The following is a 70,050-nucleotide window of genomic DNA, read 5'->3' on the forward strand; positions in this document are numbered from 1 at the left end:
ATATTTAAAAAACTATAGAAGTAATAAACACCAAAAGTCATAGCACACCATTCCTGATCCAGCCGCACAAAATGATATAACATATATGAAGCTTGTGTCAAAACTGTGGGATGAGTTACGCGCGAAAATTTCAGGCTGAAAAAGGAAAATAATAATAACTAGAAAAATTTGCATTTCCTGCGAAAATGCAGTGTGGATGCTTTAAAGCTGAAGCTGTATGCAAAAAGTAGCTGAAAAAGCTGAAAAGTTGCAGAAATTGTAAAAACTTTGCAGAAGCAAAGGAACTTTGCTAAAATGGAATAACTTAGCAGAACTGCAATATCTTAGAGGATACACAATACTTGGCGGAAATACAATAGCACAGCAGAATTTAGCAGAAATATTGTAACTTACTAGAAGCATGATAACTTCTCAAAAATACAAGAATTTAGGAGAAATAGTATAAGATAACAGAAAGAATATATTTAGCCAAAAATACTTAAACATTACAGAAACACTATGATTTAGAAAAATAGTACAACATAGCAGAAATACTGTGTTTTACCAGAGACACTGTGATGAACTATAAATATATTAATTTTAAATTAATACTATGTTTTAGCACAAATACTATAGTTTGGCAGAAATACTATCATTTGGCAGAAATACTATGATTCAGCACAAATACTCTGGTTTAGCACAAATATTATAACATAGCAGAAATACAATTATATAGCAGAAATACTATATTTAGAAAGAAAAATATAATATAGCAGAAATAGTATGATTTGGGACAAAATAGTAATAACTTAAACAGAAAAATTGGAAAAGCAAAATGGACAGCTGAAAAAATGCTGAACATGCTGAGGGTCGCTCAAATATACTTGTTAAATGAAAAAAATCGGCAAAAAAATATATAACAGCCACACACTCACAAATATAGACACATATGGAAACACACATGCACAGAGAGACACACACACAAGATCCAATTCAGTCAACCAGTCTAAATATATTGAATTTGAATCTTACAATGAGATCATCCCATAAAAAGGCTTTCTCTCTCTCTCTCTCTCTCTCTCTCTCTCTCTCTCTGTCACACACACACACACACACACACACACACACACACACAGGGAGAGAGAAGTAAGTTTCTAGGCCATTCAAGCAGCCTGGGAGCTGCTGAATTTGAATCCACCAATCAGAGAGCCTGTGCACTTTTTTCCGCCAAAACAGGTGCACGCAGCACAGAGACACATTATTTTTGCAGTCTATTTCTCATAATGACGACTCCCCTCAAACAAATGACCATAATTTCCTAACCGTAGGGGCTAGAACGGTCATTCTTACACCGTTTTGTTCAGAAGAGATGGGGGAATCTTAAAGTGTTGACAATTTATCATTAAAATATGAATTATTAAAGATATTTGACTTCTAATGCACCATAACTGAGTAGAGCGAAGCAAAAACTGCCTTGACTTGCCCTCAAACAACACTTTCTAACTCTAAATGTATTTGGAGTATCAATATCATTCTTTCACCGTAAGAGACAGCAGGCTTTGGTGAAGAATCATGGAAATTTTCAGGTCTCTGTGGAAATCCATTAAAAAGATATGACGAGAGAAAAAAGTGGTTCATTTTCAGAGTTTGAAATCTGAAGAAATCTGAGCGAAGGACGAATTTCCTACCCTCAAACAAGTCTAACTCATTTCAGAACGGTAATAGGTGAGAAAATAATTCTTGAATTGTGAGCGTCAGGAGTGTCTGAAGATATACTGGGACAAGCCTTATGTCTTAACTTTGCTTCGTTAAGGAGATATGATGATTCGAATATGCCTCTCATTACAGAAATCAAGCGGTGATTTTGAACAAGCTCTCCATTGACTTTCTATGGAGAGTTTTGCGACTTTGTGTTGGTCTGAGGAGATTTGCCAAAATTCTATAAATTCCACAACAATGATAGTGACATTTTCGGAAAGCCAGCAAAAATACCTACGTTTTGATGTATAATTTGTGGAAGTTGAGTGAAAATTGAGAAAGTAGCAAGAAGTTGTTTGGACATGAAGAGAAGACTGCAAAAGCTTCAGTGACACACTGGAAGCCAAGAGCATAGCAACCATAACAACGCATGTATTTTGTGAAAAATCACAATTTTGCAACTGAAAACTTTAAGAGGCATAAAAGTAAAACGGTAAAATATTTGAAAAAGCTGATTTATACCTGAATAGCCCAATAATTTGAGAACATTTTAAAGTTTGAATGGTTGTTTTACGTGAAAATATGAGGAAGTAGTTAAGTTTCAAAAACAAGCTAATTTTAGCAGAATTGCAGAAGTTTCCCATTCATTTCAATGGGACAAATTAAGCTTAATATTTTAAAAAGTATAATAGTGAAAAATACCAAAAGACATAGCACACATTAGCAGAAATAGCAGAATAGTTTAAAATTTGAACGGTGAAAATCGGCTGAAAATTGTGGAAGTAGTTAAGTGCCAAAAAGTGTACAGAAGTCCCAAGAGGAACTCAATAGTGTGGATGCTTAAAGCATCCACACAATAATAATAAGAACTAGAAAGCGAAAATTTCTGAAGAAATTTTAAGTGTGCCTATGCCGCCGCTAATCAGTATAGTTTGCCATTCAAACGGCTACAGAGAGCAAAACTCAGCAGAGCAGCCATTCTCCACCATGAACTATGATAAAACCAAACACCGCTCGCACCTCACAGATGACAGCTTACGGTTTTGTGTAAAGATGAGGTGACTTCGTACAGCCCCGATTTGTAGACGCTGTGCGCAGAGGTTCATAAGCAGACCCGACAATGTTTGCATGAACACGCTTTGAAGCATTACGTTATGGACCACTTTTCACACATAGTTGCTGTACCCACACAGCTGACTGTAGCTTTTCATCTCACAGCCCGACACATACAAAAAAGCAAAAAGCAAAGAGAGAGCACAGACTTTACACCTGAGAGGCGTGATTGCAGATGCCGCTGAGGTGGGTCCACCTCCCCTGCAGCGGCACTGCAGACCACGCCCTGCCACACACATCAAACACGTAAAATAAATATTTATGCACTTTTGCATTCACTTTTTGTTTTTTGTTATTTTTACACAGTGTTCTGAATGATTAACAATGGTCTACAGCCAATCTTGTGTATTATTTTACAAACTTTGGTTGTAAGATTCAGATAACTATTTAATAAAAGCTAAATATTTTATATGAGAGTAAGAAAAAGAAGTATATCTTTGTGTCCCCCTCTCCCTGTTAATGCCCTACCTGGCCCCAGGTAGTTCAATTCAACCAGGCGTTCAATTTGTGGCTCGGACTGTTGTAGCTGTTCTGACAATCGTTTGTCTTTCAGACCCACGACAAATCTGTCTCGCACCATTTCATCATGCAAAGTCCCGTATCCACAATGTTCTGCCAGACAATGGAGTGTAGTATGGAAGTTGTCAACTGACTAACCCGTCTCTTGTTGGCGCTGGTTAAACTTCGCTCGCTCAAATATGATGTTTCTTCGGGCTACGAAGTGAGCATCCAATCTCCTTTTAACGGTCTCATAATCGCTCGCCTCTTCGGGAGTCAGATGCAGGGATACCAATATTTCCTCTGCCTGCTCGCCCATAGTGTAGATAAGGGCGTTCACTTGATTTTCGTCCGCTTGCGGGGTGACTTGAAACTGACTCATGACGTCTCTTTTCGCGCAGCTCCTCTCTGGCCGACCTTTAACCTGGCACCGACACCGAAACTTTCCACTTATGCCCAACTAACGTTTCCAGTTGTCTTCTGACACCATGTTCCGTTATTTGAGGTTATGGATGTTATTTGACTGGAGGCATAACTGACAGACACACGAGACGCGCCATTACTCCAATGAGTGTCCTGTATTATTTTTCATCCCCCCCACAACAACAACCAGCAGAAACGTTCCTACCAACAAGCCAGCAGAAACGTTCCTACCATCTAACATTTACCTGATACTACAAGTAACAACGGGCACAGCTGTATAGAAACTCCGTCGTGCTAGCTAGCACGCAGTACGAGTTATCGTTAGCCACCACCGGTCGATCGGCGGCGAGCGATCGTGGGTGGAAGGAGAGACGGCTTACTGAAACGGTTTTTTTTTAGCGAAGGGTCGCTAGCCGGCGGCTAGCTAGCCGGCTAGCCGGCTACATCGTGAGAAATCTCTCGCTAATATGGGATGTTTTGACAAAACGAGCAGATATTTGACGTTTACACACCTACATTCTCACCTGAAAATATCTTAAAAGTTTACTTTGTGACCTAGAAACACAAATAAGAGGAATATATTAAACCAAGTGGCAGCCGCCATTGTTTGACTGGTAGAGGCGTGCTTTGAATTGTGGGATATGCAGTTTTCCACCAAGCATACACCCTTGCCGTTACCGTAACTATTCAATGCTTCGTGCAACCTTAAGAATTCCAATGGTTCCTGAAAGCACCGACGCTGTGCGCGCCGTTGATATTGTCGTCATTGCGGTAATCCAAATACTCCCGACATACCACTAGAGTGAGCCAGCACACCACAAATCAAGTTTCCCTTAAGTTTCATTTTCAACTCCCATTCATTCCAATGGGCAAAAACTTGCATTAAAATATTCATATTTAAAAAACTATAGAAGTAATAAACACCAAAAGTCATAGCACACCATTCCTGATCCAGCCGCACAAAATGATATAACATATATGAAGCTTGTGTCAAAACTGTGGGATGAGTTACGCGCGAAAATTTCAGGCTGAAAAAGGAAAATAATAATAATAATAATAACTAGAAAGCGAAAATTTCTGAAGAAATTTTAAGTGTGCCTATGCCGCTGCCAATGAGTGTAGTTTGCCATTCATACGGCTCCAAAAAAAAAATCCAAATAAGGGTAGACAGGCCGTACTACTGCTGGCATACCACTAGAGTGAGCCAACACCACAAATGAAGTGAGTGAGCCAACACTCCACAAATTAAGTTTCACTTTCGTTTCAAGTTAAGTTTCACTTTCCGTCCCATTCATTTCAATGGGAAAAAACTTGCATTAAAATATTCATATTTAAAAAACTATAGAAGTAATAAACACCAAAAGTCATAGCACACCATTCCTGATCCAGCCGCACAAAATGGTATAACATATATGAAGCTTGTGTCAAAACTGTGGGATGAGTTACGCGCGGAAATTTCAGGCTGAAAAAGGAAAATAATAATAATAATAATAATAATAATAAGAATAATAAATCCGAGCAATAGTAATAAGTGTGCCTTTTGGCATAGGCACACTTAATAATAATAAGAATAATAAATCCGAGCAATAGTAATAAGTGTGCCTTTTGGCATAGGCACACTTAATAATAAATCCGAGCAATAGTAATAAGTGTGCCTTTTGGCATAGGCACACTTAATGAAAGGAGGTGGATTGGCCAGATGCTGGCCGGTGTGTAAAAATAACTCGGTTGTTTGGTGGTGGCATCGTGGAGCTTCCACAGATTCAGTAACATTAGCAAGTGGTGGAGGCCAGATGAGGGAGAGGGGAGGCAGGAGGAGGAGAGACCCGAGGCGGTGAACTGAACTTCAGGTAAGAAGTTATGACTGCAGTCTATCTGGGTCAGATATAAACCAAGTTTAGGTGGAGTTTATTTTCGTTATGCTGACTTTTTACAGTCAGTTACAATAACTCATACTGCGTACTAGCTAGCATGACAGAGTTTCTATACAACTGGGTGGGTGCTATGATGTTACTGATAGTGAACTTTATTTTATTCATAAGGTTAGTTAGTAGAGTTGCCAACCATCCCGTAAAAAGATGGAATCGTCCCGCATTCAGAGAAAATATTACGCGTTTCGTATTGAGCTGAAAAGGAACACAGTTTGTCCCGGACTTCAGCTAGGATGGAAAAAGACACAAAGGTGGAGTTATTCTATATTTACGCTGTCAGCTGCCTCTTCTTCGCTCATTCTCTCCCCCTCCCTCTCCTGTTGCTACTTCAATCATGAAACTGATCAATGATCAGCTGATCGGCTTTTCTCTCTTGTTTGTTTATCGCCCACTTTGCGCCAGAAAGAAGAAACCAGCGGATGTCACGCTAAACAGGTTAGAATTTATTTAATATTAATTTCTAGTATCAGCTGATGTTTGCTGGAGCCACAGCTGTAAACCTGCTGGTCATGATATCGGTTTGGTTATCTGGTGAGAGGGAAACATGAAGATGAAACCAGGAGATGTCCTTACTGAATCATCAGAGCTGAACAGGTGATGGAGAAACAGGTTTACCTTTTAGGTGACATGAATGAGTTGAAGGGAAGTTATAAACTGTTTCTGAGAGACAAATAACACCAGGATCCTTTTTCTATGTAGCTGACAGCTGGTTACTGTGCAGGGGCGGGTAGGGCATTAACAGGGAAAGGGGGGCACAAAGAAATGCTTTCTTATTCTCATTTAAAATGTCTGGCTGTTATTAAATAATTATCTGAAGCTTACAACCAAAGTTTTTATCTGACGTAAAATGTATAGAAATCATACATATACCAACAAGACTGTACATCACTGTCACAACAGCGTCTGTTTCATTCAAAGGCTTTTCCTATAATACCTGGGGGGCCGGTCTCTAGTCAAAATGCCCAGGCCGATTTTTTGTCTCAGTCCAGCCCTGCTGCTGGGGAAAAGAGGATAGTCATTTGATTTATTTCACAGAAAAACTAGCCTGCAGGGGCTTAACGTGTTTAGCAAAACTTATTCACAAACAATGTACACGTAACATACATGTAATGTTAACAACATGCACGTAATGTAGACGTATCACAGGTGTAACGTTCACAATGTACATATACATGTAAGGTAGGCGCCATGTCAACAAAGTACACTTATAATGCACATAATGTCAACAACATTCGCATACGTAACGTACATAAATCCATTTTCAGATCTGTTTCTACATTAAATTTATAAATATAGAGCCTAAAAGCTATAAAGATGTTAATAATCATTGTACCCTAGGGAGTTTATATACTGAGTTTCATCAAGACTGATTAATGTGTCTAGGAAGAGTTAGGAAACACACATACAGAGAATTTCAGCTTACTTAGAAATATTTTGAAATTTTGAGTAAAAATATTTAAAATAACTTGAAATTTGGATTAATTTTTCCAGTGGTGGAACTACGCTTCCATATTTATCTGCATTTATAATGGCGGATAAATCAAAACAACAAATAACAGTGCTATATGTATAAATAGTAGACCTTAGTCATGGACCAATTTTAGCTATGTGCAAGTCCGTTGGTATTGTATAAATAAACATAAGGCTTTCAGATATAAGTCTGAAAGGTATTGGCCTTACATTTTTTAAATGTCGAGCAGACTCAGTGTGCCCGTGGATTCAGACCAAACAGAAAGAGGCTGATTGAGCTGTTGCATCCATGGATGTTGCAATTCCACTTGAATGAAACACTTTCCTGGGGGATGGGGCATGACTCAAACTCTTTTTGGCCCACAGACTTTACTCTAAAATAATCAAATTCAGAGTTCTTGGCTTGGAAAAAATATAAAAAATAAAATTATATAATCGAAAGTAAAAACTGACTGTGCTCAGAGTTGGAGGTCACCTAGAGGGAAAAAAATAAATAGAGAAAGAACTTACATCCCTGTTGTTCATGTTTGAATAGATGTTACCCTGAAAACATTTGTACTTTTTCATTCCAGGGTAATATTAACTGTCCATCAGTGTCGTAAGGTGAAATTTTGAGGCCATGCCTATTGAGAAGCTGTCACAGTCTGGCAGAGGCAGACTATAGGGAGTGAAGAAGTTGGATCCAAGTGCGTACACACAAAATAACAAGACTTACTATTAACTGAAAACGAGCCGTTTATTGAAGGCTGATTTGAACAATGAAAAACTAAAACAAAGACAAAACTAAATCATAACCTAAACTGGGTGAGCTAAACATAAAAAACTGACCAAAAACTGACCAAGGCCAGAGCAAAAACATTTCAGGGGGCTGACCCGGAGGCTGACAGCACAGGAGTTCATGATCGAAGAGTTCAGGCGGCCGGCCACGGGTCCAGCGATGGCGACGGAGCAGATCAGGGGGCCAGCCATGTGGAAAGTGGCGGTGGTGAAGTGGGCATGGCTGACCACACTTGGATGACTTGGCTGATGGTCGACGGCGGTGTGGATGTGGATATGACCCCTTGGGTGGATTGGTGCGTTTCCATGGACAGGCTGTTTTGACAGGCCTTGGAAACAGCCATGCTGGAGCACAGGATGTGGGGAGCGTTGGACGTGGCTTGGCGGCGGACGTGGGGAGCGCTGGACGTGGCGCGTTGGCAGGACCGGGCGTTGGCAGGACCGGGCGTCGGCAGGACTGGGCATCGGCAGGACCGGGCGTCGGCGCTGCAGGCAACTGCGTGGAGGCCACAGGTGGTGGCCCAGGTGGCTGGACGGCCGCTTCGGACCCCCCAGCTGATGAGACATGATGCTGGACGGGCCCCTCGGACCCTCCAGCTGACGCGCCAGGATGTTGGATGGGCTCTCCAGAACCCTCAGCTGACATAGGCACTGGTACAGGCAACTGCCCGACACTAGCCGCTCCCAACCGAAGATTAAGTACAGGTGTGGAGGTTGGCTGTGTCATGGCGGGCTCCACCTCTGAGACCGGCGTTAATGCAGGGACAGACCGGACACCAGCTACTTCCACCCGAGGTTTAGGTACGGGTGCAGAAGATGGCTGACTCACAGCTGCTCTGATTCTAGGAGCCAGAACTGGCACAGGTGTTGGCTGGACAACTTCCTTCTCCACCCAGAGATCAGACGCGGGTGAAAGGTCAAGCGGCGCCTCAGCTGCCCTGGGAGCAGGAGTAGTGTCCTGGACATTAGTTACTAGAGGAGCAACACTAGAAACAGTCTTAGTTCTTTCAGAGTCATTAACATAGTCCATTTTGTCCTTAGCTGCTCCTTCTGAATGGCTAAGCACAGTTCCTTCAAACTCACCACATGACTCTGGCAGAGTGTCAGACTTTGAATGACTTAGTTCAGGTATATGAAAAATGCCAATAATATCATTGTCTATGGAAGCATTGCCTAGCAGTTCATAATCAAGGCCATTAACACTGGAGCTGGCCACAGGATTAATGTTCATGGATTCAGTCTCAAAAAATACATTATTTGGTTCCACATCCCACAAGGATGTGGGATCTGAAGGCAACTGTCTATGGTGTGAAGATACGAGATGTGCAGCACCTGAAACTATGGATACTGGATGCCTGTGCTGGCATTTCTCCTGCGGTGTTGCTATCAATGTGTGAAGAGTGGAAGAAGAGGGTTGCATTGACAATCCAACACAATGGGCAGCACATTGAACACATTTTATAAGTGGTCAGAAACTTGTAAATAACTCATGAAAGAATAAAGTTATTTTGAAACCAAGCACACCATTGTTTTTCTTGTGACATTACCAATAGATTTGATGTGTCACATGGCCCTCTTCCTATTGAAAAAACAAAAGTTGTATCCAAGATGGCCGACTTCTAAATGGCCACCATGGTCACCACCCATCTTGAGGAGTTTGCCCCCTCAGATATACTAATGTGCCACAAACAGGACTTTAATATCACCAACCATTCCCATTTTATTACGGTGTATCCATATAAATGGCCCACCCTGTATTTTGGGCCTTAGCTGCACAGGCCTTGTTAGCAACCATCATGGCACCATTGGTCACATGGGAAAAATGTGTATTCCCTAAGCCGTTGTGAGTGATCGCTGGCTGACTCTTGATCAAATTGGTGGCAAAGAGGGTGCTGTACCAAAAACCTTCTTGTGATCGCTTAAGGTGCTAGCAGGTTGTTGCGGCTACCCATAGCTTACATGGAAGGCGCCGACTTGTCTTCAAACACTCTGCATTTGATCTCTATGCAATAGTCAAACTTGGGGGGGGGAAGCAAAACGTGTCATGCAAACCAGAAACGTACAACATTCGAGGTCAAAGTAAAAGTTTTGCCTTACTGCTGCAACCAACACATTTCAAAAAGTGGAGCTTTTACTTTGAAGGCAAGGAGTCTTGCTTGCGGTCTGAATCTGCAGTTCTTTAGAAATGGGCCATTAAACCTCTGGAATGGTCTTCCCAAAGCCCCAACCTAAAACCTATTAAAGAAATTGTGGATTACGCTTATAATCTTGATCTGTGCCAGAAAACCAACCAATTAAAATGAACTCTACCAATTCTGCCAAGAAAAGCGGTCAAACATCCAGCCAGAATTATTCCAGAAGCTTGTCGATGACTACCGAAAGTGGAACAAATATTGTGGGGGTGTATGTATATCCTTGAGACTGTGTGGATTAGAGAAAATCCAGAATATATTCAAATTTGTGCACTCAATTCTTCTTTTTTAAAGTCATTAAAGATGTATGTGGTACAATCATTCCACCCTGGAAAAAGAACAATTCAAAAAATCTTTAAAAGCCCCAAATTACCACCCACGATGGGTGGGTGTAAACTTTTCACCTTAACTGTAACTAACATATGATGGCTAACTGGATAGGAGACGTTCATTTTTCTTAATTAAAAAAGTACTCTACTGAGGTACTTCTCCCAGTAACGCACTATCGCAATAGATTGCCTCTAACGTAACAAGTTTCATATAAAGTTAACATTGGCCAACACTGTTAACCATTATACTTGCACAGAAATGCTTTGCATAATTAGTTTCAGTCTTTGCTGTCTGTGGTTTGTGTGATACGTTCCACACGACATGCAGTAGGTAGCGGGAGGCAGACACACATCACTGTGCAGTAGTGCACATTAGGACTCCAGAAGCCACAAGTACAAGTTGGTTTTCCTTCTCTCTTGTCTCCCCCTTTCTCCCCCAGAGCCAAACCACACTTTCTGATACCTCAGCCTCTGTCCAAATGATTCATTCAACCATCCGCCCACTAAAGAAACACTGAAACAAAGAACGAACGCAACATAAAACAGCCTATACTTTTCCAACCGCATGCTTTTGCACACACAGAGTAGCAAAAACACACACGCACGCACACAACATGCACACACTAGCGTGCCCGCAATACAGAAAAAGACACACATTCACTCAGATACAGATCAAATACACACATATCAAATTACACAGTCTTGTTCTCCATATTCCACATCATTCCATCTCCATCCACGCAGACAAATGCGGCATCTTTTCCTGCAATGGAGCCCAAAGACAACACCGATCCTGCCGCCGCAGGTCTCGACCCACTTCCAGCCCCGACCTGAGGTGACATCATTCCTCTGTTCCCCCTCTCTGCACCCATCCTGCTCTAATAAAGGGCTGCGTTCCAACACAAATCATCCAGCCTTGTCCTTAATGACAGGGTAGAACTAAGTGATGCCAGGGGGCAGGAGAACTGGAGGTACTTTGGCCTGGGATGCTGCCCGTTGAGGATTCCTCCCTGAAACATGTGGTTTGCTTCTCTCTCTGAATGGAGCTCAGACGGAGGCATGGATGGATGAAGAGAACAGGGAGCAGGGAAATGGGAGACCACAAAGTAAGCTCATAGCCCAAAGGGAGAGATCATTTGTAGCTCAGGTGGGATATGATTCTGCTTTCATGTCAGGGTGGCTTTCTTCTGTGGATGGCATTAAATAGCAGAAGTATACCCTTTGGACAGAATATGAGGATGAGGTTTACACATGCAATTCAATCGTTTTTGCAAATTTCCTACTGACATCAGGACATATGGGTGCTATTTAATCTTGTGGTTGGGTTTAGGGTTATGCACATGACATGACCATGGTTTATTTTTGACCCTCCGTTGCACGTACAGGCGAACAAATGAAGGAAATAATGAAGTTCTTCGGCAGTTGTGGAAAGTGAAGCCTTTCCAAGGCTTTAAAGTGATTTGAAAGGATCCAATAATAGGATTTCCACAGGCTTGAATTAAAATTTATGAACCTGTCCTTGGTGGCTTGACTATTGGGAAAACATAACATGCAGAGTCTCTCTGAAGGTCTCCTCTAATAGCACATCCTAAAAGAACTCTTTATTAAAAAAAAGCCTTCAAGTACTGTCTGGACTCATCTGAGATAAGTCCGAAGTGTCTAGTTTTGTGAAGTCAGTCTTCTACTTAAGACTAAAATTAAAACTAAACTAAAATCGAAGTCCAAGACAAGCCTCAAGTCATATCTATGTTATGAATCACTTGTCTGCAGTCTCAAATTCGTATGAACCGCATCAAGTCATAGGTGGTTGCGGCCAAGAACAAGTCATATTAAATTTAAAAACGATTTGGGACGAGCCGAAGCTAAAGTTACTCATGAAGAGTTTGAGACGAGCGTCAAGCCCAGCAATAATCTTTCTGCTTTTACATCGCGAATCCCCGATGACAAAATCATTCAAGCTGCAGCTCTTGCAACGGCAACACTCAAGTCGAGTCTCAAGGCTTTCAAGTCCCGACAGATACGTTCACATTAAGTCACCGCAATTAAAGACTGGTCCGAGATGAGTCTCATCTTCTTCTTTTCTAGAAAAGCCGTAGCGCTGCAGAACCTGAACGCTGTTAAATGCCTTTCCGCTGAAGACGCCGATGCCAAACCGCCAGCACACGCCGCAAATTTGCTGGAAACTGATGACATCAGTGGCTCCGGGAGGGGCTACGACGAGACAGCCGGAGAGTATTCGCAGATGCAGCCCACAGATTCTGCCCATCATGATTATAACGCACGATATCTTACCAATAACACAGAATCATACTGGGATCAATACGTAACAAATAACTCTCTAAACCTGACAAAAAACTATGCTGGTTCTTAAGGCATAGAGTTCCTGGAAAACACCTATTAATGCAAGACATAGTCTCCGGCCTTTGGGCTTTAAGGACAACAGAAGGACTTTCACAGCACTCAGCTGAAATGTCCTTAGTTTTGTGACTTCAATTTGACTTCTCAAATGAACTTTCAGGTCTAAAGCCCTACAAGCACAGATGTGAAACTTAAAGTCACACTTTATTTTTAGTTGTGAAGTGAAAGATACAAAAGGAGGTGCTACAGAAGTTTCCGTGTCACCACATGGCAGAATGTGCAACAATGACATTTAGAAACTTATTTCATGGCGTGCCAGAATGACAACTGGGCACAAATTAGGACACGCACTCGGTGGATTGACGACTTTAAAACAAGGGCCTAACTGCATTCAGCGATGTACACAGTTTTGACACTTCAGTATCTATCAATAAAGATGTTGGTTGACAAGCATAAGACTATTTTCTAGGTGTTTCCAAGTGTAGCTGCATAGGCAGAGACCACTCTCATTAACTAGTGATGCAAACACATCGACTTTGTTCTGACAGCAGGACTGAAATATGACAGAAACCACTCGTGTCAGAACAGAGATTCAAGAGTTATTCCTAGTAGGCTTTCAAGAGGTAAAGAGTTAAGCCTGAGGTCCCTCGTGGTTTGACTGTTGTCTAATCATTATTAGACTTCAGTTGTGCTTTTATTTTTATATCTTTTCAAATGTTATTTGTATTATGTTGTCTCTTTATGTGAGTCCCATATTTGTAATTGGGTTCTTGGTGACCTGGCTTTACAAATGAGTATCCCTGTAAACCACTTAAAATGCACCATATAAATAAAATGTGACTTGACTTGGAAAACTGAAGTAGTTAAAAATCTAAATCATGGTTGTTCCAAAATTTAAGAGACTGTGTGAATCCTTAGAGATGGAAGATTGTCTTTTTACGAGGCTTGCAGATTTTTGTGACTAAAGGAAGATAAATGCATTAAACAGACAGAGTAGATCCTGTACCTGGGCAGTAATACAGATCACCGGCCTTTCTAATCATCATCGGGATGATCGACTTGGTTGCGTCAGCGCGTTCCTGCTCTTTGTTTGATATCAGCCACATGTGGGCCTGCTGCTTGGTGCTGTGCTGTAAACCTGTCATTATTCTGGGTCAGCTCCATAAGAATCTCCTTAAGGGCCACCGTATATGCGCACAAGGACGCAAACGCACACTGCAGAAGGATTCCTCCTCTTTCCTCCATCTCCACAGGGGAATGGGCCAAGACCAGGAGTGCCTGTGTTCCGTCAAGACGTCCAAAATTCCATGACTTTCCCAGAATTCCCATACGAAGCCAAGTCATATATTCTGTTGTCATCCACAAGGCCCTAATAAAAACCCACGGGGAGCACAGGGGCAGGATCTTGTCTGCTCACCCACACGCCATTTACACTAAAATGAAAATACACTCCAAATATGACTCACCGCACGCCCCTGGGGTTATTTAATATCCATTAAATCGATTTAATTCACTTTAATACAGTGACTTGTATGCATAGAAGTTTGACTCCTTGAATTAATTAACATTGTGTGTAAACCACTAATAATAAGACCCAGTTCCTGTAGCTGAATATTAAGAAAAAATAAGAGGGTATTGTGAATATTTTCAGCACTATGAATCACTCGGTCCCGTTGCACGGCATCTCCAACTAAAGACTCAGTGGTTATATTAGATCATAATATTACACATTTTTAATCGAGCTTTATTGCATTACATGCTGTTAAGCGGGCTCTGGGAAACAGCATACCTTCTGTATTGTTCACAATATAATTTTTAAATGCCGTCTCGGGGTTAAGCTGTTTATTTTGATATAGTCCCTCAGATGGAGAGGGAGTAAAGTGCCGTGCCAGGAAATATGAATGAAAACCGGCCCGCCCAGTTAAAAAAAAACAACAAAAGTAGTTTCAAAAGAGCTTTCCATGGGTTTTTTAATGTAAGCGATGGCTTTGATAGGCTGCAGACTTATTTTCACAAATGAGTGTGTCAAATATTGAGGTTCCTTATAAATCACCCTCCCTCTTTTCTCTTTTCCAAACCTTTCCGAGAGGCTTGGAAGAACAGCATGATTGCTCACAGCTCTGACCCTCTTTGTCAGTAACCTTGCCTAAGTCAACAGTGGCCCCGCTGCTTTACTGCATAAGAAATACTGAAGATCATATTTGGGACTCAAAGACGGAAACCTGCTATATGCCTTGATTGACGGCCGAGCCTCACACGGGCTCAGACTGCGATGCCGTAATGGTGTGTGTTTAGGATGGGTGACAGTAACGTTTCAAGCGGTGTGTGCGTGTGTGCGGTTTTCTGTTAATCAGACAGTTTGACTGATTTAAATGTAATTGTGGTTTTCAGCGTTTTGCTTCCACATCAACAGACGGAACATGGGGCTACAAAAGAGGAAAAGATGGCCTGCGATGATGAGGTCTGTCCATAACAAAAATTTTCCTCTCCTCTGAAAAAAAAAGATGTTATAAAAGAAATTTGCGTATTTTTTCCAACCTTAAACGTATAATTAATTGCTTAAACATTTCCTCCACTGATCCATATGTTAACAGGAGCCAAAGCGGCGGGCTTTTGGCATTCTTTGAGCCGCATTTGAGAATTTCCTACTTACCTCATTTCAGAGGTGTTGCTTAATCACATTCACTGCCTGTCTGAATAGCCGTGAAGAAAGAAGACCCAAATGAGTTAAACTATGAGGATTATGAAGTTCAACTGGTGTTTCTTTAACCCCCGGAGACCCACAGTAAGTTAGCAATCTTTGCAAGCTTTCGTGCTTTGTCATTTTTACAGTTTTACACATCCAAGAACAAGCAAAACATCAGCTAATTGTATACAACTGGACTTGCATACACTTGCAACAGGGGATATTAGCCAATAAAACAAAAATGTACATTCACAGTCACTTTATTAAGGACATCTGTTCAACTGCTTGTTTATGTAACTATCTAATCAGCCAATCACATGGCAGGAACTCAGGGCAGGCAGGGAGACACGGTCAAGAAAACCTGCTGAAGTTCAAACTGAACATCAGAATGAGGAAGAAGCATAATTTAAGTGAATTTAAACGTAGCATGGTTGTTAGTGTAAGTATTTCAGAAACTGCTGATCTGCAGGGATTTTCCCACATGTACATGTTTACACAGAATGGTGTGAAAAAGAGAAATATCCAGTGCGTGGCAGTTAAAATGCTGATCAAAGGAGGATGGACAGACTAGGAATAGGAAGGCAACAGTAGCAAAATAGCCACTCATTGCAATCAAGGTATGCAGAAGAGCATCTCTGCACAGCACATTGAACCTTGAAGCAGATGAGCTACAGCAGCAGAGGACCACACTGGGTGCGAGTCCTGTCAGCTCAGAACAGGAAACTAACCAGTGGCGTGCACAGACATTTTGGGGGGCAAGTGCTCCAGGGGGAAAAAAGGGCACTTTTTGCATATGTGGAAAACCTTTTCTTTGTATAATAAAAAAAATCGCACAGGTTAAATGCAATTTGACTTTTATTTTCTCCTTTCTCAGCCTCTCTTTCCTAGGCATTATGCTTGCTGAAATTAGTAAATAAATAGACCAAAATGTATGAGAACGAATAAGACTGACTGTGGTCATTACAAGAACAGGGCAGAATGGTCGTTTTCACAGGCAATTGGGAACTGCCTATTTTTCCTTTAGCAAATTAATGTGTTAATGTTGCCAATATGTTACACCAAAAAAAATTAACATGTCTAACCAGTGCTTCTCAAAACTTTTAACATGCACCACCCCCAACACCGTACCCTTCAAACTACCAATAACAACGTCACTGTTCTGTCACAATCAGGTCACAACACAGTGCGTAAATGTCTGCGAGCATCGCTGAGTCAGTAACAACCAGTTAGGCTAAAGACTGCATCTTTAGACAGTTGGACGGTGTTCTAACTTTCTCACAGGAGACACCTACTAAAGACAGTCAAAGACATTAATTTCAATCTTACCAAAGTAGGACAGTAGTTGACGTTAGTTATGGAAAGGCTAATCCACAAAAACGGAGAAACGTCCATAATTCTATTATTCATAATCATGTCAAGGTTTTAGGTTTTTCTGCAGTTCCATCTCTAAAAAGTGTGATGTCTTCCCGTCACTGACTTCAGTTTGAAAACTTTGTATTTATTCACAGATTTCCGTGAGATCATCCTAAAATTTGTAAGGAAAAATGGGCTCAAAAGAGCCCTCTGCCTAACGGCATGTAGCCTATAGCATAACGTGATATTTTCAATAGTGTATGCAAAAAGGTCGGAATTGATGGAGAGTGGGGTTGCCTAAATGGTTTAGGTTACATTTTAAATGTGTCGTTTTTTTGTTTATCCATATGGATGGATGGAGGGGGCAAGCTGGCAAAGTTTGTCATGTGCAGTTTCTGACAGGCTACTTCACAACAAAACAATTGCAGGTTGGTCTTAGAGGGCAAACAGAATAATTTCACTCGATTCATGGGTTACCTGACTGGTTGGGAAGGGAAAGAGCTGCCGTGTTGTCTGCCGTGGCTCCCAGTCGCTATAGTTAGCCTACTATTCCTACTCCAAGTAGTCCTATGTCATGCCGCTGCTACACGCCTCACAACAAATGAACTGCAAGCGTGTTCACGTGACACGGTGACAGTGAAAAAGCGACAGGGTTCGGGTGTCTTTGAAGAAGGGGCACAAATCAAGCCATTATTTTCACACCTTTTTAAATCGCGCAGCTTTAAAAAAAAAAAAAAAAAAAAAAAAATCACGTCTTTCAAAAGGGCACTTTTTTGGACTGAGGGCAAAAGGGCAAGTGCTTCAGCACCACCTCGTCTCTATCTGTGCACGCCAGTGAAACTAAAGCTACAGTTCAAGCAGGATCATTAACACTGGACAATAGAAGATTGGAAAAACGTCGCCTGGTCAGATGAGTCTCGATTTCTGCTGCAACATTCAGATGGTAGAGTCAGACTTTGGGATAAACAACATGAAAACTTGGATCCATGCTGCCTTGTATCAACAGTTCAGGCTGCTGGTAGTGCGATGGTGTGGGGGATATTTTCTTGGCACACTTTAGACCTCTTAGTGCCAAATGAGCGTTTAAACAACGCGGCCTCCCTGAGTATCGCTGCTGACCATGTTACATTATGAGAAAATATTTTTTTTGTGATGTTATGTTCTAAGTTGAAGGCGTTGTATACGTTTTTGTTGTTTAAATTTAGATGATGAGGATGTAAAGCTGAGGGGGTAGGGCTAAATAAGTATATACTTCTGCCTACTTCTTTTCAAACAACTGCATGGAATGGTTTTATGAAACGTTGGTGAATGTATATGTTTGAAATAAAAAAGAACTGAACTGAACATTAAATTACAGCAGTAAAGCAGCCTTTATTACCACCATATTACCATCTTTGTGAGCTTGTTTAATGTAACATGTGGTATAAAAGTGGCATGAATATAATTCACAGTAATGTCAGTTTATGTTTGCAAATTCTTTGTGAACCCTAAATCTCATAAACAGTTAAGAAAATAAATGGGTGGATGGATCACAGGTTTATGCAGATTCATACTCTAGGGAGCATTGTTTAGACAAGTTAGCTACCCATATGGAAAAGATATATATAAATCTTATAAAGTTTGTATCTGTCTTGTGTGAAACTTGTATGAAAAGCATATAAGTGTGAAAACAGATATAAGATCCCTTGAAAAATTATATAATGAAACTTGTATGTTTTGGATACTTACTAAAACAATGTATGAAAGTAATGCGAAAGTGGCCACTTTCATGAGTAATCACATATAAGTTTTTACTATTTATTTTCCGTATGGGTATCCCCACATGGTGAAATGTACCCTCGAAGCTTTGCTCCAAAATGCTTTTTGAAGTCGTCACTGGTGAATTATTGGATAAGAGATCATCCCAGATATTGAATTAGTGCAGTTTTGCCATTAAAACTGTTATTCATCCAATGATACTGATGCTCAAAGCTGGTCCATCCATCCATCGAGCCAGTTTCTTCCACTTATACAATGGGCTGAGAAGCGGGGTACCTTCTGGAGAGGTCACCAGTCTGTTGCAGGACTAATACACAACACATTCACACCTTTTGGCAATTTAAAATCACAAATTAACCTAACCCTACTAAGTGTACTATGAGAGGAAGCTGGAGTACCCGGAGAAAACCCACACAAACACAGGGAAAATATGCAAACCCCACATAGAAATTACACGTGAAGATAGTGGATTCAAACCTACGATCTTCTTGCTGATTACAGAAAAACAAAAAAAAGTTCTGAAAAAAAAAACAAGATTTCTTGCTTTGGACTGTGACAGTTAAAGTGGATGTAAAATTGATTTGGTTGCAGTTTGTAGCAGAGCTGAGAAACTGTGAGCTCTGAAAATGTCATGCCTCAACACTCATGTACGTTACGAGGCCTCAAAAACTGCTGGAAACAATAAGACAAATCAAAAGCACCAGATTTCCACCAACCCTTATGTACTTTTCAGGCCTGTCACTGATACAAAGATTAAATTGCGCATGGCTTCATTAAATATATTGAAGTTAAAAATGGTGTCTTTCTAAGGAGGGGTCAGGTTGGAGGCGCACACTGTTTTTAAACATGGCTAAAACTCGTCATTATGTTTAAAAAAAAAGCTCAGGATGACTGAAGTGCATTTAAGTTGAAAGCATGAATTGTGCTAATGACTACTCTGAATAATGTGAAAATTACCATGCCACAAAATGTAACTGTTACTAATTACTACATGAATGTTTGTAATGAGTTCGGCTAATAACAGACTGCAAGTGGCAAAAACCACAGAACATGTTTTCACACGTGCACTGCTGGGTGGCCAAACGGCCATGCAGTCTGTTTATAACCAGTTCCTGTAAGATTGCAGCAGGAAACAAGAAGCACACATGATGCAAAGACAATGCATCTTTGCATCATCTCTATTTTACCATTGGCTCTCTGCGCACAACCCCACCGTCCCCTTTTAACTAAGAACTGACACACCGCAGCAATGAACTGCAATGCCTTCACGACTGGGCAAAGGGGATGCAACCTAAAACAAACCATAATTATCGATTTGTGGTCCTGCTTGGGGCAAAAAAGAACATAATACAAAAGCACACACAAGATGTTTGGAGTTCCAGTAAGTTCCACAACCACAGTTTAGTCTCAGGGGGATTCTGGGTTCCTCTTAGCTGAACTTCTTCGCTTTCTTTCTTGAAAGATGCATGCACACACATACATATACACTCCTGCATGCAATAAACGTAACACTAGCTCACAGGTCTTGGTGTCCATGGGACAGTTTGCTCTGCCGGCCTGCTGTGGGCCGGGCCTGCGTCTTTTGTCCTAGACGTTGCTTCAGACTTACTATCTGTTTCCACAGCCGTGCGCCTGCTGACCCAAGAATGCGGACAGCACTGGGGTACATTGTTTTACGAGGCTTAGCGGCATATGCGAGATGTGAAATGTAGATGCTGTTTATTTTGTGCGATAAAGCTAACTGTGGGGGTATTTTTGTACCAGTGTGTGATACATTTATTTTTAAGTGATAATCTGACAAGGAGATTCTTGTCCTTTCACATTTGGCATCATCTTTGGTGAAATTTCGTAACTGCTCAGCTGATCTGTATGCAGTGTACACTACCATTACCTACATATGGAAAGTTAGCTAAGTTGCTAACTAATCAAGTCAAGTCCCCTGTTGCAAAGAGATTTGTTGCAGACAAACTCGGACTGATCGCAATGTGTTGGCAATCTGTATTTATGAATTAAAAAGCAATTACTGCCAATCATTTACCAGTCTCTCTGAGAGTGATAACAGTCAGTCCAACTTGGACTCCAATTGTTTGGAGACAGGTTGCCTCCCACCAGTTAACCTCTTCCAAAAATGGTCATCCAGAGGTTGAGGCAGTTGCATGCTCAACCTCTGGACAGTCAGTTGGGTGCTGCAGCTATTTGCAATTTGCCGAATCTGAACAAATTCAAGCAATCACTGTGCAACCGATTTTTCCTAGTTGCAAGGAGGTTCGACTGAGTTCTAAGCGTCTTTGTTTACTCGTGTTCTGCATAAACTGCGAAACATTTAACAGGAGTCATCTTCCCAAAATGTCACACTTCCTGAAAGAGAAACAAATACCACAGTTGTGTCGTCATATGTGCCATCGCAACGCTCTGAGAGCTTTCTGATGTTCTCGCTCCGGTTTTCCACACTCGATATAGTACGAGGTGTTCGCTGCTCGTATTTTACATACTTCTCCACCCTTTCCCGAACACTGCTGCTGCCGCTGCAACCCCTTGACCTGTCTGTCGACCCTTGTTCCCATGGCAATTAGTTAGAAACCTTGGCCAATTATCGGCCGCTCTCAAACTCGGGCTTAACAAAGTGCTCAGAGCGGCCGACGGCGTGCCACCACTTTCCTAAACCCCCTCAATAGCTGAGAGAGATTTGTGTGATGGGTTAATAGCGGGATAGTAAAAAGCACTGCAGAGGCGACATTGTTGAGTTCATGTTGGTTTATAGTGCGCTGTGACCCTGCTGAACGTTTTATAGAGAAGGGTGTCTATCATGGGATAAGGGCAGCATAAAGAGGACTCCACAACTAGCAGCCATAAAAGCCTGGTACATGCTGCACAACCTGTTACACACTGCCAGGCGAGAAACAGAGATCGAGTGTCTTTCTATTCTGCGTGTAGGTGACGCGTCCCCTCAAGAATGTGGTTCTCTTCCTCTCGCCGTTTGCTTCAATTTCCCCCTCTGCCTGCTTACTTCACTCGCACAGCCGAGGAGCTGTCGCTTGAGGAATCTGGAAAACACCAGTGGGGAATGAGAGGAATTTCTGCTTTTCGTTTTTCCTTAACCACCCCCTCACTCCTTTCGCTCTCTTTACTTTGGACGCCTCTGCACAGCCGGGCTCTTGAGTTTTCTCTTGTTTCTGAATGCAGCCCAACAATAACAACCTCTCATAAACAATGGGGCTTGTTGATTTGGGGGTTGTGAAGGAGAGTGGCCGTTGCTGGCCTGCGCTGTCAGTTTTGCTGGCAGCGGGCCTCGCGAATGGCCCTAAAAGCTCGAAAGTACAGGCTACATCGAGGACTGTGAAAGATTTAAGGGCAACTTTAAATATGCCCCATCTCTGAAGGACCATAAACACATGCTTTAGTTCTTTCTTAATCTATCTTTCTTCCAGAAGGACTTTGATGGACCAAACTCTGAAAGGGGGAAGCTGGTCAATGTCAGGAAACCACAAAAGTACAGGAGGGGGAAAAAAATGGCAGTTTTGGAATTCTCTGCTTTTACAGCACCCGTGGACTCGTAAAGCCAGTCTGGATCACATCGAGTAGGATTTGAACAAGACGATGGTGGAGCCGTGCCCCGTCCTTTCAGCCTATGGGCAAAACATAGCCGGTCACATGTCATTTAAACAGCAACAGTTAAACCCCGCCTGCGTGACAGGGAAATGATAATACAGCGATGTGTCCTGGAATAACTCTGTCTCTACTGTTTCCATTTTGGAAGATGATACCGCACATTTCTGGACATTGTCCCTCATCTGCTGAACCGATTTAATGACTCTCACATCAACTAAATCAAAATAAAATGTCAAAAGGGATTCCTGTGAATGAGATGGGTAAACAAACCACTGCATTTTATTATAATTTCCTACAGGCTGCATACCAGAGCAAAGCTTTTTTGGAAATACAATGGTTTTTCCAAAATATCTCAGATGCACAAACAAGACATTACACAGTCCACTGCCTTTAGCGGGAACACACAGGAGTGGTGCGCCCTCATGTGGGCAACAGGAGACCAGCAGGTGGCTCTAGGTTGAATTTAGGGTAAAAACAAAACAGCCATTGTTTTGTATCTGTGCTTCTGTGTAGCTAGCCGTCCTCCATCTAAACACAATATAATAAAAGGATATCCACGTTTGGGTTCTTAAGTAGTCGATTATAGTTTATTTAACAGGTAACTTATCACTCAACAGTCATTCACTCACACACACACACCAAGCACATATCAAAAAAGACACTCTGTACTCAGAGTCTGCAGCAGCGTCTCAGTGAAGGGGTCACTGTGGTCATCATTTGCTTGCAGCCTTGAATGGATCAGACCATATCTTCATACCTTCAGACAAAAAAAGAGACACAGAGACAGAGAGCTCTCATTAATAATAATCAGTCTATCAGTCATGGATTGGCCTCTCCAGATGCTGGACCTCAACATCGTTGAAGCAGTGTGGGATCATCTTGACAGACAACAGAACAAAAGGCAGAAACATCCAAAGAAGAGCTTTAAATGTCCTTCAAGAAGCCTGGAGAACTATTCTTGAAGACTACTTAAAGAAACGACAAGAAAGCTAACTTGAGGCAACTGCTGTTGTGATTTAGTGCTATATAAATAAAATTGAATTGCGTAAGAGTGTTCAGGCTGTGATGAAGAATAAAGGTGGTCATACCAAATAGTGACTTTCAAACTCATTAGGATTGTACAAACTCTGTTTTTGCCTTTATATACTGTAATTCCATGTATGTTTGCACAATAACTTACTGAAGCCGTTTCCCATTTTCGTTGCAAAATATAAAGAAATGAGGAGTGTTTTAAGACCGTTGCACAGTACTGTACTAGAGAGAAAATATAACAATAGCGATCCCCTTTACTCTTAAGATATATGTTGTAATTCATGAATTTGTATGTACAGTATGCAAGCTGTACAAACAAGCTGATAACAGCTCACACTTACCCGCAGGCTGCACATCTGCCTGGTTGATCCCTGCCCGGTTCACCTTTTGGACTTCTCCTAGCAAGGACAGAATAACAGAGCAATTTGAGTAAATCTGTTAAAAAAAACAACAACCCCAAAACAACAACAACTTGCAGCTAAAGTCACTGATATAAACAATTTCCTTTGTTTTTTTTAAACACTACAGCTGGTTATCACCAGTCTTTACTGTCTTCGTGTCCCATGTATGTCAGGACGACAGCTCTCCATGTACCTGATAAGGACTATATTTGTCTTAGCTGACATAACTTCCTTTAAAACAGGGAAGAAATGTAGCAGTATTAATGTAGTAGCTGGATTTATTCAAGTCAAATAATGTTCATAATCACCTTTGACTCTTAACAGGCGCTCTAACTGAATGTATGTGTTAGATTACATGAGTTACCTCAATGGCACTCTTTATGCTAGCTAAGCTAAACAAACCTACACGGACTGCTTATCATTTGTGGAGTAAAATGACATTTAGCTCAGCCGTAACTAAGGAGAATTGTAAACGACATTAGGCCAGGCTTTCTAAACTAATTGTGTAACTAAATGAAAGCAAAGAAAGCCAACTTACTGTACTCGTCTTTGTGTGTGAGGGGGTAAAAAAATATGGGGTAAAACGCAGCAGCAACGGCCGTCACAAACCCTCCAAACACCAACATTATTTTCGTGTTTTTAGACATTTTCTCTGCTGGGTAGAAAAATATCGCTCTCACCTCCAAATGTGCGCACTGTTTACACTGACTGCTTCCGGTGAAAAGGTCACTGGTGCCTTTAAAAAAAAAGGCGACACGACAAGTCGGCGGTTTGGTCTGTCTGGGCTTCCGTCGTCACAGTCACATGCCGCAGCACAACAATAATAAGGAAGTCAGCCAAGTTATCTAAGCCGTCTTCTCTTGTATGGGATTCAAAGATGGGATTTGTAGCGGCTGCCGTGTTTGCTGTTTGCTGCTGGTTCTCGCATGGAGTGGCAGGGCAAGAAGAGCCGATTCAGACGTTTGTGATCCCTCACAGTCACATGGATGTTGGCTGGGTGTACACTATCCAGGTAGGTGTCTTTAACCCGGCTAAAAAGTTGAGATGCATATAACGCGCAGATTGGGCTTTAATCTGGGTAAATGTGTTTATAAATGTGAGTGCAGGAGAGTATGCACGCCTATGCAGCTAATGTGTACAGCAGTGTGACTGAGGAGCTGTCAAAGGTTAAAGAGCGCAGGTTCATCGCTGTGGAGCAGGAGTTTTTCCGTCTCTGGTGGGGCACCGTGGCCTCGGTCACACAAAAGAAACAGGTGAGGATATATATTCACGGCTACGTGACTATGGAGGGTACACGATAACGCCCCAGATATTAAACATCCCAGCTGTTTTCTCTTAGATTAACCCTGCTGTGGTTTTTGTGCAAACTCATCTCTCTTTCTCTCCAGGTACGACAGCTTATCAAAGAAGGTCGTCTTGAGTTCATCATCGGAGGTCAAGTGATGCACGACGAGGCTGTAACTGACCTGGACGATGACATCTTGCAGATGATGGGTAACGCCACACACTTCCTGCTCCTTCAGTCCACAGCTGCAGCAATAACTTAAAGTGGTTCTAAAAATGTGAACAATTCCTGTTAAAATATCAGGTTTCTGTTGTTAAAATAAAAATAAGACCACAATAAACCATCACAAAAACCTGAGATTTTAACAGGGGTGTGTACAGTTTAGTTTTATGTATTTATATAACACCACAGTCACAACAACAGTCACCTCAAGGTGCCTTATATTGTAAGGTAACGACCCTAGAGTAATAGTGAGAAAACCCCAATGATCAAGTGACAGCATATAAGTAAGCGCTTGGTGACAGCGGGGAGGAAAAACCCACAGTAACTGAGAACCTCCCTGCTGTTTCAGAGGGTCACGGCTTCCTGTATGAGACGTTTGGGGTGCGTCCTCAGTTCTCATGGCATGTGGATCCTTTCGGAGCCTCTGCCACCACCCCTGTACTGTTTGCCCTGGCTGGATTCAATGCACATCTCATCTCTCGCATTGACTATGACCTTAAGGATACCATGCAGAAAAACAAGGTAGCGCAGCATAAAAACAACAGTCACATGGTCGTCTCAATCTGTGCTCCAAATATTTATAGCTAATCTAGTTTTATGTTTTCCAACACAGAAACTGCAGTTTGTATGGCGAGGCTCTCCCTCTTTGAAATCACAGCAAGAGATCTTCACTCACACCATGGACCAGTTCAGCTATTGCACTCCATCCTACCTGCCATTCTCCAACCGGTGCTTCATTTTCAGCTTCTCTGGTGCCTTATGTTACATTTGTGGTCGTCATTAATACGGTACATCTTTAATAACTATTCTTGTTCTTCCTCTTATGTCTCAGGTCTGGTTTCTATTGGAATGGAGTTGCCTTGTTTCCGGACCCACCTAGAGATGGAATTTACCCCAACATGAGCCTACCTGTGACCAAGGAGACAGTCCATGCTTACGCCAAGACTATGGTGGAGAACATCAAGCAGAGAGCAGCGTGGTTTAGAACTCATCATGTGCTTTGGCCATGGGTAAGTCAAAAAGAACTGTAAATCATCCACCCGTCCATCCATCAATCTTGTATCAAATCCAAGTAACAACCTTAAGGGATGAAAAATGCAGTTCCCCAAAAGCCGCCAAAAAAGGCGAGCTCCAAAAAGTGAGTGAATTCTTACAAACCTCTTTATAGAAATGTTAAACTTTGGGTTAGAAGCATATTTAAAGCTTGCAATACAAAACTAAAGAACTTCTTTTGTTGTTTTTAAAGATGTTATCTGACAAATAATGTTGCTTGGTGTGGGTAATGGCACCAATAAACCATAAAAGAAGCAATCTTTTATTTGTTCAGAGAGACTATGACCCTAATCAAGCTAGATATTGTTAGCTGATGACTTACCACTTCGCTCTCTTTTCCAAATAATGATCTGTTACAAAGAAAAAATGGGAAACTTCAAAACGAAGTTTCAAAGTGCGACTCTACTGTGGAAGTGTCCATCTTTTATATACAGTCTATGGTAAACGTATCTAAGGTTCGGGACAAAATGTAGGAGTTAGTTTTGTGAAACGGCCTACTCACATGTGCGATCGTCACGTTTTAGGGCTGTGACAAGCAGTTCTACAACTCATCAGTACAGTTTAACAACATGGACCCTCTGATGAAGTACATCAACCAGAACAGCAAAGAGTTTGGGGTAACAGTCCAGTATGCCACTCTGAGTGAATACTTCCAGACCATCTACCAATCAAATCTAACCTGGGAGGTGCGTGGGAGTGAAGACTTCCTGCCATATTCAACTGGTAAGAAATCGATATCCTAACACGAAACGGTGAAGAGGTGCTCTTCATATAGAGTACTGTGTATTTGAAAACACGACACGCTGTCTCGTACAAACTTCATGTAAATTGGAAATGTGTCGCACTTTTTAGAGCCCTACCAGGCGTGGACGGGGTTTTACGCCTCCAGAAACGTCTTGAAAGGCGTGGCGCGACAGGCCAGCTCCAAGCTGTACGCAGCAGAGACCCTCTTCGCCCGCTACCGAATCAGCTTCCCAGATGGACCTGTGGCCAAGGACTGGGCCCTGGACAAACTCAGAGCGCTGCGCTGGGCTGTTTCCGAGGTACTCCTGAAAAATAGTGAAATAACAAATACTGCAAGACATTGAAGGTCCAATAAATATATACGGATTAGAAGGGAAAGCAATCATCATGCTAAATACTTCTCTGTAATTAAGTTCGAACATTCAGTTTGGAGTGGTTTGGTATTCCAGGTGCAGCATCACGATGGCATCACTGGCACGGAGTCTCCCAAAGTGGCTGACATGTACCTGCAGCATCTCCTGCAGGCCATGATGGGAGCAGAGGAGCTCCTAGCTGCTCTCTTTCTGTTGCCCCACAACCTCATGAGTCCCAGCACCCTTGGCGAGCGCTACCCTACAAAAGGTTTCGATAATCTGATATTTCTGCAGTGCTTCCACTTTAAAAAAAAAAAAAAAGTTTTTATAGTAATTAACTGAGCTAAACGGAGCACTTTAGCCAGTGCATGTCTTCGCATGTAGAAGTCGAAAAGGAAGTAAACTGCTCATCGATTTGCTCTGTAGCAGATGTTGATCAGGCTTTGGAGCAGCATGTCATCGTTTATAACCCTTTGGCGTGGAACATCACCACAATCGTCAATGTAACCGTGACGCAGCCGAGCGCTGCCGTGTTTGATGATGATGGACAGCCCGTCCCTGCGCAGGTACTGTTGTTTTGATGGTTTCTTTATATGTTGATAGGTGAATGGGAAATATGTGCAGAGATTTACAGAAATGTGCAAACATGCATGAAAATGCAGTATATGATGGGGGGTATCATCACTTTTATAATAGATGGAGTACCTACTGGTCCTGATGCATCTCTCGGGTGCTCTAAAAAGTCTTTACTGGGGTTTTTGAATATTTCTTAAGGATGTAATTTCCAGATACTCTTCATCTTGCTGAAAGCTTTTAAGGCCTTTGTCCTGCATTTATTAGTTTCCTCACATTCTTTAAGGATGTACTGAGATATCAGGTTGAGATGTGCCAAGTTTTCTGCTAATATCTCTTTGAGGAGTCACTCAACACTTTTGCACAGTACCGTATGTTGATAGTAAACAATGCTAAAGCAGAGTGTATCAGTGCCTATAGAAGCATCTGCATAGCTAAAGCTGGCAGCATCAGCCATCAAGTCCTCTTTAATTATATCAGACCAACAAAGAGTCAAAGAGTCAAGTGATAAATTTTTCCTAAATGAGCAGTTTTATCTGCATTTGTATGTTTTAATCTCAACTCTTCCCCTCTCTCTTTCAGATCCAGGGGTCAGCACACTCCAATGCGACCTACGACCTTTTCATCGTGGTGGAACTTGGAGGCCTTCAGTACAGGAAATACTTAATTAAATTCCCAGAGAATTCCAAAGCTTATGAAGCTAAGGCCGCTTCGTTCGAGAGACGCGGCGCGAAGGACCGGGCGAAAGCAGGGAGGCGACTACTTCCTGTTCTCAGCGAATGTTACGAACTCTTGTTCGACCAGGACACCAATCTACTGCACAGCATCACCTATCTGTAAGAGTTTAAGCCTCCATCAGTTCATAACTCTTGTTCAGCTCTCATACTTCAATGAACAGAAGTTGTTTTCACGCGTTTCTGCAACTCTTTTCATCCACGGCAGTGAGGAGAAAAGGAGAGTAATGATCACACAGGATTTCTGGGAATATGATGCCAATGGAGATGTAAAAGCAGGGCCAATTTCTGATAACTACATCTTCAGCGCTAATGGTTCAGCTGTGCGGGCCTACAAGGCTGTGGAAATGGAGATAATCCCAGGGAAGATTGTCACTGAGATCAGGCAGTACTTCTACAGGTGAGCAACAGTGACGAGTAGTTTATCATCTATTTACGTAGGTTATATTTTTTGTTATGGGAGTTATCTTGCTCTTCTCTTACTGCTAAAAGTACCACTAGTTGTTATGATCATGCTCACATTTTGAAATCTTCCGTGTTCTAGAGAGGAGAGCGATAAAGACTACGCCTACTCCATTACCACTCGTGTCCCAGAATGCTTTGGGACCAAGCTGCCGTGTCACAGGCTGGAGCAGACCTACTCTCTGGGCCCACTCAGCCTCAACACAGAGGTCGTACTCAGGACCAGCACCTCGGTGAAGAACAACAGGACTCTGTACTCGGACGACAATGGCTATCAGATGATGAAGAGGACATACAGGAAATTCACAAACAACACTTTAGCACGAGTAGGTGTTTTCAGGAATGCCTTTCTTGAGACATTTTAGCGCAACATGTCGAATAATCTATATACGACACGTTTTGCAGAACTACTTCCCTATGGTGCGCACGGCTTACATTGAGGATGACCTCAGCAGGCTGGTGCTCGTCAGCGACAGAGCTCACGGTGTGTCGAGCCAAACTGACGGACAGCTGGAGGTATAGAAAACAAAAAGACGTGCAAACAAGCTGGCCGGGCAGCCCCTTCACCCAGAAGGCAACCTAACATCTCGTCTTCTGCTCCAGGTCATGCTCCATCGCCGGCTTTGGAACAACTTGCAGTGGAACCTCGGGTACAACCTGACTCTAAATGACAGCTCTGTTGTGAGGCCCACGCTGTGGATGATGCTGGGCTCTGTGAGTGCCACCTCGAAGCTGTACCAAAGGGAGGCAGTGCAGCTGCAGCACAGACCTGTCGTCATGCCCATAGACCAGCCTCGTAAGTGCTTACCACATGCAGTGGTGGGCCACTAGTACAACCCTGCGAGTCATCATCCTCATCTGTGGTTTTCATTGTCACGTCAGTAAAATGTCCATACAAGCAGCTTAATTTCAACCTTTCACACCGCTTCTCAAACTCTTGTACACTCAGAGAAGCCCTGGCAGGTGAAGGAGCCCAAGCGTGGTTCTCCGTTGCGTTCGGTTGTTCTGCCGCCCAACCTCCACCTGCTCAGCCTCAGCGTCCCCGGGTGGAACTACTGCTCCAATCACAGCGTTCACCTCAGCCACATACAGTCAGGTCAGCTGTGAGAAACTGCGGGCTAGGTTTTTATTACCGTTTTGCAGATTTCCACTGTTTGATTTAATTTCCGTGTGGCCTGCATCCAGGTAAAGATTTGCACTCGCAGCCAGACTATGATCGGATCCTGTTGAGAATTATGCATCTCTTCGAAGAGGGAGAGGACCCCGAGCTTTCGAAGCCGGTCACCATAAACTTAAAGGTGCAGATAAAAAGAAAACGTAATACTGACAAATGAAAAAAGTTGAGATTTTCATTTTTTTTTTACTCTTGTTTATTTATTTATTTATTTTTTACAACGGTGAACAGGAAGCTCTGCAAGGCATGGGCGAAGTGAAGGGTGTGGAGGAGCGTTCTCTGACAGGGACCTGGGATGTCGCCAGTCTGCAGAGGTGGAAGTGGAAAACTGCAGATAACTTGGAAAACGGTGAGAAACACAGAATATATCTGAACTGATTCAGTTTTTATAAAAAAACAAAACAAAAATAATCCCTTCACCCATTTTTGCTTTCTCTCTCCTTCAGACAACAAACAGCAGCGGACACGGGATGACAATTTCACTGTGACCATCTCCCCCAAAGAGATCAGGACCTTCTTTGTTCACTTTGTCTCCAGGAACTTTTAGGCTGAGCTTTCCTTTGTCTTCTGTGAAGATCACCAAGCTTTAGCTAAATCACAGCAGCACAATATAAAGCCTCTTTATCCTTTGCTGCACTGTTCACTAATGCTCTTTTTGCACATGTGTTGATTTGTTGATCAGATGTGAATTTGCTGTGCCTGTTGAATCAGAATAAAATGATTGTTTTGGTTCAAATGTCTGACTTCACTCTTACATAAAGTCACCTGATGGTGCACTTGTGTCAGCTGCTAATCACCAATTCAGCTTATTCGCTTCCCAGGCCCATCATACTCTAATTCATTCATTCATTATAGGCACACACATTAAGTCCTGTAGCCCATGTGTAGTGCCTTTATGCGTTTTCCTCTGACTTCTGGCATCAACAAAATACTTCCTTCCAGAGAAAATGTCCAGTGCTTCTGCAGATCAGCAGTTCTGACCAACAACCGTGGCATGTTTAGAGTCACTTAAATCCCCTTTAGATTCTCAGTTTGAACTTCAGCAGCTCACCATGACCATAACTGCATGTCTAAACCTATTCTGTTGCTGCCATGTGATTGGCTAATTAGATACTTACATATTAACAATCAGTCGAAAGGGTGTACCTAATGAACTGACCACTGAGTTAAGTTATTTTTGTGTGTTTCAAGCATCAGTTCTATAAAGTTATAGCTTACTTGCAGTACGCAGATACGGCCGCTAGGGGCTTCGTTTCCCCCAAATCGATGCTACTGACAGACCAAGAAAGGCAACACCCGCTGAAAGCCGAGGCTCTTTGTGCAAATCTGTAAGCGTTCATCCAGAAACGAAGTGGCGTTAAGCAGCAGAATACACGGCTCAATGCTGACATGCAGCAGCTTATAGAAACACAGCGTGCGCGCCTGTGAGGGAGACGACGACGTCCGCAGTTTGGCCTAAGATGAGCAGCTCCGGTGTGAGTATCGTTTACCTCATGATGAGCTGTGAGGGGTTTGTGAATCGGTGCGATTTTAGAGCAGCCCGATCCATTTTTATATCAGCATGCCACTCTTTGTTCTCAGCATGTGTCCGTGCTTTGACTCATTTCACAAACGGAGGGTTTATTGTCACTAATATTGATGGGGGTGCAGGGTGCTCCTGCAGGATGAGGAGGAGGCGTTGCAAGTGTTGCTATGATACCAGGCAGGGAGAGGGTGCTGATGCCCGCTGGAGTGGTGCCGTCATTTTTATCGTTATGTTCAGATCGCTGTGCTGTCTGTGTGCATGTGTGAACAGAAACGAGAGAGGGAGCAGAAGAGGAAACTGCAGCACTTCCTCGGTGACCTTGCTTTGCTCGGATCCTTGCAGGTTTGGCCACACCAGCATGCGCGTGCACGCTCGGCTCATCTCTCGCAAAATCACAAAATCACATTGCTTCCTTTGCAGGGTTTTAAATACTTCCAGCCTTGGCTCAGGGGGAAAGAGGAGTTGCTGCTGACAGTTGTTAATGAGGATCTGGTGAGTTTCTGTAGAGAAACTGGGTGATTATATAGACTATACTGCCAAAAGGTATTTGCTCATCTGTCTTCACAGGCATATGAGCTTGAGTGTCATCCTGTTCTAAAGCCCTAGCATTTAAAATGATGTCAATCCACCCTTTGAAGCTATAACACCTTCAACTCTTCTGGGAAGGCTTTCCACAAGGTTCAGGAGTGTTTATGGGAATTTTTGACAGTTCTTCCTGATGCACATTTGTGAGGTCAGACACTGCCTGGCTTACAGTCTCCTCTCTGATTAACCCCAACGGTATTCAGTCGGGTTAAGGTCAGGACTCTGTGCAGGCCAGTCAAGTTCTTCCACACCAAACTCTCTCATCCATGTCTTTAAGGACCTTGCTTCATGCACTGGTGTGCAGTCATGTTGGGACAGGAAGGGGCCATCCTCAAACTGTTCCCACAAAGTTGGAAGCATGAAATTGTCCCCTCCACCAAACTTTAAATTTGGCACAGTGCAGTCAGACACCATCGAGTACCATCTCCTGGCAATCACCAGCCCCAGACTCATCCATCAGATTGCCAGACGGAGAAGCGTGAATCGCCACTCCACAGAACGCGTCTTAACTCTGCAGAAAGTTGGTGACTATGTGCGCAGGTCATTCGTTGAACCCGCTCTTCCACTTCCACTTTGTTATAATACCACTAACACTTGACTGTGGAATATTTAGTAGTGTGGAAATATCACAACTGGCCTGGTTGCACAGGTGACATCCTATCACAGTACCAAGCTGGAATTCACTGATCTGAGAGTGACCCATTCTTTCACAGATGTTTGTAGAAGCAATCTGCATGCCTAGGTGCTCGATTTTTACAAAATTCAATGGTTTGGATGGGTGAGTGAATACTTTTGGCAGTACAGTCCAAGTGAAACATTCACACACCTCCCCAGTCTCACTGTCTTATCTAGGGCACATCTATGACTTCTACAGCAGCTTTCTCTCCCCTTCCCTTTATTTTTGTTCGCAGGGTTGGCGTTCCCCAGGCTTTATGGTGTCCAGAGCCTCCTCCTACTCCTCCACCAGCAGCTGTAACAGCAGTGATGTCTCTCCCAGCAGCAGCTCTCCCAGTCTGACCAGCCGTAGCAGCTCCCCCCTGCCCGGGGAGCCTCCGGGCCCACGAGGCTCCCGGTCACATACCAAGACACAGCCACAGACTGCCAGGTGATTGACTGCAAGTTTGTGTGTGCGTGTGGATAGTAACACGTATGTGCTTGGGTCAGAGGGCAGCTTGGGTTGTTTGAGGCACTTTAAGAATTGCAGTATTTTTTATTGTGCATCGTGGAAAGTAATCTCCTCCTAACTGGGTAAAAAATGATACATGTAAGAGGATTTAGATGCGGAAGTATGAGTAGAAACTTCCTACTGGCTCTCCAAGTTTGCATGAAACTGATAAATCATTGGAGCTCTTTCTGCAGTCACAGGGAGGCCTGCATCGAGGAGCATCTTCTCCCAGCATCTCCCAGTGAAAGGGAGATAGCAGTACCCGTAAGTACCTGCAAGGAGGCGAAGTGCAGAAGCCAGTATAAGCGTTCTTCTGTTATTTAAATTGCTCACTCAGCCTCGCAGCCCACACTTTGTCCCCCTCTAACAGGAGGTCAACTGCACTCTGTTTCTATTGGCCGGCTACGTCAAATACGGACGCCCCTACGCGTGGATACGCTCCAATCACGAGCGCCTAGTCAACATCGGTGGCACAGATTCGATGGTCAAAGACACGCCCATGAAACTCAAGTCCATTGCAGACTGGCAGACGCGAGGTATGGAAACAATGTGTGGAATCCTAACAGGAGAAAGTTATTGTTTCAGTGCACTGATTCAATAATTACACCATTTTCCATGAGCTAAATCAGATGCAGATGTGTCTGTGCTGCAGCTCGAGCCTCGCGGAGATCAGTATTTACGGTGGATTAGGGCCGTGGAAAAAGGCTCCTAGTGCTTTGGTTAATGCATATATGTTTATGTGCAGTGCATGACATCTCACAATAAAAACATCAAACTTTTCTTTCTTTTGTCCTTCGTCAGCAATTCGTGTGTGGGACGTTGTCAGTGAGCTGGTGTGCCTCTGCACCGTTCCCTCTCCGTCCAACCCGTTCGCCCTGGACATGCGTTACATCAAAAGTCTTCCTCTCGCCGAACGCTTTCTTGTGACGGGAGCTCTCCTTAACTTCCTGGAGATGTACGTGGTTTACGGCAACCGGGACGAGTTGCATTATGATAAAGGTGCGAACCTTTATCACTCTTGGTACTATACCAGCAGGTGGTGCTGTTTAGCTAATTTTAAAGGCATGAAACCTGAAGCCTTTCTCCTAACATACTTAGCTTGGATACATAATCATTTAAGAGCATTGCTGAGTGTCCGTGATGATGTTTTGTTTTGTTCTTCCTTTCAGTGGTGGAAGAGGTGAAGCCTCTCAGGCGTCTTCATGTACACTCCCTGCTCGAGTTGCAGCGACTTAGAGAGAGCTCCGGCAGCGCCGCGGTGCACGGCTCTTCTGCAGAAGAGTGATTCTGATTGTTTGCATACACTGTGAGCTACATCAAGCTGGCCTTTTATTAATGTAGGAACAAAAAAAAAACAAAAACAAAAAAAAACTAGTAATCCTTGTGAGCCAAAAGCTCAGAAATCAGAGTGCTCTATGTGCTTGGTGCTTCTGTTTGCAAGGGGCAGCCAATCAAGAGAAAGATGGCTTAAAGGGGGAGGGGCTAAAGTATCTTGTTGGTGCAGAGGATGAGCTGAGGGGCTGCACGAAGCCTAGTATGAGAGAAATAAGGATTATTTTGAACTGTAAATCATGCCATGGTACAAAATAGGAAGGAAGCAGAAGCAGGCTATCAGGGAGCTCCGTATCATTAGGAAAATTAACTCCAAAATATATGGACCTCTTCACTTTTCCCCCAAAGTGAGGCATGAAATTCTCAAACGCTGCAGTAACCCATGCAGATGGAGATGAATCACCTTTGGTTGCAGGTGTCAGACTTTAACAATTTGAAAGAACTAGAGAAATGAGTCACATGGCTAAAATTCTAAATAAATCCCAGGACATCTGAACGTGCTGCCCCGTAACCCCTAAAACCTTCAATCTCTTCCTCTCCACCCACTCCCACATACTTAAATCTGTTTTCTTCAGACCAAATATAGCATTTTAAAACTGGAAGCCTGGAAACAGAATGATTAATCGAGGGTCAGAGTAGTACGAGTACAAAATGCACAGGCAAAGAAATGCTTTATAAAAAACTTTTAATATTCCATAAAATACATATTTAAATATGTACGACAACATAAAAACAGAACACTCGTTAAATACATCTTAAAAGCGGGCACATCGACGCCTTTTCTGAGATGAGGCTTGTGCCGTTTGTAATTAAAAAGTCAGGTACATCATGTTAAAATTAACCGATAACAACCTGGTTGCACATCAGTCAGGAAAAAAAAAAAAAAAAAAACCTTCCCTGTTTAAAAAGAAAAGACATTTTTAGCTTAGTTTTGGTCAGAAAACAGAAAATGAAGTTAACAGTAACCTCTGGCTACATCAACAATCCTCCTGTCTCTCATGTTTGTAAACCTAGAGATAAAAAATTACCATCATGGCACAAGTTACGCAACACGGCACACGTGTGTGACCAGAACGGTCACTCTAGATGGACTCCGGCACCTTTTATGGCTTTTATTGATGTGAAGGAGCAATTTAAAAAAAAAGCACGGCGTGCTGTTTACCGACAAGGCTGCTCAATATGCAAAGTCACGGATGGACAAGAAGAATTTGGGGTTTTTCTAGGAAAGAAAGGCGCCGCCACCCTTCATCTCAAGTTTCCCCCCCTATTTGGAATGCAGGTGCATGGCCCGGCATTCCTCAGGCAGGCTTCACACAGGAACACAGTGTTCCCAGTGTGGGACACAAACAACCAGCAAGTCACTGCTGAGGCTTCCCCGCCCCTCACATAAATGCTAATTATTTATTGCTAAAGACAATTAGGACCTTTTTTTGTTTTGCAGGTTAAGCAGAGACTTTTTTAAATTATTATTATTATTATTAACGCCTCTATTCTGATAATGTCCATTTTCCCTCTGGCATGCATTACACTGAGAACTGACCTCATATCAATAAAACTTCAATTTCCTGAGTGAGATCATCTTAAAAAGGACTCGAATGTGCTCAGACTAATTATGCATATCACAGACTTGGTGGGGAAAGGAAAAAACAAACTAAACTTTACTTTGGTATGACATGCCCGCATTGTCTTAGTCGTCTTAAATGTGTTCATCCAACTACAAAAGTAGGGAAAAAAAACAAAAAACAAACGCTCATTAATGGAACAGGCTGAAAAAGAAAATAACTACTTCATGACTTTGTCACATGTGTCACTTAAATATAAATAAATCTCAAAAAAGAAAAAAAAGACTTCCAGGTTCTCGTGGTGCTTTTCCAGTTTTGCCGGGGGACTGTTTGGCCAAGAGCAGGTACTTGGTTGGTTTAACTGTCTCTTTCCAGCAGATCAAAGTCTTTGGTGGCTTCAGCATCAAACAGAACTTCAAACAAGCCCAAAAACAAAATTAAAAACCCATTACAGACAGTTTGGGTATGTCCCAGTCTAGTCCTCACACAGCCTTGCGGCCTGTCACAGTTCAGTATCTTGTGCCCTGTTGGACTCTGCGCTTGTTTAAGTCCAAAGGCAACTCTGCCGAGTCAAAAAGAAAAAAAAATCTCCTATCTCCAAGTCCTCACTGATTACGGCAGCATCCACCCATGACCAGTCCTTATATCCAAATATGGACCTTTCTCATGTCTCATTAACATCCACTGTGGTCTTCATTGTATTTTTCAATCAGTCTCTTCCCTTCAGCGAGGTTGTCAATAAAGTGGTCCCACATCTGACAGACTTGAAACAAAAAAATTAAAAAATTAAAAAAAAGAACAGGTTTCAGTTCAAGCTGTCGGAGGACGATCCTCTCCTGGTGATTGTTCTCATGGGGCTGCGGGATACAGAGCCTCTCTTCCTCCAGCGAACTGTGAAGGAAAAGGAGAGAGTCAGGGATGTTGGCTTGGCTGCTGCAGCTGAATTATTAACAGTGAAAGCCAGCCTCTAGACAGGCCTAAGTTGTCATTATCTGAGAGAAGCACATTGTGTGATTGTTTGGGTAAGTTGGCACCAAATAAGGCTAGCTTGAGTTTAAAGTCTTCCTGGTTCAACTTTTATGTGGCAGTGCTGAATTCTCACCTTTTCCCAGACCGGCTGGCAGCGTGGAGCTCTTTGCTTTGACTTGAGAATTGGACGAGTCCTCTGCAAGTTTTCCTTTCACCTCTCCCGACGGCATCGTGGCCACGCCGGTCTGCTGCCAGTCGCTCATCGCCCGCTGGAAGGAGAGTCCCAGACAGGCGGTCATGTCCCGCGCTCGCTCCGCACGGCTGCACCAGAACACCCGACACTGCAGCTGCTGCCCCCGGTGCTTGCAGATGTACAAGAAGACGTTGGGCCGGTTGGTGTCGGCGGCGCAGTACGCAATGTCCTGCAGGTAGGTCTTTGTGAGCTGCCGACCCGTGCTCAGCTCTTTGACCTCGACGTATCTGGGCCGCACGACAAGGGCGTGGTCCTTCCTGAGCTTCTTCCCGTTCGCGATACCCTCCAGCAAGTGAGAAATGGCCTCCTCTGCTTGCTCCCGGTCCAGAGAAAAGATCTTCTCCGTCCCCAGGTAGTGCACTTTGAACAGAGGGTCGCCGTGGGACAAGGACTCCGTCCGGTCGCGGCGGAATCTGCGCCGCAGCTCGGCGGGCGAGTTCTTCAGGGTCTGCATGAGGTGGAAGGTGCTGAGGGACATGATGCGTTTCAGGCTGGGCTTGGAACTTTTAGTCGTAACCGGGTTCTCGTCAGCGCGTCTCCCAATCTTCCACTCTCCTTTAAATGGAGCGTGGCTGCATCCACTGCTTTTATCTGAAATGAGGCAGACGAAGACGGTGACGTTAGCAAATCCAGAGACGACCGATAAGCCGAGCAGGGGATAAATCAGGCAAAATGAGAGGCTATGTACTTTCTAATAAATTAAGTAACAAAAACAAGGTTGCACTTATGATGCAAAAAAAGACAAGTCATCACAACTCGCAAATGGGAAAGAGACAAAGTCACCAAACAGGTTTGGTTACAGAAGTTGCACAGTCAGTGAAGTATTCAGTCCCTACAGACAGACAGCACCCATTAAATATTTACAGACAGGTTTGCCTTGGGCTTCGCTGTCACTGTACTCTTAAGAAACAAACACAATGATGGAACGGGAAACATACCAGAACAAATGGAAGATTACTGTAAAAAAGCTAAAGTGACATAGGCAAACACTAGGGCCATGTTCAAAACGAACTCTGCATTGCAAACTCAATTTCACCACTTCTGGAGGACTTAAAGGCTTTTGTGATCTTGCAGAGAAATAAAAAATAAAAAAGTCTTATGCAACCACATCTGGCCACCCATTGTCTCTCCTATCCTACATACCGACAGAGCTGCCTGCTCTCCATTGTGTTGCTCCTTATATTTTTTCCTCTCCCTTTTCTTGGCCATTCTTTCAACATCCTAGCTCCCTCCTCAGAAGTGACTCGCACAGAGAACCGCCGACTGTTCTAAGGTGGTGGCCATTGTTGCTCAAACCCCTGCGCAGGAAACAGCTTTGCATCCCCCCCCACCTAAGCATTTTTCCCGCAACACAATGACATGCTTATGAAAAGTGTGTCATCTCATGAAAGAGCTGCAGGTTCAGCCTACAGCACAGCCAAGGTAGAGCCCAAACCTGCAGGTTTTGGTACAGTTACATATGACCAGTGCACACATGGACAGGTACAGTTAATTGTGTGGGTCCACACACACACACACGAGACACTCACAGGCAGGACAGGCAGTTTTGCATTAACCGAAGTCTCTGACGCACAATCAGAGAAATGTAATCCCAAATTTCCATCCAGGTAACACTTCACGTGCATCAGAATACACTGTCGTTTTCTCGTGCACGCAAATATAAAACTAGCTCATGCAAATATCTACAATCTCTGGAAGTGGAAAGAACATTTTGTTTACATTTACCCCGATCATGTGAGCCTGTTTATTTCACGCAGAACACGTTCATAGATGCCCGGAATAACCCTCCATCCAAAATAAGTGGCACGTAGGCTTTGTGATGCTTTCGTTTGTAGAAAATAAGAAGAAAAGACTGTCAGTAAGCAGTTGCTTCAGTTCTTCGCTCAATACATCCAAGCCGAATTAACAACCAAAATCTAAAAGATGATTGGAAATAACTCAAAGTTAGCGTGCGAAGTGAATATTATTAGAAAAAACGAGATAACTCTAAAAGCGCTGATTTTGCTGCGGGGTTCGGCTAGACCCGACGTGTCTCCAAACTTGGGCTTAAAACTTGCTGAGAAAACCCTCCTATATTTGCTCAGCAGATATTCCCAGCAGAGTTTCAACACCTATCAAACTGTTGTTGTTTTCTATACATCGTTTAGAGCGCTACACGACAACCAAATTACTTGTTAGGACGTGAAACTTACCTGGCTTCAGTTTCATGCAAACGACGTTTTGGTGCCGCTCAGGTGAACCGTAGCGTCCCGTGATCTCGGGCAGGTGAAACTCTGCAATCCTGCACAGAACTGTGCGGCTGTCTGTAACCGCAAAGCAACTCCGAAGCTCCTCTCTGTGTGAACTCTGTGCGGTTAGAGAACTGGCTGACTGACTCGCACCTCTCTTCTCTGCTCTCTGAAACGTTGGATGAGGCGAGCGCCCGTGGGACCGCCGTTTTTAAACAGCGCAGGCGCGAGCACGTCACACGCGAACGAGCGTTTGCGTCCGAGCAGAGCGGGGGTGCTGTGGTGGGGGCCACAGGGCAGTAGCTATGATTTATCAGAGAGAGGGATTTACAGGCAAGACGGGGCGGGCAACAATAGACCCGCTTTCACTTACTGGAACTGTTGTCTTAATTTATGACTTATTTACATTTTCACTGTAGTATCAGGGCGGTCAAGTACCCTGGATTTTCTTTTATATTTTTCTCACAACGGGAAGTATTGTCATTTTTACACACACTTCTCCAGAAATAATAATATTTTCACATTATATAGAATATGGGTGACAACAATAAAAAAAAAAAGCTCTACAGTTCACAGAGCAATCAAAAGCAGCGTTATTTAACCAGGCAACCTGATCCACTGACCCAGTTTGTTATCATGCAAATATAATCCTGCACATTTAGTCGCGAAATGTGGAAATTAATGATCTGATGATCTAAATTTCCCTTTTTTGGTCCAGGTTCTCACTTTTAGAGAGCTCATTTCGTCCAAGTAAAGGTCAAACATCCATAGATATTCAGTTTGAAATAGGTATTTCACACAGCTTGTTTTTAATTTTAATTTTATTTCTGTCAGTCTTGCCTTTTTCATTTGCTGGAATCTAAAGGAAGTGAATGAGGACACGCAGACGGCTGGTGTGACAGCGGTTGATATGGAGCTAGATGATCCAAGGAGAAGAAGAAGATTAAGACTTGCTATATTTCTTGTCATTCTCCAAAAGTAGGTGAAACTAAAAAAAGAAAAAGTTGTGATATTTCGTGTCACCGTGTTCCTCCAGCAGTTTCACATTTCTTTATTTAACCACATGTGCAATACCACACTGAGCAAACATCTGAAACCCACTAACTTTCGCTACCATCGCATTGCGTCACAGCCTCTCTCTAATGAGGATCGTTGGCCTCGCTGGTTCAGATCTGCTCTGGGTGTTTATTCTGGGGGCATTTCGAACAGTGGCAGGGGAAAACTTTAAACGGTTCCATGTGTCCGTACATTTGTGCGTGTGTGTGCGCGGCTGGGTGTGCCTGACGCTGTGAAACAGTAGGGCCTCTGTTTCTGCTGGGTTTGGCCCAACAACAGCTAAGTTCTGGACGTCACACTTGCCTCAGTACCTTAGCGGGACACACAGAAACTATTCTTAGGGCTCTGGTGACATAATGGATCATCTCAGACATGCACCCACCCACCTACGTATGTTACACCGGGAGGCAAGAACAGACTCAGCATCCATCCAAGACGTCCCGTAGGAAGGGGTGCAGCTGTAGTCCTTGAGCATGTAAAGGCATGTTGCACCATGTTGCATTGGAGAGACTGCTTCTTTGTTCCCCCAGTTGAGAGGATGGGGCACCACACAAAGCATGACAATCCCCAGCAGTCAAAGACAAATTATTCTTTAGATTTTACAATTAGCCACATTAATTACCAGGGGCTCTGGTGGATACAGGCACACCCAGTTCTTCAAAAACCAGTTGGCGCCTCTTATTTCAAATCCCCCGACTCCTGCTTGTGACTGAAACCAATTAGCGAGTCTTTGAAGGGGTAATTATAAGTAATTGTTGGCAAACAAAGGCATCCTCAGGAGAACGGGCAGTCCAAGATACTGCAACACTTCACTAACTAAACAGCTGCTCGAATGGTCAAAGTCAGCACTCTTCACAGCTGAGCCAAGACAGGATTCAGGAATTTGCATTTCCAATAAGACAAGACAGACAAGTTGCAGAGAAGGGGGGAGAAGCTATAGAAATGGATAATGAGTGACCCAGACCTGAAGGCCATTCCAGTTCCAGTGAACCTGAAACTCGAAATTAGGCTTTGTTCCAAAGAACAGGTTTCTGCGGTCACTGGGAACAAATTGTTATGAGAGTTGCCCTCTTATTTACAGGATTTTTTGTAACCTCTGTCCTGGTTGTCATGCAGCCTCATAAAAACGATAGATGGACCATCTCTGTAGTTGGAAACTCAGTAAGCAGAAAACTTTTAAGGAAGTAAAATTACACTGTAAACCTGAATCCATTCATGGTAGAGCTGTGTTATGGCCAGTTCTCCTTTTTCCAAGTGCTCTAAATCAAATGCCATTTATTGATACCTATCTGCAGCGCTCAACAATGAAGGCTGCATTCCAGTTTGCTATCTGTGAGTCCCATTGAAGCGATAGTGGTTCCTCCAGCCTCTATCGCAGCAAGCACTATAAAAAGAACGCTAAAAAGAATGCTGTGAACTTGTACCTTAAAACGATCCTTGTCAGATGCCGAGCATCACATTGGCCTGAAGTAACCTACCTGTTAGTCTGGCGTCAAGGCTGAAACCCTCCAGGTACAAGAAACAGAATAACGTGCTGACGTGACCCAGAGATATGAAAAAGGATGCTCAGTGACTCAGTGTTCCAAGTTTTGCTTTAAGAATTCCATAAAGCTGCTGAATAGATTTCTATGAAATTTACTGAGGACAGATTTTTATTTAATACCTTCAAGTTCATGCGGAGGATATGCACAAAATCACTGGGCCACCTGCAAATTACAAATATAAGAACTGCTCAGGCATGAAAACCCATTACAAGAAGCTCCCGGTGGACACCTTTATTGCTGATGTTTGACATGCTAATACTCCTATGAAGGCCCACAGAGCCATTATTATGGTGGTAGACTCTAAGTCTTTTTAAAAATACTTCACTAAAGCGATCAATAGTAGACTCAGAACATGAAAACAAGCGTAGAGCACAAAAGGTACCACTGACATCTTTTTACTGGGGGAGTAATTCAAAATATGGTTGCAGAGAATTTTAATTAGCCTACCAGATTATTTGTTTATTTATTTATTTGGTTGTTTCAAAAGTCTATATAAGACAAAATGTCAATGGCATTAATACATTTAACTTAGAGCTTCTGCATTTACATTATACTTACATTTAAGGAAATATATTGTATCTTGTATCTGTTACTTTGTATCACATTTGTCGTTTGCAACTTGTTGCTAAGTCCTTGACCAGGAATCGCATCATATGCTTCCAAAAAACCTCCGAAATCCATTTTGTCCAAATGCGAGCATCATGTCAGTGTGACAGCAGTGCCTTTTTCTGCCCGCTTTCTTACTCGAGCGGCACACGCATTGGTAAACTGTGTTCAGTGATAAACAAGTTCACCTGTAAGGGGAAGTTGGTTGAGGCGTGGAGTTATGAAAACAGGAATGGTAACTATAGATTTATGGGTCGTCTGTTGTGTTGCGAAACATCTGCTACAATAGACAACATGATAGGGGTAGATTTTTTGTCCATGTATGGTATGACAAGTGTCCCGTTTGACGAGTGCGATCAAGTAAGGCACAGTGATGTTTTGTAATTGCATCAGAGACGCCTTACATAACTTTGTCATTCTTGAGTTGTTTTGAGAATGGGCTGGGTCATGGCACGGAGAAAAACAACAACTTGTATTCCTTGATGTTAGAATAGCTGCTCTAAATGATGTGCCTGTGAAGTGGAGGGTTATAGCAAGCATGCTTCTACATAATGGACTCAATAAGGAATCAACACATTCAAATCTTAACGCTGCCGACTGTCTTTGGCACTTTACTGCAACCATTTGCATCACTGCCATTCCTGCTGCTGTTGGTCGTTTCCACTACTGTCCATGCACATGTCTGCTACTGCACTTGCACTACTGCCACTATTGTACATAGGTTTGATTTTTATATATTCCCTTAAACATCATTTATCTTTTCTTAAGTCTTCTTTTTATATTAAGGTGAGAGAGAAGCTGAATTTCAATTATCTTGTACTTTCTGTACATGGAGCCAATAACAATAAAACATATCTTTCTAAAAGCAAACAATAACAAAACTAAAGCTAGGTATGGAAAGGTGAGGTGTTGGTTCTAACCTTCGCTCATTTGGTGAGAACTGACTGCAACAAGCATGACTAGACATTAATACTGGCACGTTAAGACATGATCAGCAATTTGTAGACACTGATAAGACTGTGATTATTTCCGATTTCTTCATGCACACCATCACACACACCATTCTTTTACATTGTTATAGGAAGGAGTTTAAGGAAAGGAAATAGAAATGGTAATTGATATATTCTGTGTAAATGTACTGTTAGCTCGGACATATGCTTTGATAGGCTAATACATAAACAGTACGACCAGTTGTCCCCTTATGTTTTGCTACTCTCAGAAGTCCTGGTTGGTATAAAATTAAACCATAAAAGATTAATATAACGTAAAAGATACAAACCTAAAACCTATGTAGGTCACAACGTCCTAATGCAATAACAACAACAAAACCATAAATTAAATACAAATATTAAATACATTTTTTATTACAAAACTACAGTGATCACATATTTGGAAAGGTAATTAGTATCAGTAACATGGCCTAACTTTACTCATGAAAAATATAAATAACACAGAATTTCTGTGGCGCAATAAAAGTGAAGCAATTAGTCCAACAGTTATTTACATACTTTTATGGGTTTGACACATTTAAGTGACGAGAGGTGGTCTTTCACTCAGAGTGATTTAATCAGGAGGTAAAAAAATCCTTTATCTGCTTCAGGTCACACCTTCCCGGACAAGTGAAACAGGCCTCTGGTTTCAGAAGGAAGTGACTCTGTTTTTCAAAAGAAGTTACTGGTGGGGCTTTGTTTTACAGTCTGGCTTCACAGTCAGGTTTTACTGTTATTTAACCAAAACTAAAGGAAATGGTTTAAGAAGAAGGAAGAGAAGAAATGAGGTGTTTCATATGACAAGGATTGAAACATCACAAATGTATAGTCTGAGGAGGCTAAAATACTGTATATTTGTTGTATAGCCAGTTGAAAATCTATTTAATCTCACACAAATCCCTTTTCTTTGTTTAGTTCTTTCTTTTTTTGTGGCCTGAAGCTAACACCCATACTGTAGGTTTTAAGGGAGAGGTAATTTCCTCAGGATGTTACTTAGCTTATGTAAGTCAGTGTGTTTGTAGTTAAGATATGCCTCATGCAAGCTTTAATGGAAATGCAGGATGTTTATGGAGCTGATGTTTACTGTTTGTAGTCTGTGAAAATAGCAGGGTATTTGCTAGGTTAATACCACAATGCAATAAAATATAGTTTTTATGTAGCATAACATCAGAGAAATTTCTAAAGACTCACATGGCATTATGACAGCCAGGAGGAAAAGTCTTCTTAAAATCGTATTTTGGGACAGCGCTAGCAAAGTATGGATCATATTTGACTGGTCAGTCTCTACAAGTTGTTCCATGTCCTACTAACCAATGAAATTTAAATAAGAATTAAAAAGAGCTGCCCAAATAACATAAAGACATTACCAAGATGGCTACCAATGTGGCTAAAAGGACTTTTATAATATCCAAGTACTGAATAACCTGCAGACATTGTTAAGACAGGTGAGCAATAAATTACAATATGAAGAATGGCAAAATAAACGCTGGTACACCCAGTACGTCAGTCAATTGAGCACAGTTTAATGATCAAACGCTGGGGTCCAGTCTAATATCAGCAGAGCTGATTGGAGACCATAAGAAGAGCTGTTTCATTGGAGTGAGCTCTATAAAAGCCAGATTGAAATGTATTAACTTACTGCAGCTTGTTTATCCAATAACCAAGTCATATATCTCACATAGTCGTTGATAATAAAGATGTGCAGATGCTTCAAAACCATTAAATCTAGCTGTTTCATTATTAAATCCAAGCTCTAAAATCATCTTATTCTACTACATGCTACTCGGTGATGTAGCACTTGTGCTATTTAGCAAATGTTAGCATGCTAACAAACATAACTAAGATAGTTAGAAACGGTAAACATTATTGCTAAATATCAGTATGTTAACTCTTTCATTGTGAGAACTGTGCCTATATGTAGAACTACACTCTCACCTAAAACACAGTAGTGCTTTGAGACAAATGCTAACACGACATGCTAATTTTAAATGTTAGACCCAGAAGTTCTGTGTAAACGTCTTAAAAAGCATCAAGCCTTTTAAAAAAACAAGAGGCTGGGGGCTTACACTATTTCAGGCAAGTGGTTTAAATGCTGTGGCCTGCTATATTTTTATTCGTGGGCATTTTTAGTGCACTGTAAAAGCTGCATAAATTAGCAACAACACATAAATTCAGAGAGTTTGTTGTTTCAAAGTTTTATCAGGTTTACCTTTGTGTGCAAACATGAGAGACTGCTTAACATTTTGACAGCAGGGCCAGTTTGCATGTTTGCATTAGCAATACATTTTTACGTATGCTGCTGTTGACTGTAAACTTTGTAGACCTCGGTTTTGACTATTAATTAGGAATGAAAGGGTGACAGGAAATGTACCTCTTGACAGACCTGGGATCAGAAAGGGAAGCTGGGAGGTTTAAAGAAGAGTTATCACTGGACTAGACATATGAGACGCAGGTCTATAAATAACACTTAGTTGTTTGTGTTGGGACTGAAAGCTGTAATTTATCCCAGACTAACAGCACAGATTTAGGGTTTGCCAGGAGCTTACCATGTGAAACCCGGAGCTATAATTGCATCTTTACCTGGACACTGGCATGGAGGCACGCCAGAGTAATAAATCTCTTTCTTTCTCTGATTTACAGGAAAGCTAGTTGTCTATTTATCATTTCCCGAAAATGAACCTGCAGGGCTATTGTTTAATCTTCTACCGAACATCCCACTAGGCGAGAGTCCCATGGCGAGAAAGTAGCCAAGTGGCCTGACCTTCACAGGAATCACATGACTCAGGGCTGTGTGAGGGATGTTAGGAAAGATAGGCTGACCGAAAAAAAACAAGTGACAACAAAAACCAACATCTGCCAGCTGACCGCTCCGACACAGATGTCCTAATAAGGCATTTTAATGGGCCCGTGTGGAGCAGAAGGAATGACACCATGTCTGCTTTTTACTCACCTAGTAATCTTTTACATGAGGGTTACATCAGTCTGCTGATGATGTCATTTCCTTTTTCTTCCCTGCTCAGTCTGAAAAAACTCGTGCAGATTAAGCCTAACTCCCCTAGGTCAGACAGGAAGCTGGGTTTGTCTGGGGGAATTCCTCATATCATGAGGTGTATTTTCAAGACTTTCTTGTGCATTTTGGTCCACCATGAAACTTTATACCAAAAAGAGAGATTGGCCAATTATGTAACATCCCGGAAAAAATAAAACTTGAGACACTTCTCAGTCACCTGTTCATGATAAGCACCACAAAAGACACTGAGCCACTTGAATAGATTTTATCACAATACTTTCCCTGAACTGTGCTTTGCTTTCCTTCTCATGAGCTTATTATTGAGGGCACTTATTTTGAAAACACACACACACACAAAAAGTCCAAAAATGGAGTTTATGGAAGCTGAAGGAGGCATGTTTAATCTCTGGTTCCTCTTTTTGTTTTGTCTTTATTTCAGCCGCGTCCGTTGCTTATTTTTCTCTTTTTTAGAACTTGATGAATATGGTGTTGACTGCTTTGTTATGGAAATGCTCTTAAACTCAGGGACCAATCAGAATTTAGACTAAACAGGAAGAGGAGGTGGCTTCCTGTACTGGCTACCGTTATTTGTGAGTGGAGTGTAACTGAATTCCAGTGTACTGGGACAATTTGATTTCATCAAGCTATTGTTTGTCTTATTGTTTGAAATGTAATCCAGGTCACATGGTTAAGACCCACGTTTGAACTGTGAAAGTAAACATTTTTGAACGAGCTTCACTTCCTTCCTTAGAGCTGAATTAAAAGATCAATTCCAGATCTGAAGTCCCAGATATGAAGATGGGGGAGGACGGGGGAAACAGCTAGTATTGACAGGCAATTATGATGTTTAGTTCATAAGGCCTGTGTGTGTGTGTGTGAGATTGGGCTTGATCTTGTGCAGGAAGAACTCTTTGCCCTTTTCTCAAGATCCACCCATCCAAACCACATGAGTGAGCAATGAAGTCATTGGTCACCGGAAACAGGAAACAAAATGTGAGCACATTTATAGAAAAACACGTCCAGCTATCTTTGTGATAACCATTTTGAATTCTAGACCATCAGACCGATGACGTTTTTGCGAAAGTTACCGTGTTTATCACAACTCGTTGAGGCTTAAAGCCTTATACGTATACAGTCATGGAAAAAAGAAAGTACAACCTCCTTCAGTTATAAGGTTTTATTTTTAAAAAATCGTCTGATCCTGAAATTAGGTCAATATAAAGTCAGAGGAACAAAACGTGACAGAATTTAACCAAAGCTAAACCAAAATGCAGAAGCATAAAATAATTGAACCTCACGAGTCACAGCCTGATTTCTCAAAATATCAGTAAGACAGGGATGAATCTGGTGAGAATGAAGATGGGATTATTACACACTGCCTTAACATACTTTTGCCCTTAAAGCCACATCTACACAGCGAACGATTCATTTGTTGCGTTTATCTTTAAAGCTGATGGTTGGACACTAGCGGCTATGCAAGTTCCAGTTGCCTAGGCAACCCTAGGAAAGTACAACCATGTCATATGTCAATAACCCTCCTGTATCCTGCACCCTCATTGCTTCAGTCGCTACCTCAAAGCCAAGAATAGTTTCTGTCAAAAGCCCACCTGCTTGTAGATTTGTAGCTGTAGCCTGTCCTGGCTACTATCACTGAAAGGTGTTGTTCCACCCTGAACAGGATACTGTCTGAGTTCATGACATCTTTAAACAACTTACAACATATTTAATATCCCATTAGAAATCATTTTTAATGTTTCCCTTCCTCTTAACACGGTTGTGTAATGACACTAACAGGACTTGACTGTGAAGCTTTTTCCATATTGACCTTCTGAAGTTGGCATAAAAATGCCATCAATTCTCTTTTTATTCAGGGGTGTGAATAATGTCAGTGTTATGTAAGACGTCTTCTATTCATTATTCTAAACAGAAGACCTTGGGTTCTTCTAGTGCTTGCGACTGCTGGATGACAGCGAGTGACGGTTAACACCATCACTTTGCATCATGTCATTATTAAAAATGGTACAATTTTACCAGTTACAAAGAATGAAAGTTTTTAACTTTCTCAAAAGGTGTATTTGCCATAAAAGGTGGTACTTTTCCACAGTAATCACCTTGGAGAAGTACATACAGCGCATCAGGAAAGTATAGTATAGTATTCACTTGTTACAGACTTATTCAACAATGGATTAAATTTATTTTTCACCTCAGAATTTTACACACAATACCCCATAATGTGATAAAAGTTGGCATAATATTCTTGTAAATTTATTAAAAGTATAAAACAAGATATAACATGTGCATAAGTATTTACAGCCTTTGCTATGGCACTCAAAAGTCAGCTCAGGGGCTTCCTGTTTCCCCTCACCATCGGTCAGATGTTTCCACATCTTGATTAGAGTCCACCTGTAATAAATTCTAATGTTTGGAAATTATTTAAAAAGGCAAACGTCTGTCTATACAAGGTCTCATAGCTGGCAGTGAATGTTAGAGCACATGAAGTTGAGCCATGAAGTCCAAGGGATTGTCTGTGGATCTCCAAGACAGGATTGTATTGAGGCACAGATCTGTGGAAGGGTAGAGAAACGTTTCTGCAGCACTGAAGGTGGCCAATTAGCACCGTGGCCTCAGTGGAAGAGTTTGGAACCACCACTCAGCCAATCTGAGCATCGAGGTAGAAGTCAGAGAGGTGACTAAGAACCCGATGGTCACTCTGACAGAGCGCCAGCGTTGCTCTGCGGAGAGAGGAGACCCTTCCAGAAGGACAACCATGTCTGCAGCACTCCAACAATCAAGCCTGTATGGTAGAGTGGACAGACGGATGCTGGATGCACTATAACTATTATAATTACATTGTTCCCATATGAAATTGTACCTCAGCATCACTTGTTTAAAATGAGGTCAAAACCCTTATTGTAGCTTGGCGCCAGCTATTATGATAGACATGTTCTGGATATCGCCCAAATTAAACAACTTCCCGGAAATGTGTCTTTGACACATTATCTAAAAATATCTGCAAAATCAATGCAACCATCTCTACTTATGTCATTGTTTCTAAAGGACTGTTTGGCATAATGTGGCACAATGTAACACAATATGGCAGTAATATGTCAGTAGAAGGATTTCGTTGAAGAGGAAGGAGCTTTCAGTGAGTGCTCATTGTGTTTTGGTGCATTACATCCCTTTGATGATCCATCAGCAGATCAGTTATGAAATTCTGTTTTTTTGTTTTGTTTTTTAATTGGTCATTCACTGGTCATAACCAAAAATGTTCCTCTTTTTGTTCCTTTTTTTGATTGACCTTTTTGTATGACATCATTTTTAGATTTGCTTGACTTTATTTGAGCTTGAAGGAGGTGAAGGGAAAATGGAAAATGTTTCAAATGTCTGCAGTGACAGCTACAAATTAAAAAAATAGCCTGACTCCTGCAGCGAGGGTATCTTGTGACTGTGTTATGCTGTGGGGTGGGGTGGTACTTTTAGCAGATCGTTTTCACTTATCTCCTTACAGGGAAGCACGTTACCACATACAGTTGGTCTGAGTGATCATCCTTGCCTTATGATGACAAACGTCATTTCGATGTGAGCAGCCTCTTCAAGGACGACAAAGAGTTAAATGGTTTAATGAGCAGGACAAGCTGTGAGTCACTGTTATGTAAACCTAATGAGGGGATTTTTTTTTTTGGAAAAATGGTGTTCATGCCACCAGTGGAGTTTAAGAGATGTCACTCAGGCCTAGAGACCAGACAGCAACCATCTAGCATCCTCCTTGCAGTTAGCAAGCGTTTGTGTGATATACATTGCTAAAGCCTCAGTCAACAGGCCTACAGGTGGTCAGGGAGCCCCGACTAAACGCTGGTCACTAGGAAAAAAGTGTATATTTCACAACTGTTTGCTGTTGCCTCCATGAAATTAGTTGCAAGGAGGTGCTGCCGCAATCTGCTTTGGTCGCTAGCAGATTGGCACAGCCACATGTAGCTTACATGAAATACACCGATTAGTGTCCAGATGTTCACAAACTATTCAGTAAGCAGTACTGACCCTGTGAAAAGTGCGATATAAACCGTAAATAAAGACTAAAGACTTTTTCAAGTTTCACTACAGCTCAGTGAGCAAATGGAGAGTTTTTTGCAGGCTAGTCAGGTCGACTGTGGCAGTCTGCTAGCAACCAAAACACTTACAAGAAGATTTTTGGTGGTATGCTCTTTCTGATCAATTTCTCTTGGTGACAGCCAGAAAACTGTAGCGACTAATTGCAGAATACATGTGTTTCTCTTATAACCAGTAGTCGTTAACCGGTCTCTAGGCCTGTGGGTGTGTGTATCCAAGGCCTTATGAAGACACTTCAAGAATTAACTCATGTTCAAAGATATAGATTGACATTTTGGGAAAAATTGTTTGGTTTTTTTTTGCTTTTTTCATGAACTATTTGAGAAGAAGATTGTGTTTATCTCTCTAGCCAGTTAGCTTAGCTTAGCATAACAAATGACGATAAGGTGAACAGCTAGCTTGACCGGAGATGGTATAAAGGCACGTTATGAGACGTGACACTCGAAGAAACCTGATAAGAAAGAAATCTACAAAGCTAAAGATGGCAGTTGTACTGCTTCTGTCCCCAAAGAGCCAATCCAAGAGCGAAAAAGGAACCAGTTAAACAATCATGTTCAAATCATGCCTTGATATGTTGACTGAAACCTCTATGCGTTTGTGTCCCAGTGACCTCTGAAATTAAACATTATAGTTTCATATGACTGCCTAAATCTAATCCAAATTGGCTACCAAGTTTCAGGACTTGCCTATAAAAGGATATTGGCCTGACTAGCAAGCAAACATGTAATTTAAATGAGCTTTAGATGTTGTAATAGATAAATATTGTTGCCTTTAGGCAGAGAAAGTATACAAATCTCTCCTAAGATAAGCAGCTCCTGGCCAAAGCTGCAGGGACCGAGCTAAAAAAAATGCTGTGAAGTAAAGACACTGCATACTGCTTTTGTATAATTACTTTCTCTACACCACTAGTAACCTACAGCTAAATAAGTATGACATGAGAGTTGTGTTGTTGCGCACCACCAATGCTTTTTTCAGGGTTTTTGTAGCATTTGTCAGCGGCGTAGAGCCCAATCAGTGGCCTCTTTCCCACTCACACTGCACTGACTAATGCAGTGTTATTGCTTCTGACTGCCTGTGAGTCCTCAAGTGCGTCTGTAAAAACGGTCAGTGGCGTCTGAAGCACGTCATCAGCAGCTCCAGAGAGGCCGCTGATGAACACGCTGGCAGCGCTCCGCTTTTCTCCCTGCGTCGTATGAAAGGAGCCGTTAGTCAGCCTTAAAGAGCCACACAGTCTTGCTGCGGCTATTAATAGACACATAGGCTGCCTTTTTTTTTCCGGGAGAACAAATTTGAAGCCAGCCCAACAAAATCCCCCTTTCTCTGCTCATTTCCTCCCCACCCACTACTCCGCATAGAGCCGTGTACTGTGACAAATCGCTAACAAAATGTATTTTTAGCCCTCAAGCAAACCACAGTCGCTTTTATTTACACTGTAATGCATGCAAAGAGTTACCATATAGGCTCAGAAAGCCTTAATGTGAGATTATACAGCAGCCTCGCTGAGATGACCGCTGAATCATTCATTAATTATTAGCTCAAACCAGATTTCACACATGACTAAGCCAGCTGTAGTTTTTGTGTAGTCTATGTGAAACGCAGGTAAGATAAGCTTAAAAGGAATGTTTTAGCTGTTGTTTTGTCACTCATTACAGAGGCATGCACAAATGATGATTGACAATTAATTAGGCAACTATTATCAAGGAGAAGTGTGACACTACTGTAATGGGTTATCTTTACGACAGGTGGTTTTAGCCCACTGTATCAGGATGGGGCTGCAGAACTAACTGGTGACTGTCTGGGTCCAGTAGGTCAAAGGTTGGGGAGGCAGATCAATGATATGAAGGTTGTTGGTTTGAGGTCACATGCTGGCTTCTCTCCTCTCCCTTGCTTTAATATATAGCAACCGTAATTTTATTAGAGCAGATAATGGGTGGGATTTTCACAAGCAACAAGCAAGCGTGTGGACTCTCAGGAGGGGAGGGGTTTGGTTGCTTCAGAGCTTTGGGCGTTTCGAAATGTGGAAGTGGGTGACTTTACAGGCCTGCAGGAGGCTGCCCACCCAGTATGAAGTTAAAACAGGACTGGCAGCTTTTTCCCTGTGTCGCAACCGGCTGAGAGAAAAGCCACCGCCCACCTGTGTTTGCGTTTTATTTCGGTAAATGTCAGATGCAAAGTAAAAGAGCCGTTAATACATTCTTACGCCATTTCATCCGTTTTGACTTCTGGTATAAGTGACACCTTATGAATGAACATGAAAAAAATAAAAGGCTTTGCTGATTTGTGAGCAGGAGAAACTTGACGTGACCACAGCTTTAAAATAAGAGCCTCACGGCATGTTGTGGAGCGTAAATCAAACAGAATAATTAGGTGTTGTTTGCTTGTGGGTGAGTTAAAAGCCTCTCCTGACATCGACCATCATTACACAATCATGTTTTCCACAGGAACGCAACAAGCTCCCATGGAAAACAAATGATTAATGGAAGATAGACTCCAATCCAGAATAGCAGCAACAGTATACACAAATACTTGTTGCCACCTATTTTACTGTGTCAAAATGTCTAAATCCACTACTAAACTAACGCTGTGAAATAAAAAAATTCATCTTCCTTTGAGCTCCCATAGAGCAGTAGAAATCCAGTGCTCAATACTCAACTGTCAAGTACAACTACCCTGAAACTGCAATTAATTACAGCCCTGAAGTATAATAAATGCACATACTCAGTGTTTGTATCACTGTGAATAATAAGGCTGTTAAATTCCAGTAAAATATCACTCAGAGGGGCTTCAGCAGACTTTGCCCACTGGCTGTGGGTATGCATTTGCTGACATGGCTGTTGAAACTCATCGTTTAGCAGCTGGTGTCAGAGAGTGATCTAACCCATGTGGTATTTTCCCTGAACCACTTCTGTTTTTATGAGCGAATGCCATTGTGAGTTTGACGAAGGGGGATGCTTGAATTGGGGGGAAATGCATTTCACAGCTTTCCACGGGGAGCTCTGATTCAATTCTGTCAGCGTTTAACAAAAAACATTCACTTCGTGTAGTGAAATAAACGCAGTACAATAGCAGAGAAAGAACATAACAATGAAATGGTCCCCTGTGAGAATGCACTTGGTGAAAGTGGGAAGGAAGAACATTTAACAGGAAGAAACCTCCAGCAGGGCCGTGTTCAGGGAGGGGGGCAGCCATCTGATTGATGATTGAAGGGAAAGGGAAGAGGGGGGGAGTAGCATAGAGAGACCATGAAGCACACACAGGAGAGAGTAGACAAACATTAATAACATGCAGCAGAGGCATAACTGTTATCAAAATGAAAGTTTAAAGCCAAATCTTAAACTACAGAAGGTGTAAGCTCGATTCAACCTGAGAGCCGGTAACACAGGAGAGCAGCCTGACAGCTGAAGACTCGCCTCTCTTTGTACTTTGTACTTTTCAGGAAGCAACTCTTAAACCGATTATTGTCTTAATTGCAGCATGACGATCCTTAATCTACTCCAGACTTTCATAACGCTCCCACTGAGATGTCGAAGGCGTTTTCAGTTCCTCTAACTCTGCTCTCTCTCTTTTTTGTAGGGAACTTTATTCTCTTTCTCAACCTTCGTCCTGTGAGAACCAGCATAAAGTCATGAGATCATCATTATTTCTGGAGCTGTAGTTCACAGTTTGATTACATGTCCGCACTCGGCATCATCACATCTGAGCCTAATTTAACCCCGTCTGCCCGCTTCTGTGAAATTTTTTTTAGCTGACCTTAAAAAAAATAAAAATCTCATAAGTTTTGTAGACTATGATTTAAAAAAATAAAACGAATCCTCCATCCACACGCTGTCACCCACGCAGAGGCCGCTGTTATGTATCAGCAGTGGGTGTTGAACCACGCAGACTCGCTGCCTGCTGCTTTAATGCGTCTGTGGGTGAATCTAGTGTACTTTAGTTTGATTCTGTGAAACTAGAGGAGTCACTGTGACTGCACTGAGAAGAGCAGCACCCACAGAGATGGAGCTACAAGCCAAACTCCAAAGCCTCGTTTTGCCCCCTAGAGGCTAAACGGAAAAAAATTTACTTGCTGATATTTCCGTTGTTTGAGATGCAGCTAAAATTATCCTGTTGGTCCTAATGACCCTGAACATGTAAACTTTGATAAGTTGAAAGTTTTTGCCTTGATTCGTTGTAGAGGCAAGGCTGGGTTAGCAGCCAAGGAAAACAGGTAATTGTCCTGGAGCCCAAAACTCTCTGAGCTCCCCCAGGGTCAATGTTTACTTTGCAGCAATTACCTTTTTTAAATCTAAATTTTCAGCTTTGATTTGTGGTGAACTTGTGCGAAAACATGGACCTTTAAACTGCTGTACAGTATGCAAGTCTTTGATGGATCAAGCATCCTCCTACATTAACTGAAATTAATAGCAAATCCTGCAGGGGTAGCAGGTTTAATCCAACAAAGAGGGAAGAAAATGCAAGTGATTGAGTGAGGCTGCTGTGCATTTGTAGAGCTAATAAATGTAAAGCTGAAAGGAGACGGAAGGTGTTGAGCCAAAAAAGTGATATCTGATGTTTCTGTGTGTTTTTCATGTAAATCTTTGCTTATATTAGTAAATAGATTGTAGTGAACAGGGTTTAGATAATAGGATATATATAAAATAATGACCTGTTTTGCAAGTATCTTTATGGCTCTACGTTATAGTAAGAGATAAGATACCTTTATTAGTCCCACGAGTGGGAAATTTCATGTTAAGGCTGCCGACCAATTGCACGCAATGGCGGCGCCATCTTACCCTCCGACCATACATACATTACACAAAACATCACATGGGGAAGACAGGTCAGAGAGGTATAACAATGGAAAATGCACCACATGAGGAAAGATAAGGAGAAAAAAATAACTCCCCTCAGACTGAGCTCCAACAGGGAGATCAGTTTGAGAACAGAAAAAAACACCTCTGCACATAGCACATGAAAAAACTCTTAATACACCAAAGAAACACATGACAAGCAACAGGGGTGGGTAAAGGGTGAGAGACAGCTAGTGTAGACAGTACATCCGGGCCTGCGTGCGCTGGTCTCCTTGATCCACCGTCAGCATCGGAAGGGAATAAGCGTCGAAGGCGTTTGGAGGGGGGGATGAGTGTATATCTGCATGTGTATATATGCGTCTGTGTGTGTGTGTGTGTGTCCAGAGTTCAGCTGAGACAGTGTCCTTCGCCCTGCCGAGCTAAGTAAACAGTCTTCCAGCCAACCCAGGTGGCCTTGCGTAGGACAGGAAGGACAGTCAAAGCACAGTAAATGAGACATCGAGTCTCAAAGGAACTACCTGTACAAAATAAGGTTCAATAAAAAATAAATATTGTTCCTATATGATAATCAACCCAGTGCTTTTTGGCCACTTAAACCATCTGTATTTACCTGCCTTCTTGGAAGATCTCTTTATAAAAAGACACTTTTAATATCGATAAGACTTTTTAGCTGAATAAATAAACATGACTGGTGCTATTGTGTTGTTTGAGGCTCAAAATGATTTGATATGATTGACAGTGAAAAGTCATTTACAACAGTTTAAATACGGGAAAACACTTCAAGGGGAACCGGTGTATGCTTTTTACGCTGGGGCCCCCTAGAGGATCCCTCTGGCCCCTGCAGGAGGCAGAGGAACACCAATAAAGCGAAAAGGATGCTGCTCTTGAAAGCATCCGGAAGCAATCTCTTAAACGACTGCAGCTAAAGCCTGTTAATGGACGTCCTCTAATCCTCGGGTGCACTTTCCAGTCCGCAAGAGGAGCTGACTCACTCCCCTGTCACCTCCTACCTGGAGGAGGGCGCTCTTTATTCAGTTTCCATCCTCCGTGCAGAGGCTGTGGCGTGCTGGTCCAGGCTAGACGAAGAGCTGGGTACTTCTCCAAGTGCTCGTCATCCGTGCTCCGACAGGCCGGAGCAGCACTGTGAGCATCACCGCATCACATCCACTCGACATGGACTTCTCCATCCGCGCGGCCAACCTGGACGACTGCAAGGACATCGCGCGGATGATCATGGTGAGCGGACACGTGCACGTGCGCGCGTGCGGTCCAGCTGTGTGTATGACTCCGAGGACATTATTAAGTAGCCTGTAGTGGCTTACGTCAGCAGGGCTTTTCACAAACACGGTGTTGCTGTTATTATTAGATTAGTGAGATATTATCGGATGAACCGTGCTCGTCCTGCTCGTTAGTTTCAGTGCAAACAGGCTAATAAACTGCCTGTAAATGACATGTTTACTACCAGCTGAGCAACACTGATGTCTGGGATGTCCTAATAAATGATGGCAGCTGATGCTATTTTTGTTTATGTCCAGGAACTGGCAGAGTATGAGAAACTGGCAGAGCATGTGAAAGTGACCCAGAAAGGTAATGTATGTAGCGATGTCTCAAGCTTCTGCCTTGATTTTATCCGTAATGCTTAATAATGATTAAGAGTGTGTGGTTATTATAATGTAATTTATAAACTTGGATATAAATGTTTAGTCTTGCTTTATAGGCACATATATAATATCTTTAATCACAAATAAATTATTACATTGAGTAAAACCACGTTATTTGTTTTGGCATCATTTAGAAAGTCTGGGTAAATTAATTAAAGTTTTTAAAAGCAGCTTTATACACATACAGATTTGTGAGTGTGTTAATGGAGCTTTTGTAACTACTTATGTCAGATTTTAATCCATGTTTAATTCAGGCAGTTGTCATTAGTTCAGTATTTTGTGTCACCACATCTGTTGTGAGGACCATCTATACTTTACAAAGGATTTATAAATGCCTGAAAAGGGGAACTTCAAGACTCAGTCTTTGGGAACTTTACAACACAAAAAGTCAAAAGAACTTTTTATTCAAAAATAGGGCGACTGTGGCTCAAGAAGCAGAGTAGGTCACCTACTAATCGTAAGGTTGCTGGTTCAATCCCCACCTGCTCCAGTCTGCATGCCAATCAGTTGCTCTCTGATGCATCCAGAGTATGAACATTGCTCATTTAATATTTGCAGAACACCAAAATATAAGTTGGACCACAGTCTGAGATTGTAGAAGAGAGAAAGAGACTTACTGAGAAGCGAGAGCCACAGGGTATTTTAAACTAAACATATTGAAGCTTCTTTTCATTTAAAACCAACATCAATAAGGTTATCACAAAGCAATAGTGAATATATCACAGAGCATCACAAACAAGTGTAAACACCATAAACAAAGCATCCATCATATTAATGTGTCAGAGTTCCCGGGCCATGGGCTCAGGGCTTTGTGTTCCTCTAAAGGTTTTTGTGTCTGTATTTAGTCTGGCTCCTTTTGTATATTACTATGATTAGTAGTCTTCCTTGAGTATTTTATTATATCCTTTGTAGTTTGTTTATATTTTAGTTGTCTTATGGGCTTTGCATTATTGGGTTATCATCATTTGTGGTCCCTGTCTGTTCTCTAGTCATGTCTCCATGTCTGTCTACACTATGTTTGTGCTCCGTCTCTGCGGTTGTCTAGTCTCCCTGTTAGTTGCCTCAAATGAGTCTTGTCTCCTTAGTCGGTCATGTCTCTGTGTTTGTTTGCTTTTCTGCGGCAAGTCATTATGCATTGAGTCTGGGTTTCTGTCTTATTTTGTCAATCTCTCATCCTGTTCAGTTTCACTTCCTTTGGTTCTTTAGATGGATTCTGTTCAGCTGTGTTCCACAGGTGTCTCCACTCCATCACTCTGCCCTTTGTCACCTCGTCCCTCATTCCCTCTTGCTGTATGTCCCGTACGTTCAATGTCTTCTGTGTAGTTTCCTAGTTAGTAAACTAGCATCCTAGTATCTGCTTAGTTTGGGTTCTTTTGTATTTTTGATCCCTGTGAATCCAGCAATAAACCTAAATTTTGAGTTCAGTGTCACTTCTGAGTCCTAATCTTGCCAGCATTATTATCCAGCAACATATGACATAATTTGAGAATGCAGGAAAATGTTTTCTGTCTTTTAGAATTACTTCTGTTCATTCCTCAGGTTCAACTTTCCTCTCGTTTGCAGTTAGTTGTTGTCAGTTAGCTATCTTTAGTCAGAGAAGTGCTCCTGAATTAAACACATAAGTTGTCAGCTGCCGAGCCTGTAGAGGTCTATGTGTCCCCCCTTGGCTATAGCCCCCGAGATGAGCACTGATCACAACCAAACCAAGCCAGTCACACTGAACAATGTTACAGGCAGAAGAACATTCTCCTCAGCTTCACCAGACTCTTTCACATCTGTCACATGTGCTCAGGGTGAACCTGCTCTCATTTGGGAAAAGCACAAGGTGCGAGTGGTGGACCTGCCAATACTGGTATTCTATGGCCAATGCCAAATAGAGGCCATTGAACGCTCAAGCCTTCCTTGTGAAGTCTGTTTCTGATTGTTTGGTGAGAAACATTCACATCGATTACCTGCTAAAGGTCATTGTGCTGCTCTGGCATCCTGTTCCACTTTGCACAAAGGAGCAGTTCCTGGTCCTACTGATGGGTTAAGGGCCTTCTATGGCCCTCTTTAGCTCTGCTAGAGTAACCGCCTGTCTCTTGGAGTCCATGCTCTTGAGACTGTGTTGGGAGACACAGCAAACCTTCTGGCAATGGCATATATTGATGTGCCATCCTGGAGGAGTTGGGACTACTTGTGCCACCTTTGTAGGGACCAGGTATCGCCTCATGCTACCTGTAGTGACACTGACCCTAGCCAAATGAAAAAATAGTGAAAAAATAGTCAGAAAACATGAGGAGGGAAAAATATCAGTGGTCTCCAGCTGTCAAACCATTCCTGCTTTTTTGGTTAATTGATTGGTTAATCAAATCTCTCAACTCTCTCTGATTGGTTACAAACTTTGACTCTCATTTCTCGCTCTCTTCAAATAGAGGTTCAAATTGTGTTCTTGACCTTACAAAAGTTAGTTGGACATATCACACGGTGTAAATGTTGGAAAAAAATCAATGTTATTATTTATTTAAAAAATAGTAAACAATCTTCTTCTGCAGCTGTAAAGTCAACAGTGTAACAAATAAGCCAATAAAAAAGACATTTTGATTAATGCAGATTTCAGCTGCTTCAGGGGAACTCAGTTGTGGATGTGAAAACTACCAAAGGAAGTGCAATGAGAATAAATACACAGAGTATGTAATGTGGACTTTATCGTCCAGATGAAAAACTCTTCTAACCAAAAAATAAAGTTTCTGTATCAAGTATAGTTTGGTGTTCAGTTATATTTATCTAAGCCCAGTAGATTTTATCACACTATAATAAAGTATTTGTCTGTGAGCCATTTGTTTCTACCACCAGGTAACAGGTTTTCCCAGGAAGCTTCATTCTAAAATTAGGAATTATGGACCTTTGAGGAAAAACCATTGCACTGTATTTTCCAACAAAAGGTCAAGAACTGGTTTTAAAGCTCTCTCTTAGCTAAGATTACATTTTGATAAAAAGCCTCAAACTGTTAAATGTAAACTGAATTTCCCCTTGTGAAAACACCGTGTAACAGTGTCTATAATTTCTTTTCAGACTTGGAGCAGGATGGCTTTTCCAAGAACCCGTTCTTTCATGGGATCATCGCTGAGGTGCCAGAACAGCACAAAACCAAAGAAGGTGATCATGTTACGCTCAGTTTTCTCACACACTGTTGCGATCTACTGTCTAACAGATATAACCCGGTTACTGACACAAACTTAAAACAGATGGGTGACGAACCTCTAACAGTAACAGAAACTTACCAACGGAGAGAGCGAGCAGGAGGAACAAAAAGGAAAACTCAGGAGTAAACTGTAGAGGTATATCAAGTAAAGCCAAAAGGTCAAAAACTAAGCTAACTGTAGACTCAATAGCAAGACTTCAGCACTATAAGATACAAAAAGCTAAACAAGTTTAACATTTTATATATTTTTGTATAATTACTTGTGTCGCGCTAACTGGAAAACGGTAGCTACACTTAACACAAACATTAATTGCCATATAGCGTTCATTTACATCATCCTGCATATTTATTACTCATGTTACCTAATGTAGCAGCACACAGCACATGTACCCTCCCTCCTTAAACACTTCTTACATAACAAAGTTGAAGTGCTTTTCCTAAGAATGCAGTAATTAGACCATTAATATACGCTCTGCTGCCCAGCTGTGCTTTTTCCTTCCATGACACGGGCCTTTTTCCACACAGTCACCGCTGTCCACTATCTGAAGGCTTCAACTATCAGAGGCTATACTGAGAAGTAGCTACTTATGTCTTGGGTCTCATTAAAGTTGTGCTCCGCTCTCATCAGTGCTGCTTTGAGCTGCTGAAAAAACTCAATAAATCCATGAACTGTCCAGAGCCAATCAGCAGAGAAGTTAGCAGCCAAACAGTTTTGGACTCAGAATCATCAGATTCATCAAGTCACTAGAAACATGACTCCAGATGTTCTGCTGCCTCCAAGGAAACAAAAACAAAAAAGAGAAGTAATAGTGGTTAAAATGACCTAACCAGCCTCACCACTGGGAAATGTGAGGTTTCATTTATAAAGTTTGTTGCACATTAACTGTGAGCAGCACCACAACTCATATCACTTTTTTCACTGATGTGAGGGAAATGATACATATTTATGTGTTTACAGTGTAATGTAAAGCATTATGCTGTTAATAATCACTGTGCTAAATGTTCAGAGTCATTCACTCAGTGGGAAGGAGCACCAAAACGAATACACAAATTTCATGAATGCTGAATTTTGCTTCTTCTAAATAACGGTTATTTTTACATGCTCAAACTGTTTTCTTCTTTCAGGGCACACAAAGATCGGCTATGCACTTTACTTCTATTCCTACAGCTCCTGGTCAGGCAGAGCCATTTATATGGAGGACCTGTATGTGATGCCTGAGTTCAGAGGTACAGTACAGCCTCTGAGAAGATGTCTCATCATCACTGTGACCCTATATTTGCAGGAAATCTCAAGTAATGCACGTGATCTGTCTTTCAGGGAAAGGTGTCGGTAAAGCACTAATGAGCAAGGTGGCACAGGTGAGTGAAACATGTGAATAATGGAGAAGGTAAACCTTGAGCATTTTCCTGTTTTCAATATTTGCAGGAAAATATGCTGAACAGTGTCTCAGAGGCAGCATGCAGAAACAGCTTCCATGCTACATCTACAGCAGTCATTCCTGTCTTCCTTCTTGTTTTTGCCCTCCTGTAGCTGGCTCTGGCTGCTGGTTGCCACCAGCTCAACTTCACCGTCCTGGACTGGAACAAACCATCGATGGACTTTTACCTCAGCCAGGGCAGCTTCGATATCACTGCTTCCATGGGCTACCACTGCATGCGCTGCGAGGGGGAGGCGCTGGAGCACCTGGCTCAACCTTAACCCAACCCTCATGACCTTTCGTGACCTTTGCAGCCATGAGGTCAGCCCACACACTGCAGGGATGGAGCACCACTCAGTGGCCTCTTTCCAAAACTTGACAAGCTGATTTTTATTGACTGTTTGCTAATCCCTGCCTTCCTTAACATTCTAACTTTAAAGCCATTTAGCAATGTGTTACATATTAACTATAACATTTTTCACCATTTTTATGCAGCAAACGTCACCTACATGTTGGTAACTAGCCTTTACTTTACGGATCACTTAAAGTTGGTAGAAACACACCCCTACCACAGTATAATATTTAAGAGATATAACTTTTAAAATACCTGTCATTTTAATGGAGAGAGACAGAATACATATCACATAAGAGTTCTAAACTGAATTGCATATTTTCATTGACTGAAATAAGTATTTGATCCCCTACAACCCAGCCAGAATTCTGGCTCCCACAGATTGGCTGTGTGACTATGTGGCACACGGATTACAGTCAACCAATGAATTAATGATTCCACATTTCAGTCTCTCCACCACCATGGACAAGAACAAAGATCTGTCAAAGGATGTCAGGAACAAGATTGTAAGCTTGCACAGGAATGGGATGGGCTACAGGACCATCACAAATAGAAGACATACAGTATAAAAGAACCATCAGTCAGCCTCAGCCTAGATCTCCATGCAAGGTCTTGCCTCATGAGGTGAGGATAATCATGAGACAGGTGGTAGACCAGTGCACTATTAAAGACCTGAAGGCAGTTGGGACCACAGTCACCAAAAACACCATTGCTAACACACTACTCTCTAATGGACTGAAATCTTGCAACACTTGTAAAGTTCTTCTTTTCAAGAAGGCCTGACTTAAGTTTGTCAGCTGAATGATTCAGTGAAAGCTTGGGAGAAAGAAAATCAACTCAACCTGCCATGTTTGGAGGAAGAGAAATGCTGAGTATGACCCAAACACCACCATCCCCACAGTCAAGCACGGAGGTGGACACATGCTACAGCTAAAGGTACAGGACCACTTCACTGTACCATGAAGTGGGGCCATGAAATCTTGGACAAGAACTTTGTTCTCTGAGTCAGAACACTGAAATGAGTCATGGATGGGTCTTCCAGCAAAAACCCCCAAAACCCACCAAGATAAAAGACCAGTGTTTCCCCAACCTTTTGGAGCCACAGCACATATTTCACATTAGAAAAAGCACACCAAACGCTACCAAACAAAAATGTCACGAAGAGCATATTGATCATTTTCCCATGCGCACCAGGTATAGTGGAATTGGCTCATTTGTCCCCAGTATACCTCTTTTTTTTTTTTTTTGACCACTGCAAGGGCCGGAATCTTCTCCAGGACCCAGATCAAACTGACTACTTTTTCTTTTCAGATATTTATCTATTGCTATTGCGCGCTGCGTGGTCTCACAGCATGACTATCCGGTTGTTCAGTCTGACGTCACTAGCCGTGTCTGGGCCTAAACTCCGCTGCAGGTCCATATATCAAGCGATCACTATGGTATTACTGAGAGTTGAAAAACTGTCTAAAGTCCTTCATCTTTAATAAAATGATCAGCGTTCTGCTCTACCAGGTGTAACAATTGAGTTTAACATCCAGGCATCCATGAAAACGGAATTTATGACATTTAACGGAGTTAGAAGTTAGCAGGGAGTTAGCTTGCTAGCTTCTATCTAAATACAATATCCTGACTGCGGGGTTTTGGAAACAAATTAAAACGTACAGCTCTGTTATCACTTCCAACATAAATGAAGACAGAAAACTAAACAGCAGTGACGTTTGTAGGGTTACTGAAGTTGGGCTAGCTGGTATATAATGATGTGCTACGTGACCGCTAGCGACACAGCTATGTTAGCATAATATAAACAAGCTAACTTTTTTTCCACTTGATAAAAGTTAACGTGAGTGTTCTCGGTGGTCAGGAACAAATGTAATCGCATGGCAGGATGCTGTAAAAGGACCAAACTTCAGCCAGGAGAACTGAGATAATCCATCCACAATACGAGGTTAGTCATTCATATACTGCTGCATGGGCTGGGCTGTAGTTACATCCTAAGGTTTTAAAAACTGAGCTTAAATAAATGATTAGCGGTAATAAAAGCCGAGGGAGGTCAACAGGGATCACTGACTGTTTTAGGAGCTTTTTGAGATCAAATATAAGAAAATACAAAACATTAAACATGTTAACAACACAAAAGCCATATTAAACGCAGACTACTTTAGGCCCGGAAGTAGGATTCATCGCGTCATCACTGAACAACCGGATTATGTAATTTCTTCTTCGTCTTCTTCTGTTTTACTGGCAGTTGGCAACCCATTTAATTAGAGCAGGTAGTTGTACTGCCCTCTAGTGGAAGAGAATGTAATTGTTCTGCCTGTTACTCAGGCTGATCGCTTAGAGTACTAATCAGGTGGAACCAGATAATTTTCCACAGCACGCATACCTATGTGCCGCGGCACAGTGGTTGGGAAACACTGGCCTAGACAATCTTCAAGCAGCAGATGGATGTTTGGGTGATATTTTGTCTCTCTCCATTAAAATGAAACTACCATCAAAGAGACTATTAATTTCTTTGGAAGGGAGCAAACTTACAATTCAGCAGGGGATCAAATATTTAGTTCCCCCACCGTATATGAATAACATAAAATTAATTGTCTGATTTACACCAATATTACACATACTTCAGATGGTGTTTTGCACAGTTAGTGCCTATAGAATAATGACACAATGCCTGAATTTCACTATAAACTTGTGAAACGTGAGGCTCTCTGGTCTTCTCCGGTACCTGTTGACGAGCACTGGAACAACTCTGACTCTGCACTGTGGAGAAACTGGACAATCACTATGCCGGGCAGGGATTTAGCCAATGGTCATTTACTTTTATGTTGAAAAGAATATGCAGTGTCAAGTGTTGGAATGGGGAAGAAATGCGTGCAATACATTTAAAAAGTACAATACAGAGACACTGAAGCTGTTTTGTGTTTTCCTCGTGTGACGTGTTAAGAATTGTGTGATAAATGATGAAACATTTAGACAACAGGGTGTGATACATGTGTATGTAGTGACATTTTAGACAACTTGTGACCTAAGGTATAAGATATGATCTGAATTTTGTTGGGGTTTTTTTGCACAAAGATCCTCAAAAATCTTATGCATCGCAACACTAAGACATATGTTCAGTGTACGACTGTTTTAAAGGTTTTTTGTATCTTATCCCTTTAAATTTACTCTAACGACAGCAACCAAAGAGTCAGTCACCTCTGCCTCTCGTCTTCCAGATGAGGAGCGCTGCGAAGCTGTTGTGAAGCACAGCGTTGGTATTTGCACTGTTTTCTTCTTTTTTCTAGCTGTTTATGTGTATTGAGGTCTTGTGATGAGAGTGTACGCTAAAGGAATCAGCTGGACTCAGACTAAAACCTCCATCTTTGCAGCCAGGCTTGCGGGACTGGTTTCAAAGACCTGGACGAAGCCTCGAGTCAAACAAAAACAATCCATCTGGTTGTATTTGAAAACTAAGAGAAAATCTTGGACTGGGCTCAGTGCACGTCTTTGAACCTGTCTCGCTAAAATGAAAGCGGCGTAATTCTGGTCTGCACTTCTGTTTTATATTCAGTCTCAATTTTTTTTCTCAGAGAGGGCTTCTTTCCAGCACTTTAATGAAAACAGGCTGAGCTGGGGGTTATATTTGGTTTGTTTTCTTTCTTTCTAAACAAGAAGAAACCGCTGACCGTTCTTTGTTACTTTTTGCAATTTGCATTTACAAAGTAATTCACTCTGGAATGCATGGTATTTTATTTTATTTAGTTAGTTCGCTATCCATCTTTGGGACATCGAAATATTGCATGTCTAATGTGCAAAATCTGCAGCCTAGCTCAGTTTTGCAAAGTAAATCTTTGTGCTGCTACAAAGTGCATTTCCACAAAAATCCACACAGAGTCCAAGGGATCACGAGGGGATCATTATGTCTTATCTGCAGCTTCCCATCAGAATTTCAGACCAAGTGCTATAAATTATTCAGTCTCAAACTGTTTTCCCAACATGGATTTCCCAAAGCACTTCAAAATCAAAGTTCAGCCCTTGTTCCTGTCAGTCACGACTGCAGTAAATCTCAGAAGAGACGCTTTGTGCATAAAACAGAGAGCAGCAGCTCACCAGTTTAATATTTTTTAAGATGTTTCCTCAGTTTTTAGTGTGTTGAATGTGTGTGTGTGATTACAACACTGTGTAATAGCAGAGGAGGCAACCGTGACGCATTCTCATTTCCACGGCTGTGCGGCCGTGTTATCCAGTGTACCATAAGAGCTCATATTCAGTGTTCCCGGTGAGGTCGGTGTCTTTAATGTCCTCATATTTCCAATGTCGTCTGTGAAATTACCGAAAATAAAAGTTGTGTGGAAACCTTGTGAATTAAGGCTTTTCGGGGCATTTTCGACTTCATCCGCTGAGTTTTTAAAAAAAGAGCTTCATGAGGTGCATAAATTCCCTCGGCTCACAGAGGAGCAGTAAATTCCTCAGCTGAAGTCAAAACACTGAAAAGAAAATCACCAAAAATGGATCCATAAGTTTTTCATCTGATATTCGAAGCCATGAAATTGCCACAAAAGGTAGATGCTTGAATTTTGGGTCATTTGCTGTGTGTAAAAACAAACAATGAATAAAACACTCAACATGTACGAGAGTCAGTGGTTTCATGCTGTGACTGTCTTGAAAACCAGAAACTGTCCACCTGTTGGTTTGATTAGAGTAATAAAATCTGTCAGAATTCAAGGTGACGTGCATGTGTAGCTGCGCATTTCTTCTTTAGTCTGTTTGTCTTTCTTTTATTAACATCAGACGTATAGATTTAATATTACTACAAAGTAGATGAGCTGTGCTATCCAGAGCTAAAACTTTAATGCAGCTCAATTTAGCCAATAGGGGGCGTACTGACATCACCCATTTTTAAAAATCCCAGTTTGGTGTCATTTTTTCTCCAACTATGCTCAATACATACCATGCAAAAGTCTTGATTTAGTCCTGATTTCTTTGTGTTTTACTTCCGAGCAGCCAGGCTTTGCAGACATTCTTTGAAGTGCTCTTGAGGAATAGTTCTCCAGGCTTTTTGAAGCTCTTTCAATGTTCTTCTTTGGCTGCTTTTTCACTCATTTTCAGTCCAGTCCTTGTATTTGGTCATCATCAGAGAAATGTTTGGTTTGTTTGTTAAGCCACAAGACAAACATATAAATCAGTCAAGACTAAAAAAAAGGCTCTTTAACTCAGGGACTGAAGGGACGAACCACTGCTGTGTCAACACAAAACAGACAACTTAGCAAAGAACCAATTTTAAATTGTACTTTTAGGCACAAAAACACATAATTTGTTCCCATTTCTTTAGCTGAAGCTATGAAAAATATCAATGATAACAAAGTTTGACAGACAAAAAATAATATGCCGATTCCCAAAGAGCCATTAGCCAAAAACATCTCTGCACGGTGTGCAGTGTGGCCTTAAAAACAGCTCATGAAAAAGATACAGTTATGAGGTACATTTAGATTTTTATCCACCATGCAATACTGGAAAGCATCTGAGCATGACCCAAACATACTGCCAAAGCAATAAAACACACAGTGGGACACTATCAGCCATGGATTGGCCTCCCCAGAGCCAGACGTCAACATCATAGAAGCAGTGTGGGATCATCTTGACAGAGAACAGAGTTCAGACTGTGTTGAAGAATAAAGATGTTGTAACAAATGTTGACTTTCAAGATCGCTGCAAGTGACCAAACTCTGTCTTTGACTTTTTACACAGTTTTGAATACTTTAGCCTCCACATAAATATACAGACCTCTGCTATATTTAACAGGACATGCACAGATCAAAGTACAAGTACCTGCTGCTAATAAGCCATGAAAAGCTAAAACAGAAAAGTCCACTGGTAGTTATTCAATTCAACTGCCTCAAGGCGCTGCAGCTCACATTGTTCTATTCGCCATGTGAGGACGAGTCACATTTCTGTGGAGTTTTAACCATGAGTAGTGCTAAGCAGGGGTATTTCTCAGTCCCTGTTTGGTGACTCTCCCACGCATCCCATCCACAGTAGCTGTCATAAGGCGGGGTACACTCTGGACAGTTCATCACATGACTCTGATACATACACTTGTGAAATGGAGACGTTCCATGTTTTTGAATCATATTCAACATTTCATCTTCTTCGATACAGTGCCCTGCAAATAAACGTGATATACTAGGATGCAAACAAAAAAATATATATTTATCAATAGATATAACATTTGCATAATCGTCCACAGCGCTTGACATCTGCTTGCTGAAATGTTAGACTGTCCTTCCGTGCAGTACATTTAAGGGTTTTCTTCCATTCCTGCAAGTGGGCCTTTGCAGATTTGCTGCGTGCTCCTGATCAACATTCACTCTGAATCAATGACTGCAAACTCACCAAAGTTTGAAGCAAGAAACCCCAAATGAAAACATTTCCACCGCTATGCTTTACAGATGGTTCTTCTCCTGAAAAGCCACATTGGGTCCAAACAAGTCTACTGCTCCTGTGGCCAAACAGCTCTGTCTTTCATTGGGCTGCCCAGAGCATGTTATTCCAAAAGTCTCTGTGTTCACCTATATGTTCACTGGAAAACTGTAGATTTATTCTAATCTTTTTGGGCAGGAAGTTATTTTAACCCTAACCTTTCATTTTCACACAAATGTGCACAAGGATGCTCATTCTCACATACGTGTGCGTGCGTTAGACGTTCAGATCGGCAGGTGAGGTGCCAGCAGTGCTGTCCAACAAAGGCTGGAAAGAAGAAGAAGACAGTATGTGAGCAATGAAAGGTTTGTTCTTCTTTAAGAAAAGCATCAGCGTGACTCCTCGGGCTACTTTTAAATTCAAGTTTGATTTTAATTTACTGTTTGATACGGTGCCTGCTGTGTGGGGCCTCGTAAAAAGGCACTAGATCAAGAACGCCTTGTGTTCGTTTTTCAACTTGGAGGGAGTTACACTAGAGCTCTGAAAAGCGCCTCATACCCCTGCTATTTTAATGAACAGCGTCATTTTGTAAATGTGGCTTCAGCAGCGTGCTTGTTTAAAATGATTCAACGCGCTCTCCAGAAAATATTTTAGGAGTTGCAGCGATCTAGTGGTCAGGACACAGTGTCACCACGTGAAATTCTCTGAAGATAAGAACCTCTGTGCTTTGTATAGAAGGAGCTGGTACTCCTGTTTGAACCCACTGTCCTTTTGTTCCCTGGAACGGTTTATCTTTTTTTCTTTTCTTTTTATAAATTCAATTATGAATGAAAACTTTGCTCTCTGGCTCACCTGTTGATGGCACAGTGGAAACCAAACGTGCAGCGTGCAGATCGTGAGTCTATACAGCCACCGTGTGGTTGCACACGGCACTGTCGCGGACATGAATGGCACATATTTGGAGTTGATGAGAGTGATTTGACAAGCAGCGGAAGCCTCGCGTAAAGCTTTCCGTGCGCTCCCCTCGTCGATTTTCACGGCGGCTGCCAGCTGGTATCAAAAATTCAGGGCGCACGCAAAGTTCGCCTCCAGCAGAGAGTGTGTG

General features: G+C 42.1%; 6 protein-coding genes across 11 annotated transcripts in view; 4 read left to right on the top strand and 2 right to left on the bottom strand.

Moving 5' to 3' along the window:
• Positions 1 to 20,816: 20,816 nt before the first annotated feature.
• On the bottom strand, positions 20,817 to 24,364 carry smim20 (small integral membrane protein 20). 2 transcript variants are annotated; one of them, XM_040043536.1, is made up of 4 exons: positions 24,146 to 24,364; positions 23,548 to 23,604; positions 22,844 to 22,931; positions 20,817 to 22,702 (listed from the first exon to the last, which is right to left on the bottom strand). In XM_040043536.1, exons 1-3 carry the CDS (start codon positions 24,252 to 24,254, stop codon positions 22,888 to 22,890), a joined length of 210 nt encoding a protein of 69 aa, XP_039899470.1. In that variant the 5' UTR covers positions 24,255 to 24,364; the 3' UTR covers positions 20,817 to 22,702; positions 22,844 to 22,887. The 2 variants fall into 2 exon arrangements, with proteins under 2 accessions (XP_039899470.1, XP_039899469.1); XM_040043535.1 differs by lacking the exon at positions 20,817 to 22,702 and having other exon boundaries at positions 22,734 to 22,931; positions 24,146 to 24,359.
• Positions 24,365 to 24,373: 9 nt separating this feature from the next.
• Positions 24,374 to 30,943, top strand: man2b2 (mannosidase, alpha, class 2B, member 2). 3 transcript variants are annotated; one of them, XM_040043529.1, is made up of 19 exons: positions 24,374 to 24,619; positions 24,714 to 24,860; positions 24,996 to 25,101; positions 25,464 to 25,636; positions 25,728 to 25,843; positions 25,947 to 26,124; positions 26,692 to 26,890; positions 27,020 to 27,210; positions 27,361 to 27,511; positions 27,691 to 27,830; positions 28,420 to 28,673; positions 28,780 to 28,971; positions 29,116 to 29,359; positions 29,439 to 29,549; positions 29,637 to 29,829; positions 29,983 to 30,129; positions 30,219 to 30,331; positions 30,439 to 30,556; positions 30,654 to 30,943. In XM_040043529.1, exons 1-19 carry the CDS (start codon positions 24,485 to 24,487, stop codon positions 30,752 to 30,754), a joined length of 3,009 nt encoding a protein of 1,002 aa, XP_039899463.1. In that variant the 5' UTR covers positions 24,374 to 24,484; the 3' UTR covers positions 30,755 to 30,943. The 3 variants fall into 3 exon arrangements, with proteins under 3 accessions (XP_039899463.1, XP_039899462.1, XP_039899461.1); XM_040043528.1 differs by having other exon boundaries at positions 24,375 to 24,619; positions 27,361 to 27,532; positions 27,694 to 27,830; XM_040043527.1 differs by having other exon boundaries at positions 24,376 to 24,619; positions 27,361 to 27,532.
• si:dkey-19b23.7 lies at positions 24,561 to 36,644 on the top strand. Of its 3 annotated transcripts, XM_040043531.1 has the most exons (9): positions 24,561 to 24,571; positions 31,519 to 31,682; positions 32,003 to 32,074; positions 32,153 to 32,224; positions 33,229 to 33,422; positions 33,677 to 33,746; positions 33,853 to 34,018; positions 34,284 to 34,481; positions 34,652 to 36,644. In XM_040043531.1, the coding sequence occupies exons 2-9, from the start codon at positions 31,668 to 31,670 to the stop codon at positions 34,765 to 34,767; spliced, it is 903 nt and encodes a 300-aa protein (XP_039899465.1). In that variant the 5' UTR covers positions 24,561 to 24,571; positions 31,519 to 31,667; the 3' UTR covers positions 34,768 to 36,644. The 3 variants fall into 3 exon arrangements, with proteins under 3 accessions (XP_039899465.1, XP_039899464.1, XP_039899467.1); XM_040043530.1 differs by having other exon boundaries at positions 32,003 to 32,224; XM_040043533.1 differs by lacking the exon at positions 32,003 to 32,074.
• si:dkey-19b23.8 lies at positions 35,601 to 40,028 on the bottom strand. The gene is made up of 3 exons (XM_040043534.1): positions 39,791 to 40,028; positions 37,479 to 38,189; positions 35,601 to 37,267 (listed from the first exon to the last, which is right to left on the bottom strand). Exons 1-3 carry the CDS (start codon positions 39,804 to 39,806, stop codon positions 37,182 to 37,184), a joined length of 813 nt encoding a protein of 270 aa, XP_039899468.1. The 5' UTR covers positions 39,807 to 40,028; the 3' UTR covers positions 35,601 to 37,181.
• A 16,710-nt stretch (positions 40,029 to 56,738) lies between these two features.
• LOC120741021 (thialysine N-epsilon-acetyltransferase-like) lies at positions 56,739 to 63,602 on the top strand. The gene is made up of 6 exons (XM_040043617.1): positions 56,739 to 57,164; positions 57,464 to 57,515; positions 60,644 to 60,727; positions 61,899 to 62,000; positions 62,092 to 62,132; positions 62,305 to 63,602. Exons 1-6 carry the CDS (start codon positions 57,102 to 57,104, stop codon positions 62,470 to 62,472), a joined length of 510 nt encoding a protein of 169 aa, XP_039899551.1. The 5' UTR covers positions 56,739 to 57,101; the 3' UTR covers positions 62,473 to 63,602.
• A 6,204-nt stretch (positions 63,603 to 69,806) lies between these two features.
• The window catches only part of tnfsf12 (TNF superfamily member 12), an 11,756-nt gene continuing 11,512 nt past the window's right edge, over positions 69,807 to 70,050 (top strand). The window contains exon 1 of the mRNA XM_040043599.1: positions 69,807 to 70,050. This exon is cut by the window's right edge and continues 619 nt beyond it. The gene's annotated coding sequence lies outside the window, so the exon portion shown is untranslated.

The sequence above is a fragment of the Simochromis diagramma genome, unplaced genomic scaffold, assembly GCF_900408965.1.
Source record: "Simochromis diagramma unplaced genomic scaffold, fSimDia1.1 OVJJ01000656.1, whole genome shotgun sequence".
Lineage (NCBI taxonomy): Eukaryota > Metazoa > Chordata > Actinopteri > Cichliformes > Cichlidae > Simochromis > Simochromis diagramma.

Excerpts from the sequence above, each read along its gene's own strand:
- man2b2 (XM_040043527.1), top strand. The coding sequence starts at position 24,485 with ATGGGATTTGTAGCGGCTGCCGTGTTTGCTGTTTGCTGCTGGTTCTCG. Across the intron at positions 26,891-27,019 it reads CTTCCTGCCATATTCAACTG|AGCCCTACCAGGCGTGGACG; the intron begins GTAAGAAATCGA and ends CGCACTTTTTAG. Across the intron at positions 28,972-29,115 it reads ATCAGGCAGTACTTCTACAG|AGAGGAGAGCGATAAAGACT; the intron begins GTGAGCAACAGT and ends TCCGTGTTCTAG.
- si:dkey-19b23.8 (XM_040043534.1), bottom strand. Across the intron at positions 37,268-37,478 it reads GCCAGCCGGTCTGGGAAAAG|TTCGCTGGAGGAAGAGAGGC; the intron begins GTGAGAATTCAG and ends TTTCCTTCACAG.
- smim20 (XM_040043536.1), bottom strand. The coding sequence starts at position 24,254 with ATGTCTAAAAACACGAAAATAATGTTGGTGTTTGGAGGGTTTGTGACG. Across the intron at positions 23,605-24,145 it reads CACACACAAAGACGAGTACA|GAGAAGTCCAAAAGGTGAAC; the intron begins GTAAGTTGGCTT and ends TGTCCTTGCTAG. Across the intron at positions 22,932-23,547 it reads GGCAGATGTGCAGCCTGCGG|GTATGAAGATATGGTCTGAT; the intron begins GTAAGTGTGAGC and ends TTTTGTCTGAAG.
- LOC120741021 (XM_040043617.1), top strand. The coding sequence starts at position 57,102 with ATGGACTTCTCCATCCGCGCGGCCAACCTGGACGACTGCAAGGACATC. Across the intron at positions 57,165-57,463 it reads ACATCGCGCGGATGATCATG|GAACTGGCAGAGTATGAGAA; the intron begins GTGAGCGGACAC and ends GTTTATGTCCAG. Across the intron at positions 57,516-60,643 it reads TGTGAAAGTGACCCAGAAAG|ACTTGGAGCAGGATGGCTTT; the intron begins GTAATGTATGTA and ends ATTTCTTTTCAG.
- si:dkey-19b23.7 (XM_040043530.1), top strand. Across the intron at positions 32,225-33,228 it reads CAGTTGTTAATGAGGATCTG|GGTTGGCGTTCCCCAGGCTT; the intron begins GTGAGTTTCTGT and ends TTTTGTTCGCAG. Across the intron at positions 34,019-34,283 it reads TGCAGACTGGCAGACGCGAG|CAATTCGTGTGTGGGACGTT; the intron begins GTATGGAAACAA and ends GTCCTTCGTCAG.